Here is a 72,089-nt window from a genome sequence, read left to right as displayed (position 1 = left end):
GTCCAGGGCCTGGTGCAGAGCAGGAGACTCATAAATGTTCGTTCCCATCTTCAAGGAGCTTACAGTCTAGTAGGACAGATGAGATGTCTGTAAATAGCTGTAGTACAAGGCAGAAGTGATAAGTGGCTTGAGAGAAGTCCAATAAGAAGTTGTGTGAGTTCAGAGATGAACTGAGCTATGGGGATCAGAGAGGGCTTCTTGGAGCATTTTTATGGCATTTTAGTTGGCCCTTAAAAGAGGAGGAGGTTGCAGATGTGCAGATCCAGGCCCTGTGATTTATCTCCTGTCTCCTGGTTGATGTCCCCACTGGCTTGCTTTCTGTGCCATATCTTAGGCATCATCCAGGGCTTGGAATTTCTGGTTTTGTCTTTTTTTCTGACTTCTGGCTATGCTCACGTATCATGAAGGATTAATATCCTTTCCTGCAAGGGCACCCTGGGTTGATGCTTTTACACTTCTCTAAGTTATATGTAATTTAAATAGAATCATTTTATTTATTTTTTAAGAGGCAAGTTGTTTTCTCCCCTTGAGATAACTTCTGGTGGTGAGCTGGGTCCAATTAGAGTAATCTCATGTGGTTGGTTTGCAGAGATCTGGGCTAGTTTGGGGGGAACAAGTCCCTTGGTGGGACTTATTCGTGGCCCATGGAATCAAGATTTTCTTTCAGAGAAAAAAGCAATTGTCAGCTTTATTTTTCTTTTGGATGTGTGATGTTGACAATCCTGTCTCCCACAGTTGCCCACACAGCTGGTTCCCTCCGTGGGACTCTGCATCATAGCCCGTTTTAATAGCAGCATGACCTCCCTCGGCCTCTGCGGCTCACTGAAGACCTGATTTAGAAAATTGGCTCATTTTGCACAGGCTACTGAGCAGCTGTTTGGAGGCACTGCCTTCTGGTGACTTACAGCTTGAACTAGATCGAGAGTCCCAAATGTGGCATTTCCTCCAAATTCATGCAACTTTTACCAAATTCGATTCACGATACTTCCCATAGTCCTACTCTTGTGGTTAGGTGACCACATTTTCTGAATCAAAGGTTGGAATATATTGTATGACATACGATCTAGTTTTGGGGCCTAATATACCTAATGTGTGTGTGTATATATATGTGTGTTGTGTGTATGTGTGTATAACTCAGACCTGGTTGGTTGCTATACCTTTATTACTATTAAGTGAAACTTTTTCTCCTCTTTGGGTCTCAGTTAAAAAAAAAGAAGTTTAGTATCCTTTAAATTGTGGCACTGAACTTTTGGCCCCAAGGTGGGTAAATCTGATTAGATTATAAAGTATTGAGTTCCTAATTGTTAATAGCTGCTAATGATACAGGAGGGTGTGTTTAGGTTTTGGGGAATGTTCAGATAAGTGGTTGTATGGTTGTTTATTCCTAGTTCATAGTAAAACATACCTGAAGGCTCTGTTAATTTTGGTTTGGGATCAAACAATTGTTTGCCGATGTGGCTTGGTCCTCCATCCTTGACTGGGATCCTCCACCCTTAGACAGAATCACAATCTCTGAGATCCTGGTGGTAAGGATTCAGAGGGACAATGTCTGCCTCCCCAGGCAGGAGCCTGTGGCATTATTTGTTTTCTGTCTCTGCATTTGGGATCCAAGGGGTAGGGGTTTTGGGGAGAAGGGCCTCTGCCCTTGATCCTGTGATGAGGTGTTGCTCATCTGAGTCAGGAGGTTAGTGATGAGGGGTTACAGCGTGTGGAGTTTCCCTGGGTCCCTGGCTGCTGTCAACAACAGGTTGAAGTTTTGCCTTAGGCTAACTGCCCAGAAGATGAAAGTAAAACTCATCAAAAGATTGGGCTTTGTGAATTTTAGACCCTTCAGATATGTCTCTTGGAAGAGATGGAAACCGAGAACTTAACAAGAATATAAATGAGTCTGTATAAGTAGGTTTTGCCATGTGTGGGGGTGGAGCGGTTGGGAGTGTAAGGACCTGGAATGGTTTTCTTCATCTGTTGCCACCCCGCTTTCTCATTCAGCTGTTGTTTCACCCCGTCTTCAGCTCTATCTGCTTTCTTTAAATATATGGATTTGGGTGGTACTGAATGGTGAGTCCCATTGAGTGTTGGGTGGTCCCTTCCTTTGACTAATTTAGCAATGACAGTTTTCAGGGAGCAATGATGTTCTTATTGTGAATCTATAAAGATATACCTATATTCCTTTGTCTTTTGTGTATTTACGATAGGTCTTTGCTTTGTGGTTACCATGAGGCTTACGTATAACCACTTATATCTACAACAGTCTATTTTACGTTGATAACAACTTAAGTTGATCCCATTCTAAAGCTCAACATTTTTCCTCCCTTTAAGATATTCGTAAATGAGGACCGAACTCTTCTTAGTGTTTGTGAGTCATCTTGAGCAATAAGATCATTCTAAGAGCTTCTCACTCTACAGCATGGGGCTTTTATTGTCAAGCTTTTAGGACGTGCTGCTTTATTGACATGGGTCAGTTTCCAACTCTAGATTTTTATCTGTACTTTGACTACAGGCAAGTGTACAGGAGCCTTGTGAATACCACCTAATGTGGCAAAAATTCAATTTGATGCAAGTTATTCTGGGGCCCTAGCCAAGATTTTCATTTTTCTTTTACTTTTTCCATTTTAACCAGATAGACAAAAAGTACTTCACTGTACCTCAGTCTCTGCATAATATGGATCCCAAAGGTGAGGCAGGAGGAGGCCTCCATGTGCTGTGTATTTTTGTGGCGTGGAGGAAATTACAGTCTACAGCAGTTTTCCCAAAGGACCTTATAAGATGTTAATCATTGTTAGTTGAAAAAAGGGGTCATTTTTGAAAGAGCGAGTTAAACAAAGTAAAACTGTTTCTTTGTGATGATACTTCTCAGAGCCTGCAATATGCTCCTGTGTACAGTGAATTTCTGAGAGGATGTGTGGACTTTCTCACATTTTTAAATATAACCCTCCCTCCTCTACCCCTTTTATTTTTTGCAGAGCATCTCCTTGGAATTTTGTTCCACAGAACAGAATTTGGTCTATACTGTTTATTGAATCTAGGAAAGAGAATTTTTGAAATTTTTTATTAAAATTCTGTAGCATCTCTCTTGGGTCTGGGCTTCTGAGCGTCTCAGTAAGTGCTGCTTACACTTGAATGTGTGTGCGGATCGGCTGGCTCTCCTGTGACTGTGCAGAATTTGATTCAGTTGGTCTCAACCGGGGCAGTGATTCTGCATTTCTAACAGGCTCCTGGGTGACACTGATGCTACTGGCCTCTGGAACACACTTTGAGTGCATCAGGGCATTCTCAGGTGAAAAGTGTTAAAACAGTCTCTGTGCCTGGGGCCTGGAGGTGAGCTGGTTAGAGAGGCATTTCCTTATAGGACTGGAGGTTGGAGCTGAGTAAGTAGTTGTTATGCAAGCCAGATGATCCACTTATAGGTTACTTATACTGTTTATTTTTCGTTATAATTTTTCCTCCTTACAAGGGACACACACATTCTCACAGATTTAGAATAAAATAGCAAATAGCTCTGTGCTTTGACACTTGCTGTGTGTGTCTGAAGTATTCTGTGACCTCAAGAAGTCTCTGGGTGGACGGGAGGATTTGGGTCTCTCTTCTGTAAATGATAACTTGAACGTTAAATACACATCTAGAATGCTTAGTTAGACCTACTCATTTAACCCCTGACCCATCTCAATACGTATGCACCCAGCCCCGGGCAGACTTAACGACTGTGTGAAAGTGATTTATCAGTGATTCCGAAGGGGTTTTAACTGTTTAGTCTAAGGCTGAGGCAACAAATAAGGTTCATCTCTTGGGCTAACTCCGCTCATTTGTTCTTTGACATCTAAAGGGATATCTGTAGAAAGATTCCAAGGCTATGTCTGAGCTTGACGTGAAAGAGCAACACAAGCCGTGAGCCGTGTCTGTGCTGGCGTGGGACGAGAGAGGCCTCGCAGGAGCTCGGCTGCTCATTTGACGTCCCTGATACGGCAGCAGGGTATGCTGACACTACGTGGCAACAGATGATGGTCTTTTCGCTTTTTGATTTGGTTAGCATCTATTGTCAAATACTTCAATATTGGCTAAAGCTATGACAAAAATGATTTGCTTCAAGTGCCCTTTTATTTTCTTTAGTACTAAATTTGCTTTTTAGGCTGTGTACTCAGAGTAACTGGGCCAAGATTCTAGGGAAATATCTGGATTGTACTAAAGATATATGCAGTATTATTTCTTTAAGCTCCTTCTCCGTGCGTAGATTGATTACTCCTCAAATTTCTTGCTGACAAATTCTTCCTAGCAGAGGGCCTGTTATAGTGAATTAGTTAAGATTTACTTGTAATTAGAAACTCCTGTTTGCAAATAATTGATGGACATTAAAAGTTTTTTCTGTAGGTTAAACATTGTCTGCAGTTTTGAGTACAAACACCTTCTTTGTCATTGTTACAAAATTAAGCTTTAGTTTAATCCAGGGTCATATCAAACATTTCAAATTAATTGAGTCTTAATCATGATTTTATTATGTTCCTAGAATTGTGTAATAAAGCATTAACAGTAACAATTAAGATGCTTCCTTTATGTGTTACACTCAGTTTGTTGGAGCAGAAGAGATTCAGATGCCATATATTCAAATATAGATACCCAGTGTAAAAAAATAAACAGATTCATAATTATCTAGTGATTTATTCAACTATAAACTACAATTTTTAAAGAGTGACATAAAATAGCCTGAGCACCTCTGCATTTTCTTGCGTATATATTCTTGTTGTTGCTGTTGGTATATATTGTTTTGCTTTGTTTTGTTTTCTTGTTACCCATATAAATCCAAATAAGGGTCTTTCTGGTTGAGTAGTAGAAAGTCAGGATAGAGAGCTGGATGAGCTATCCTGTTTATGAGTTGTATATAATCTGTTGGGCTACCCTTGTGTCCACCTCTGCATAAATTTAGATGGCCGCCTCTGACTGCTATAACGAGGTATGTGTTGTGGCTCTATAATATAAGAACGCAAACTCTATCACAGTTGTACTACTGTAAATTCAGTGTGTTGCTGTGTAATTACGATACCACTTTTGAAGAAAATAAAAAAGCGAATTCAAATATGTGTACAGAATATTGCTTTCTCCTTCATGTATTAGGAAAGATGAGAATGTAGATTATCAGGCAGAAACAAATGGAGAAATCTGTGTGAGAGCTACTTGTAAGCTTATGCTTACATTCTTACATTGTGTAGTTGCTTTCATGTAGCTTTCTGTAAATCACATCATTTGATGCATGAGGGAGAAAGGATCACAGCATGATGGATAATCCTCTTTGAGAGCAGGGACCATGTCTCTTAGATTCCTCTCCCTGAACACCCTGCACTGGGCTCTCTGCAAAGCGAGTATCTTGATTGTGGAATCCCCAAATCATGTCTATTTGTCTTTGGGCTGTAAGCAGGCATATAATCAGACAGACAATAAGCAGAGTCTGTAATATGAAACAATTCGAGGGAAAATGTCAATCAAAAGTTATTTATGATGGAAGAGAGAGCAAAGAAAGAGTCAAAGCATCAATTCAGTCAAAACAAGTGCTAAATCAATTACTGTAATAAAATGTTGGTTATTTGAGTTTGTTCAGATTTTTAAATCTTACTTTTAAAAAGTAAATACATGTCATTCTTTAGTTTTTCAGATATGGATACATAATTTCCTTGAGTATGTTTTTCCTATTTTGTGAGTCACTTCTCCAGGCTCAGCCTTGCTGTTGCTTTCTTTCTTTCTTTCTTTCTTTTTTGCGAGGAAGATCAGCCCTGAGCTAACATCCATACCAATCCTCCTCTTTTTGCTGAGAAAGATCGGCTCTGAGCTAACATCTATTGCCAATCATCCTCCTTTTTGTCCCCCAAAGCCCTGGTATTTAGTTGTACGTCGTAGTTGCACATCCTTCTAGTTGCTGTATGTGGGATGCTGCCTCAGCTTGGTGCGTGCCTGGGATCCAAACCCGGGCCGCCAGTAGCGGAGAGTGTGCACTTACCCACTAAGCCATGGGGCCGGCCCCTAGCCTTGCTGTTTCTTAGGCAGCACTGGGAATCAGGGATAAGACAAATGGTTTATCCACTTGTAGAATCAGCTCTCAGTTATCCAGCAATCATTACCACTTGTGAACAAAATGGGAGTTTGAGGCCTTAAAGAGAAATAAAAGAAGGTTTTTGAGTTTTAAGTATTACTGTATAATATTTTATATAAACAGGAAGGTATTTTCACAATGCAACTCAATGCCAGGCAATTTATCATGCATATATAATTGGTGCCTGTGGTCAACTCGTAATGTGGTTGTCTTCTGTTTGCTCCAAGAGAATGATGGGGAAACAACATTAGAATGTGGAACTTTAGCCCTGAATCTTAATTGAGTTTGCTAAAGAGCTACTTAAAAAATTTTGGCAGTAGATTTGAAAGAGTGCCACTGCATTAATTGAAACACAAAACTCAGACCATCTTTTTCCAAGGTCAGAGAAAGGCTTTAATGAGTTAAAATATGCTATTATTCACCAGTGAGGATTATGTATTTTACTCTATGCACAAAATAAAGGCAATGGATATTGAGATTATGTGCTGTAAGATAAAGTCCTGCACAGTTACAGTGGGCCTAAATTCATCTAGTATAGGCTTTTCTTTTTGTCTAGCCACCAAACCCCACTTTGTAGGCTGAACATCACTGAGCCGGGAGACTTTATTAATTTGCTGCAAGTCAGTGAGTGGATCCATGTTAGTAGGAATTAGGTTCTGAATCTTATGCTTGGATCAAGTGGCTCCTCAAGGCAACAGTGTGTGGTTATCAACTTACCAAAAATAGTTAACATATATTATTGCTTGTTATATGCCAGACACTGTAAAGCACTTCATATGCATCATGTCATTTTATTCTCGGACTAATATAGAGGAATATATTACTATTCTGTGCATTTTTTAAACATTAAGAACTGAAGTTCAGAACTTGTCCAAGGTCATGTGGGTGGGAAAGGATGGAAACGGGCTATGGCCCAGTTAGTCTGCCTCCAAGGTCCTTGCTCCTAATCAATATGTTATGTTTTCTCTCATATGTTAGAACCAACCAAAAATTTAGATGTTCTTAACAGAATCAAAAGTCTTCATTTCAACTGTGGTGGGATTCAGTTCTTTAATAAGATGATATGTTGGGTGTAAAATACAAAATATTGCATCTATTAATGTATTAGATTAGACAGTTTTTAAATTGCTTTTTAGTCGTGAAAGTCAATGAATTAGTAAAAACAGTTTAGTTGAGACTATTCCCTCTTAGGACAGATTTCCAAACACTTTTCAAATAGAAAAGCAAATTCAGCTCCAAATTTAATTCATGTCCAAATTTATCTTTGAAAAGCAATACCTAATTTTCTCTCCAAATGAGCTTATGGAATGTATATTCAAAAGGAGCAAACACTGTCCTTTGAAAAATTTTCATATATTCTCCTAACAGAATCCAGAAAACCAATGACAGTCTCAATAAAATCTGTGGTTTTCCCTCCTTTTTCTTCTTCTTGTATAAGCAGAGTGCCTTGGTGGGAAAAGGGGGCTTAATTAATTTGAGAAAACATGCTACAGCACATTTACTGAAATGCTAAGTAATTAAAACAAAATTGCTCTTGTCAAAATAAATGAATAAATTTGATGAAGCATTCTCCTATATTTTGTAGATTTGTTCCATTTTATCACTAATTCATAAAATCCACAAAAGTTCTCTAGTTTGTGTGATTAGTTCTGCTGTTGTTGCATGCTGTGAAAGGGCGATAAAGGTCAGAGCATCTGCCAGGCTGGAGGAACAGGGAGAGGACATTTCCGCAGGCACTCAGAATGAGGAGGGAGGAGACCACGACCCACCTGAGGCCAAGGCGAGAGTCATCATTAACGTTTAGTATTTGTATGTAAATACTGCATGTAGTAGTGATTTTCAGCATAGGGGACATTCAGAAAGTATGGAAAGCATTACTTTCATAGTTGGAAAACAGCACTAGGCTATTGTCTCATAACACAAGCTGTAGAAAGTCAAGCTTGACCACATGTTCTGTTCTTGGGTCTTGGTAGGTGTTCGAGTGCTCTGGTGAGTGCTGAGTTAAGCAATGTCATACTGCATATAACATATCAGATTTGCACATAAGAGGGGGCTCAGGTTAAGAATGGTTGAGAAACATAGAAGTGACACATCCAAAATGATGTCAATGTCCCTGAACCTGTAAAGAAGAGAAGGTAACATTGGGAGATGTCATACTGTGGCTAGTATTCCTAATTTAAACCATTCAAAACACTGAAGTCGTCTGTCTGTTGAGTACTTCTATTTTCAAGGCACTGTTTTAGATAGTATGGGGATACAAAAATGAAACATCTACGGATCTGCCTTCAAGGACCTTGTATTCTAGTATATGAGAAAAGATATTTAAATAATTGCAATAGGATGTAAAGCAATACTGTTGAAAAAAATGCAGACAAGTTTTTTGGGAGGTTAGAGTACAAAGTCTTTACTTCTGGCTATGGAGAGAAGGGAGCATCTGGCGAGACCATGAGTGAGAGGCAGGTTTTGAATATATAGACAAGGAAAAACAATTCCAGGCTGAGGGAATTATAACAAAGACCCAGAGGTGCAGAACGGTGCCTGTTTGTGGGAAATCATATTCTTTCCTGCGGGTAGAGAATAGTCATAGGGAAGCGTATAGACTGGAATATTAGTTTAGAACCTGAACTAGGAGGATCTTAGATGCCAGGTTAGGCATTTTAACTTTTTTTTCAGGACAGTTGGGAGGAGTGACGGGAGGCTGTTATTGAACAAGAGAGGGACATTATAACTTTTGTGCTTCAAAAAAAAGGAATTGGACAGTGAACTAAAAATGCAGTGGGGAAGGAAGTTAGAGTTGGGCAGATTGGGAAAAAGCCATTGCAATAGTCCGGGCAAAAAGCATTGAAGTTCTGAAATAAAGTAGTGATGTAGGAATGAGGGGTGGTGGGGTAGAAGAGAGGGTTATTGGGTAATAGGACTGACAAGATTTTGCATATGTTTTATTGGGACAGATGGGCGAGGAGCCAGTTATAATTCCAGATTGAAGTCTGGATTATTAGGAGCCTGTTTATGCCATTGGCTGGAAGAGAAAGCAAGGGGCAGGATAATATTTGAGAAGGAAATTGGTGAATCTCTTTTGAACATACTGAGTTTGAGGTGCCGGGGGGTTTGTGGGTGGGCATCTCCAGTTAGCAGTTCCAAAGGCAGTGTTTGGAGTCCAATAATGTGTATGCAAAAGATCTTATAAATATTAAACATCACTTTAGGATCTTGAAATAGAAGAATAGATTGTTTGGTTTCTCTAACCGGAATCATCCTACTAAAAGTAAGGACCTGATTCTTAATATGGAGGAGATATCTGTTGAATTAAAGAGGCCTGTATTACAGTGAAGTCAGGGAAAGAAAATTTTAATAGGGGGGCAGAGTATCTCCAAATATTAAAAGATTTCAGAGCATTCATGCCCATTAGAAGACAACAATGACAATGATGGCTACTCTATATTAATATTACCAGTACTGATACTTCCATTAATAATGTTGAGAGCTATTAGTAACACCTGCTGTGTTGGTATGTGCTGTGTCAATGGGCTATCTGAGTGTCACAGCCTCTCATCCACTCCTCACAACACCTCGGGAGGGGGGCCGTTGTTCTTCTCACTTAGGTGAGGAAACTGAGGAGTGATAAAGGATGAGACTCTCGCCCAAGCCAGTGAGTGATGATGTTTCCAGGCACAGACTCACTCTCTCGGCTGCACAGGCAGACAGAGGCAGCAAAAGCGGATCTGTATGCTCTGTAAAAACCAGCTCTGCCTGGAACAAGGGTGCCATATTAAGGCCTCCAATTAAAAAAGAAAAAGAAAACAAGAAGGATCTCTTAGTTGTCCACAGAACATCAGCTTTACTGAATTATTTCGTTGAGAAATCTTATGACATTTTAAAATGAATTAGTTATCAGTGCTTCCGAGTGGCCTGTGATGTAGGTGACCGGCTGGGTGGTTTCAGCATGTGGTTAAAAAAGGAGATGGGAACTGGGGCAGAAGACCTCAAAGTCTTAAAACACTTGTATTTGATGTGAATCGTTTTGGGGGGAGTTATTTTGTCTGAAAATAGGGCTCTGCAGTGGGTGGATGGAAGGTCTGTTCCACTGTCCTTAGAGCTGGAAGTTGGCATCACTGAGAGCTCTTGCTCGAGGTGGGGCAGGTGACGAGACAGGCCTACCTTTCGCTCCGCTGGCCTCTGTGGACAGCCTTTTGCAGGGTCTCTGGCTAGTGCGAGCCTGTAGGAGCTGTTGCTGATTAGGAACCTGCCCTTTTGGCTACCTGGCCACTTTGAGGGTTGGATCGCCTTGTAGGTTTGTAGCAATTGGTTCAGAGTCACAGCTTCAAGCAGGGGATTGGATGTCTCCTCCAGACACTGACCTGGGCAGTCTCTCCTCTCCCTGGATCTATGCTTACCATAAAGGGGGATAGGACCCCTGACCTGCCTTCCTGCAGGGTGGCTGGGTGGTTGAAGTCAGAGGACAGATGGGAACGTGCTGTATAAATTGTAAAGCAAAAGTAAGGAGGGACTGCCTTTGTGCTTCTAAAACTTTTAATTACAAATGTAGTTTTTGCACGTCATACATGTTAAGGGTTAAAAATCCAAAAACACAAAAATGCATATTAAACGGTGTGTTTTTCCAAATCTATTCCAGTTTAGTTTCAATTCAGTTTCCCAGGGATATCTACTATTAACATTTTGGTGTGTGTTCTTTTAGATTGTGCGTGCATGCGAGTGTGCGTGTGTGTGTCATATTAAGGATATGTCCTACAACTTTTTTTACTCACTAATATTATTGTCTTCTTTCCGTCTAAGTGACACATATCTACCTCATATTTAACAGTTCTATAATATCCCGTAATGTGATTATCCCATAATGTATCTCATCAGTCTCCTCCTGATGGGAGTTTTGGTTGTTTCCTTTTTCTCATTATTATAAATAGTGCTCCAGAAAACATCCTTGCAAGGAAGCCTTTGGGAATGTGTGCAGATATTTCTGTAGGAAAGATTCTGAAAACTGGAGTGGGTTAGTCAAAACGTATACCCATTTAAAGTTTGATGAGTACTGTCAAATCGTCCTCCCAAAATGTTGGAACAATTTGTTCATACCAAAAAATGTCTAAGAACATTTTCATTTATAACTTCACTATCACTCGATAGCGCTCTTTTAAATTTTTGCTTATGTGAAAACCAAAAATCTTACTTTCGCATTGTTTTAATTAGCTTGAGTCCCTTTTCACATTCATTAGTCCTTTATAGTTTTCTCATTGGGAATTAGGAAAGAGCCTTTGCTCTCATTTTTCCTAGGATCATTATAATTATCATTATTTGTTGATTGGGTACTTGGGAGTCCAATCAGCAGACGCATATCTTTGAAACTGGTGGTAGTAACAGTGATGCTGTCTAGTAATAATTCCCTAGGAATTAGTAATGAACTCTGGCTGGTACTTTCTTACAATGTTGGGTTCAAGCCTAGGTTCCACCTTTTCCTGGTTGAAAACCTTGGGCTAAGGGCTTAGCATATTGATAGCAATTTCCTCATCTTGAAAATAGAAACGATGCTATAACCCTCTCACAGAGTTGTGAATAATAAAATTCAACAGTATGTTGGATCATGGTAGGTTCTCATTAAATGTGTCAAAGTCATCAAGAAGGACTGTCAAGCCAAAGGATGCTTATGTGAAGTTATTTGAAGTCGAACTTGAGGCTTTCTACAAAGCGTTCATGTGGTCTTGCAGTGTTCACTCATATGATTACTAGTCTTCATGAGTACAGGCCCAGTGCAGTGATGTCTCATGAGCTCAGAGGCGATATTCTGGAACAGGATATCTGGTCACCCCAATGTTAAACATGACACTGGGATGATATGGCCAAAAAGATACAGAAAGTGCAAATAATCCTTAACTAATTGACGTCTAAAAGAATAGGTTCTTTTAAGAGATGTGTGGGTTTGAGACTTATGTTTCAAGGGGAACACTAGTATTCTAAGCTAAACATATTTTTTTTTGAGTACAGAAACTTATACATCACTTTTCAGGATGACTTGTTTTGTGTATTAGTCACAGGCAATCTGTCATTTTGACCTGGGTTCCTCATAGCCACTACAGCATTTCAGAAACCCAAGTGATGTCTCTAAACTCTTTATGTTCAAGCTCCTAATAGAGCATTAGAAAACATGATAAAACAGACTTGCTGAAAACCACATATTGTATTCTCTGACGTTCAACTTAAACATTTTTTTATTCAATCAAATTATTCTGTTGAATACCATCTTGGGTGGTGGGCACAGTGTTGAACGTCGGTGTATGAAGATGAAGATCATCACTTTAGACCTGAGGAATGGGAAGACAAATGGTAAGAGCTGAAATAGAGGCGTCAAGTATCATGGAAGCAGCAGGGAGGGACTGTTGAATGAAGCTTCCTGGAGGATGCGCCATGGGATTTAGGTTTAATGGGCAGGCAGTTCACCAAGGAGTGAAGAAGGCAAAGAGGGGTTCAGATGAAGGGAGTAACCCATACAAAGGCATGAGAAAGCATGGCGTGTTCAGGAAAAATTTGGAGATGCCTGGATAATAGGGCACATGAAAGTGAAAAATAGAAGTGCAGTGAGTACTTTGGACATAGCTCTGTATTCAGTCTTATCTCTGTGTCCCATTCCAGACCCACTCCCCTCATCTTAGTTCAGATACTATTTATTCCAAAAGCCAACATCATATAAAAGAGTATAGGATTATTTACTCCAAAAGCAGTGAATATAAACTATTTTTCCTTCTAACGCTTCCAAACATGGTATTAAATTCGTGTCTGTTTTCTTCTTCACTAGTGCCTAGCACAGAGTCCGGGTTGATAACTTGTTGTGGTCAAATGGTTGACTATGAGATGTGGAAGAGTAAGTAAAAATAAAAACAACAAAATGCTGGAAGAAGATTGAAACTTCACATTTGACTCAGCGAGATGGGCAATGGCTTCTGGGAATGCTGCATTGAGATGGCATTTTGGAGTCCTGTGCAGAATCAATGGGAAAGAGAGCAGTGGGTGATGATGGAATTCTGCCATGGACAAGGAAGGAGGGAATGCTGTTCTTTTCAACACGTCCCATCCTGTTCCCTGCTCCTCACCAACCTCCAACAGATTTATGATTCCATGTTATTATACCGTGTATATGCTGGAAAACATAGCAGTGGCTGGCTCACCATTGCCCATAAATTTAAGCATAAAATATTTACTGTGGCAATCAAGGCTTTCCAACTCCTGCCCCTTGTATATCTTTTCTGTCTCTTGTGTCAGTTTCTTATGTTAACATCTTTATTATTTCTATTCTTCCCAAGACCTTTGCAACAAAGTCATCTATCCTTCAATGTTTACTTCATTTGCTACTAACTTTGGTAGCCATCTCCAGTCACCTGAACTGCCCACTAACTTAGATCTTCTATAACCTTTGCTGCCTGTATTTTTATTGTGGGATACAGCTCGAATGTCTTTTTAATTTTAATTTGTACTTGTATTTGCTCTGTCCCCAGGCCTCATTGTGAGCAACTTGGGATCTTGAGATCCCTGACGTATACATTTTGAATCTTATGTCATCATTGGACACAATACCTGACACATAGAAATGTCGAGAAGTATTCGTTGAATGAGTGAATACATGAATAATTCTTCATGCTTTTGTTTCTTTCCATTATACGTACGGTTTTGTTACCTCTACTTTGTTGAAGTCTTAGATTTTTTCCATGTCGGTAAAATGTCTTTTATAAAAATTAAAATACCTAGGAAATTTTTCTCAACAGAAGCAATATTACTTTTTATTCGCAATATAAGAATTCCTGTCATATGATGATAATGGATTAGGTTTTTCCTCCCTCATTTTAAAAGTTAGATCCTAATTAACCTAATTCATCTATTTGATCTTTTAAGAGCCTGATTTAATTTTAAAATATGCATTATATTTACATTAAGATACTGGGAATATTTTAAATTTTAATATTTATCTTTGTCTTCATTCATGTAGCTATTTTTCAAAATCTTGATTTTTCTGGCAGACTGTTAACAAAAAGGGATATATTTCTGCAGGGAAAATTCCACTAGGGTTTTCATATTTTATGAACACAAGTTCATGAAAAGGGAATTTTATGAGAATAATCTACCTCCCAGCAATTACTGTTCCTGCTATCCATCTTATTATGTACATTTTATATTTGGGGGAAATTTATGTTTCAGTTTCCCTCCTATTTGATACTTATCCCTGGTCAGCATCACTGTAGTGATGAATTTGGCAATGTTTGAAGTTTCAGTCCTACTAACTAACACTTGACTGCCTTCTTCCCTTTTCTAAACCAGTCAATTATTCTCTTTTTTTCCCATTGTTGTCATTACTCCATCTCAAGAGAACTCTATTTCCTGCAAATATCACTTTCTATTACATTCTAAACCCATCCCTATCAAAATACACTAAGTTTATATTATCTGGTCAACATAATAAAAATGATTACTCAGTGACATTTATTTTGTTACACCAATATGTTGCTATATATAATGCCTTAAAAATTCTAAAACTTTCCATTACCTCAAAAAATCAGGCTTTTAGTAAGTATGTTTTGATTTATATAGTAAAACAAGGATAAATTGAAATTGGATTTACATATTTTGTTTTCATCACTTGATCTATAGTGATCTTATAATTAGGTTAGAATCCCTTTGAGGGCAGTGCTGATGTGTTCTTATCCTGTTGACTTGCTCTGCCTATAATGGGATGAAGTCTCTGTGAAATGCTCCATAAGCACTTCTGAAATACAGAAGCAGAGAATTATAGAGGTCCCGAGGAGGTCTATGAGATTATCTGCTTCAACTCCTTCATTTTATAGGTGAGAAATCTCTCAATCCCTTCTTCTTCCCCAAATATCCATAGCTTGCTGTTGAATATGAGAACATGCCAGAAATCATTTTCTCAGTATGTTACCTTTATTTTTGATGATACCATATTACATTTTTTTCTAATTAAGGTGGTTTGAGATACAAAACAAACACATCTCTCTTGTGTATTTAAATTGAATTTCAATTCTTTTCAATCAGTTCTCCGTTGACTCAAATCCCTGAGTCTTTCCATTCTCAACTCAACTACTCTCACTTTAATCCCAGCTGGCAACTCCTCGTGCCTGCAGCATTAATTTTAAATTCTCCCCACTCAAAACACAATCTTGTGATCTCTTCTTACCCATCAAGGAACAGTTGCGACAAAGCACAGCTACTGGCAATCAACGTCATGCCAGAACATATTTCTTCTATGAGACCATTCCTTAGACCTGAGACAGGTCTCTAAGTTACATAAATCACCAAGTTGTGAGTCTAGTCCCCAGTCCTCCTTGGACAACGAAGAATCTGAGGTCGTGTAAGAGAGAGAAGGGATTTGATTACAGTTGTACAAGCAGTAAATGGAAGAGAAGAGGTCTGACTCCAGTGTCCCTGACTCTGTTCATCTCCTTTCTATGCCATCATGCCTGGCTCTCAAGAACAATCCCCAGAGAGCACCTCAGGGTCACATTGGTTGCTTGGATATGTTGAAAAAGATATTTGACGGGGCCGGCCTGGTGGCGCAAGCGGTTGGGTGCGCGCACTCCGCTGTGGCGGCCCGGGGTTTGCTGGTTCGGATCCCGGGCGCACACCGACGCACTGCTTGGCAAGCCATGCTGTGGCGGCGTCCCATATAAAGTGGAGGAAGATGGGCACAGATGTTAGCCCAGGGCCGTCTTCCTCAGCAAAAAAAGAGGAGGATTGGCGGATGTTAGCACAGGGCTGATCTCCTCACAAAAAAAAAAAAAAAAAAAAAGATATTTGAAAATCATCTCTCATGACATTTCCAAAACTTGCCATTTTAATACACTTTTCTCCATTTCAATAGCTAAATCTATGTAGCTTGTGCATGTATATATTTGTTTAGAATTGTGTCTAGACATAGCAAGTAGGTACTCAATGAGCTTCAGTGATTATTACCTACAAATTAAATCTCCACAAAATTTCTTATGCTTTTGACTTGCAGGTCCTGGAGGTAAGATTGGAAAGATTTATAGGCTAGAAACAAAATAAAAACTTTCTCAAGAGTTGCCATTCATTTATTCCACAAATATTTACAGAATGTACACTGTGTGGTTGCCACTGTCATGGGCTCTGGGAATAGAACAGTGAGCGAGACTGAGATGGGTTTTGCTCTTACAGGACTCACATCCCAGTGCAGTAGCCAAGCAAAGAACAGCCAAAGAGGAGAATAAGTAAAATAGGTGCAACTAGAAAGTTGGAAAAAAAAAAAAGCCTACAAGGAGCAGGTTAGAAACAGAAGGGACCTACTTTAAATAAGGTTTTCAGAGAAGGTCTTTATTTCAGCTGATTTCTAAAGAACAGGTAGGAGCAAGTCATGAATTAGGATGGGTAGGAGCATTCAGGCAGCGAGGAATGTGCAGTGGTCCTGAGACAGGAACCAGCTTGGAACAGTCAAGAACTGCAGGTGGACCAAGGGAATGAGACTGTGGTGAACGTGGGGGAGAGCGGCGGGGATTAAATGGGAGAAATAGGCAGTGGTTGACCAAGTGGGGTCTTGTTGATCACGGTAAGGAGTTTTTTTTTATTCTGCAAGTTTCATGGGAAGGCACTGGATGGTTTTGAAACACCCCTGATCTAATATAGTGAGGTATAAGAAAGAGAAAATTTCTGTTCTGTATTTCATAAAACCTAAACATTGTTTTTTTTGTTTTCTGAGCCAAGTCCATACTCCTTTTCCCTCTACCCTCCTCTTCCTTTCATCTCTGTTTACGTCTTTTTTTCTTCTTTGCCGGAAGGGAGAATAGCTTCTTGGATCAAAATCCTTCCCACGGGTTTCCTGCAGAATAAATCCCTGTATGACCCTAAGAGAAGGTTAAACTGTCCATCCAACAGATTTTTAGAAATATTTTCCCTTATAAAATTATATTCATTTTGTAACAACCTAAAACTATCTGCCCCATGTTGCTGTATATTCTTAGATTTAACTAAGGGTAAATTTGTTTCCTGGAGCAAAGAGGTGTTTTGTTTCAACGTGTCTGTATTTTCTGTTGCCTGTTCTAAAAGTGACTCACTTGGGATGAGAGTTCTTTAAAAAAGGCGCTCAATGTGTCGGGGCCTTCAGGCTTGTGTTCTTAGATTCTCACAGACTTGTTCCATACTCCTATATTTTTCTTCTTGACTATAGGGATAAATATGGGCTTCTTGTCTTGTGCTAACTGATCATTTGGAAGTTGTTAACTATGCTGAGAAGGATCCAAAGTTGGTATCTGTTCTCTGCAAGAAAGAGAACCATTATTAAATAGTAATGTCTGCGATGGGCATAGACTGAACAAGTGGGGTCCCATTGTTAGGATGTTAAACATTTCATATGGTGAAGATGAACTGACACACAGCAGGTATGTGAATTAAAATGTGGTAGTTAAGTATTAAGACATGGACTCCCATTTTAATGTTATAAAGTACATTAGGACAATGACAGTAGCCTATATTTGTATTAAGATAACACGATTCAAGTTGTCTGAGAAGTTGGAAATATTGCTAAATCTTTGGAGGCACCTCAATAAATTTATAGAATAATAGGAGACAAGACATATATTTGTGAAATAATAGAGAGGAAATCATATTCAATATTAGCTTCGTCCCCAGAGAGTTGTATGGATAAAAAGATTCCTGGAGTGTAAACACCATTGTGGTCAAGAACATAGATCTTGCCATTAGATGTTCAGATAATCCCGTGTCTGGCACTGGCTGACTGTGGCAGACAACTTCAGTTTGCCCCTTCAGATCCACTCTCTGCTCTTCTCTGTCCTACTGTTTGCTCCAGGAGGCTGATCTGTGTGGAATACATTGATGGACGCTCTGTTGTCTGATTTCTATTTAGTTCATCCAATGGGAGCCTGGCAGGAGTTCAGGGAGGAAGAGGAGAATGGGGGGGTCTGCATTCCTCTGTTTTCTCCTCGTACTGTTGCCTAAGGCTGGCTGTGTCTTTCAGCTATAGACTGCCTCTCCTCTTCAGGTGGCCCTTTCTGCAAGATGATCTCCTTACAAGTCATGTAACTGTTCCCTCTCCTCCCCTTTTCAGGCCTAAATGACCAACTCTGGGGTTCTGCACTATCCCTTGTTTGTTTCTGAAACCCTGCCCACACCTTTGTAACTAGCCCCTTTATTGACTCCTCCTTAAATTATCCCAACTGGGGTGCGCCATCTGTTTTCTAAAGGGACTCTGGCTGAGGCACTATCTGTATAATCTTGACAAAACAATTTTAAACTGAGCTTCAGCCTCTAAAGTGGAGGTACGTCATTTCTCTTCTCCTAGACCCTTTGCATGTGTAAAATCCGGGTGGTGAGAATGATCATGTTCAAATGCTGTTTTCTGAAGCTCTGGAGATTCTGCCTCCACTGCCTTCTATCCCCTTTCCCTAGGAGTGACTTGTACTTAGTTATCCTAGAGGTCTGGATAATTTTTATCTGAGGCAAGGACCCCATGTCGAAAACCGCTGGCCTTAGATGATTGTAGGGCTCTTTCCGGTCCTAAGAACTCTGTTACTCTGTCTGGCTGTTATTTTATGCACAGAAACTATGTTCTTGCATCACAGCCTCTGACCAGGGCTGGAAACTTGGTCTGCTTAGCTGTAGGCCATCCAGTCTCACAATTTACTGTCTGGGCACAGGAAGGAGTCCAGTTAATTCTCCAGGATCATGTTCTCTTTTACAAAATGTTCATGGCTAAGGATAGAAAGCCGTGGGGGCCAGTAAATGTAGAGTGAGTGGGAGATCACACAGCCGCCTGCAGTGGTTTCACTGTGGTCTTGTTGGCACTCAGAGCCCTTGGACAGCAGTTGCTCATCAGTGTTCTGCGTGCTGAACCCAGGCTAGAGTGGCTATTAAACCTGCAACTTGTTCCAAGTCCAGGAACACTTCTGGAACATTCCATCTCAACTTGTTGCTTCACCCCTCACAGTTAACATCCTTTACTTCCTTCTCTATATGAAGGAGCAGAGGAAGGTATGAGCAAACTTCTTGGGTGTGCTTAGGCTAGAGGCGTCCAGAGGTTTACTGCAGCATTGCCTGGGGTGATGAAGTGCTCAGGAGCAAGACCTACACAGCACGTCAAAGAAAACATCTGGACAACTCTCGACCATGGTGGTTCACATTTGCTCTTTACAACCACGTCATGTAAGTACCTGTTTGTTCTTCTATTTAACAGGCATTCAGCAAATATTTCTGAGTACCTGCTACGTGCCCGAGAGTGTTGAGACATGTGGAACGTGAAATGGCTTTGATAAGGCCCCTGTGCTCGGGAAGCCTGTCTAGGAGGTATTCCCACAACTGCATTATGATTGGCTGGCTAGAGGGGGCCCCCAATGCTTGTCACCTCCAGGCGGTCCTGAAAGACGGAGGAGGCTAGCACGCCTAATGGCTGGTCTTGGGAACGACCTTGTATTGTATTTCCTAGTACATCCCTGGCTACGTCTCAGGGCAGGAGTCTGCTTTCATTTCCCTGTACCTTTCATTGCTGCAATCCAGTTCATTTCACTTCAGGCAGCTTTGCTGTCACGATACACACATATCCTTTTTAGTACTTTTCTCTCTTTGAGCTATTCACACCAGGAAATCTTCTACCATCTTCCTCCCTTCTCCTTCCATTTGTGAGCCAATAATAGGCCTGAATTATGGCTAAGTGTATACAAGGAAAGGAAAGTCCAAAGTTTTGAAGTAAAATTAGGCAGAAAAAAATCATAGATTGCAATCAGTAGGGCCCTTGGAATCACCTTCAGAATTCTGGCAAATTTATGGTCTGTTTCTCTTGCTTTTCTAAGCATGAACATTCAAAATTTTAAAATAAAAAGTAAAACTTTTTTTGTTTATTTATTAGGAACTTTCACTACATTTCTGGGAGGGGGTGCTCACAAAGAAATGGGAAGAAACATATCCACAAGGTTAAGAGACAAGACTTCATGAAGGAAATGGCACCTGACCTTGATTCTACGGGGTAGAGTTATGTGAAGATGGACGTGTGGGCTGTGGAAGGCGTATCAGGCCAAAAACAAAACGAACCCCCTTATGCACTGAGCGCTTGGCGTTCACCTTGGCTCCCATGCCCCTTGACCAGCTTCAGTCGTGACAATTGCTTTCCTGGACCATAATCACTTGTTTGCGTGTCTGTCTGTCTATAACACTCTAAATTTCTTTAAGAAGGGGAGGTATCTTTCATGTTTGTATTTTCAATGTTTAACACAATGTCAAGCGCATAGCAGGTATTCAGTAAGTGTTGAAGAATGAAGGATAGATTGCAAGGTGCGTATTAGGATAGGAAGTTATTTAGTTTGACGAGAGTGAGGATTTGATAGAGAAGAAGTGGGATCTGATATTAGAAAGGTAGATTGGGACAGTATATGAAGGTCTAATATACCAAGAGGTTAAACAGACTGTGGGGAGGCACTGAAGGTTGTGGAGTGAGGGTGTGGCACAAAGGAATCAGTCTTCAGGAAGGGGAATGTGGTAACAGTGAGCAGTGTAGGTTGGTGGAAGGAAGGAGTAGACAGGAGATATGGAGACCAGTGATGGGGCCAATAAGGCAGAACAGGTGTCAGAGTGGTCTAAAGGATGTAAAAAAAAGGTATTTTAATAGTTAATACTCTAAACCACTGGCTTCATTCTGCTTCTTCCTCCAGAGTACTGTCTGAATTCTAGTCTGCCACTTAGTATTCACATGACCATGGACAAGTTAACTAAGTTCTTTAAATTCATTTCCAACGTGTGTTTGCTGTGAGGTTGATGAGAAAAAAAAAAACCTACAAAGTATTTGGTGTGGTGTCTGATGAACGGTAAAAATTCAATACATGATAATAATTATTAGTATTATTGCTGTTATTACTTGTGAAGGCTGCAAGTAACAGTTTAATGCTGCAGATGGAATTAGTCTTCTGTACGACTTTCTTCCCTCTGTAATCTAAGTCAAGGAATTGGATCCTGATTCATAAGATTTGATGATCTGATGAATACAGTTCCCTCCCCTTTGTCTGTTAGCAAGAGAACAAGAAGCTTTCAAGCAAATATTACATATGAAGGAATCATAGATGGTAGGGTGTCAGGGAAAGACTCTAGTCCAAGATTTGTCTCAGAGAAGTGTGACCTTGGGCAAGTCACTTCATCAGTCTGGATCTCCATTTTCTCAGCTATAAAGTGAAGGAGTTGCATGAAATGATCTTTAAGTTCCTTCACAACCAGATATTAAAAGATTTTTCAAGTTACTCGTTAAATTTCCAAGCTCCATCACACAGCTCATTATGTAGCCTGCTTGCTCATTTGATGTCTGTGTATTTTTCAGTCTAGATTTCCATTTGGACATTTTCATTAGCACTACAGTTTTTTTGAACATTGCTTTCTGTAGATGATAGCTGTGTGAGTGTGTGTGTGTGTGTGTGTGTGTGTGTGTGTGTGATAGGGCATTTTGGCTGGGTCTAGGACTCAAACTTGGTTGGTGGCGAGGATTGCTTTAACAGCTTTTTCAGATATCTATTAACTCGTGTAGCTTGGATGCTGCAGGGTGAGGTTGGACAACATCACTCTTGTTTGAATTTATTTGCATCGACTAATTTACATGAGAAAGAAGAGCTTCTAGAGAGAAAAGAGATTGGGTCTGACTCCTCTTTCTTTAAGGTTCAAAGATATTGAAATATGTCTGGTGGATTAGGATGACCTTGATAAAGGCCAAATTGTAGGAAAGAGCAATGAGGTGCTTGAAAAGCAACTCATCTTGGAGGGATTAAAAAACCCTTACCAGACAGCCTTTCTCTTATCAGTGGCTAAGCCTTGGAGGAGAGGAAGTCCTGATTCCATGCTCAGGACGATTGACATTGGAACCATTTTGACACAACCACCCTGACTGACACCTTGGATATGCCTTGGAAAAAACATTTGTATATGTTTGAATCGAAAGAACTTCTCCACTAAAACATGGAAGCTCTTAGGCATCAGGCAGTTTTCCTATGGGACTCCTGACTGAGTGTAGCTGAAAACTGACAGCATTGTTCCTCTACCACACATCATGGAACCTTCTTTGCTTGTGAATCCTTGGAGCTCTCTACCAGAAGCAGTGTGAGAATGTATGCAACAACACCAGGGTGGGAGGTGGAAGCCCACCTTCACCCCCGGACATTCAGTGACAATGATGTTAACTAAAACTAACAAGCGGAACAGTTAGGGGCCAGCAAATATAAATGCTAATTTCAGTGGGTGTCAAGTTCAACCTTAATGGCTCTCTTCAGGCAGGAAGCAGCAGACAAGCAATGGCTCTTGGACACATGAGCCCTCTTGGAGATCCTTAGGGATCTTTGGGGAAGGACACTTGAGAACATATTGGAATTGTTGCTCAGAGTAGGTAAGAATGCAGAGCCATTGTAAATTATCTATTAATATAAGTGTGACTTCATTGAAGACAGGCCCATGTTAAATTAATATAGACGAAGCATAGAGAAAGGTTAAAATATTTTGAGGGTCGATTATGTTTGTTAACGTAAAATAGTAACAGGGCATTCTGGTTTTGCATAGTAGTTAACGTGAGGCCACTCCCAAGAGACAGATCTTCTCTTGTATACTAACAGTATACCAAGTAGTCTACTCCTTAAGACTGAGAAAAGTGCCTTAGAGATCTGCCTGAGTGGCTAGCCAGGCTCTATCAGAGGATGTCCGAATTCCCTGTATACCTTTATCTTTGATCTGCATCAGTAGTCATCTGAAAATCATCATGAGTTGGAAAAGTAGGTAATATTATTTTTATTTATTTTAAATGGAATTGAACAAGGGCTCAGAAGGGACTCAGTTTGCCCCAAGTCATATTGGAGTTAATGGTGGAATGTGGACTCAACCTTCTGTCTTCTGACCCAGTACCGTGTTACTGGATCTCTTCTCCTCTTCTGTGGTCAGTGCGACAACCTGAAGCCTGGAGGTATAGGTGAAATGGTGGGAGGGAAGTTCCTGTTTTCATTTGAAAAGGGGTAGTAATTCTAGACAGGTTATTGAAACCCGAGTTAAGTTTTTTAAAAAAAAATCTTCTTTCTTCACAAACTATCCATCATCCTGGACTAGACCTCCCCGGAATTCTGGTAGAATGTGTATGTGTGTGTGCGTGCGTGTGTGTGTGTGTGTGTGTGTGTGTATTTGTTGAGCTGGGCAAGGAAGGGATCCTGAAATTATTTCTGTGATTCAATTCACTGTATTTTACAAGTAGCTCTGATAAGCATGGTAAGACAATAATAATTCATCCCTTGTTGATTCCAGACGTAAAGGAAAATTTTATGGTTTGGGTCATTTAGTTCCCTCCTGAAGCTTGGAAATTTAATTATCTTATTTTTTTCCCTTTCTTTTATAATCCAAGTGGCTTATTGTTAATTTATAATGTATTTAAAATTTTTTCTCTTTGTAACAGTTTGCCTCACGTATGAGTTTAACCATCAGACTGAAATCAGTTAGTGGCTGAATTTGGATGCTCTCTATAGAATACCTGACAAACAATATTTGGATCGTTATCTTTGAGAATATGAAATGTAGAATGATTATCTATACATATATATAAATTTGTCTTCTTAAACCTCATCTGTTTTAATGAGTCCTTTTGTGGTTAAGGGATTGTGTGCTCATTTGACTTCCTGTTGAAAATAAATGCCCCTGAGAAGGAAAACACAAAAACCCTCTGTCAGGCTTTTATTCCATGGCACTTGGCTTTTTGAATTAACTGGTGGTAATTCTGGGAGGCTCTGAGGGACTTAGACGGAACAAAGCACATTTCCCCTGGGGGGCTGGATTCCGAATGTGGGTGCTGCCTAAGGAGGAGTAAGCACCGCAGAGGAGAGTGTGCACCGGGGTCCGGAGACTGGGTCTGAATCGTGACGGGCATCAGGTGCCGAGTATGACACTTTGGAAAATAAAATGAAAGAAGCCAAGCCTGCATTTACTTCCCTATAAGATGGAATTGATAGTATTTCCCTACCCGACTTCAAAGGGTTTTTCTGGGGGCCAAGTTAAATGAGGAATCTGAAACTGCTCTATAAAATCTTGTTTCACTTAGGATTCTTTGGATATAAGGAGCAGATTCTGTCTAATTTAAGCTAAAAAGGAATTTATTGGAAGGCCCTTGGGTACCTCGCTAAATGAAAGGACACAACTGGGGCAGTGGGTGCAGACAGCACAGTACGCAGAGCTGGACCAGGGATGTAAATGATAGGAACGGGTGGGCTGTCTCGTCAGGATGCCACCGCCAGGAGGAGTGAGCCCCGCCTTTCTCTCTTTGAGATCTGCCCAGGATTCAGAAGCCCTGGAGAGAGAGACCAAGACCGAAAGTCCCCATCTTGGGGCAGAAGCCCTCCGCCTGGATCAGCTAGGACAAGGCGCCTTGATTAGCAGACCATGAAGACTGCCCACATTGAGGGAAGGAAATGCTGTGGGGAAGCTGGCAGTGGAGACTGAGGGGCAGTAATGTCCATTTTCACCATGAGGGCGGGGCAGTTGTTAGTCCAGGGACGGGCAGGCTGCTGGGAGGCCGCAGTGATGGCAGTGGGGGCAAGGCGGGGAGGTCTGGTTAGCTGAGGCCTCTCAGGCAGGGGTGCGTCTCTGGGGAGGGGTGAGGGAGTGTGAAGGAGGAGGAAGGGAGGGTGGTGCAGGAGGACCCTCAAGATAAGACAGAAACACCAGGAGTTTTGCTTACGGAATCTGTGCCCTAATCGATTTCGTATAACATTTCAAGATAAACTTAGACATTATCAATTTTTTTGAGTTGGTTCTCCTAGTTCTTCAAAAGTAGGAGAGTCTGTGTTGCATGCCTCCTAAAGGTGCAGAAATGTCCCTGAGGACGCGGAAGCGTTGTTTGGAATGGCCTGGCTCCTGCCACATGTCAGCCAGAAACGCTCAGCCAAGTTATATGTTTTATGAATTGGGGTTTCATGTGTGAATCTCTTTAGAGTAGGGCAAAAAAAAAAAAAAAAAGATTTGGCTGCTAAACATTGCACCAGAAAACCAGCATCCGCTAAAGGAAAACATGAAGAATTTTTTTGAATAGCATGTTTAGGCTCTTCAAACTGTCTCACTCTCCATTGACAGCAGGCAGCTGGGTACACAAGCACAATAGTGCTTTATTGTTTGATTCATATCAATATTACCTCAGCATTGTTAGCACGATTCATTTTGCAATAGCCAGAAAGAGCCGCGGTCTGCAGAAAATGTTTACCTGCCGAGATGGTTTGTTGAAATAATCCAGAATCATGCTTGATCTATTTGGTCAATGGGGGAATTAATAGGCTCAGGCAGATTGGGTTTCTTTGCTGAAAAATGTCTCCTTCTTCCTTAGCGTGTGCCCTGAAAGGTCGGAGTCCAGCTGCCCTGGCATTCCCAATCCTCCTTGAAATCTGGGAGTTCTTTTAGCTCATTCATTTCTCTCAGCACACGTTGTCGTTTTTCCCTGTGCTTTGCGGAGTGAACGGATCTGTCTGGTGAACTGAGGGGAGGTTAGAGAAGTGTGCGCTAGAGGGATGATGACAGACTCTGGGAAGTGCATATTCTTAGCTTCGCCCCCAGCAAAACAAATTGCTTGAATGTTCTTAGATTGCTCAAAATAGGCTGAGCAAAGAATTTCATGTAAGGTCAAGCCAATGTCTGAAACAAAGACACCTTAGACCTACAACAACCTACCATTTGGCTTTCAAGATACTGTATAACATACTTGATCAATTGTAGTATATTTACTCTAATTATGTAGCTACACCCTAAGGGTCAGAGTGGAAGAAATGTTACATCTATGTCTGTCTGTCTGTCTATCATATCTATCTAATCTGTCATATCTATCTGTCTTCCAAATATACCACTGTCATTGTTTTAGTCTATATGTTCTGTTAGCCTTGTAAAACCCCTTGCATGAATTATAAATGTGTATATCCAGACACGTGTATATTCAGATGTCGTTGGTATGGGGATCAAAAAGGTCTGTGTGTTATGGTTTCTACTTGCTTGATAGAGCTTGTCTGGTAGAGAAGAGGAGAGACCAAATAAATTATGTAGCAGAGGATAATAACAGGAGAGGGAAGACTGGGAAAATTTTAGAATGAAGAATGTAGGACATACTGTTTATATTATAATTATTTTTCTTCTTTTTTTTTTTTTTTTTTTTTTTTTTTGTGAGGAGATCAGCCCTGAGCTAACATCCGCCAATCCTCCTCTTTTTTTGCTGAGGAAGACGGCCCTGGGCTAACATCGGTGCCCATCTTCCTCCACTTTATGTGGGACGCCGCCACAGCATGGCTTACCAAGCAGTACTTCGGTGCGCGCCCGGGATCCGAACCAGCGAACCCCGGGCCGCCGCAGCGGAGCGCGCGCACCCAACCGCTTGCGCCACCGGGCCGGCCCCATTTTTCTTCTTTTTTATATGCTAAATCTGAAATACATACTCATTTTTGAAAATGTTGAAAGTATTAAAATAGTATAAAGGAGCAGAAAAATGCCAATACGAATGCTACCACTCCAAGGTAACTCATGGTATTTCTGTACATTCCCCTCCAGGCTTTTACATTCTTTTTTCTTTCATTTTCACACAGTCGTGTTCATTCAACGTGCCCATGTTTGTGCTTTGCTAAGTTCAGTTATAGCAAACTGAATATTTACTATTTAGTATTTAGTATTCTATGATATATTAGTATTTAGTATTCTAATAGTATTCTATGATATACTATTTAGTATTCAGTAAATAGTCTATCATAGAAACAGTGTCTTTGTGAATATTTTAGATTATCTCAAAATCTAGAATTCCAGAAATGGAGTTAATGGGTTAAACATGTATACGTTTTAGAGGCTCTTAACTTCCAGAAGGTTCTGCTAATTTACATTTCCAATTTATATTCCACTTTACACTCTCACACTTTCTAAAGCCCTCAATGGGAATGCATATCTCGTTGGGTAGCATAATTGCTACCATCAACACTGAATTGATAATTTTATTGAATTTATGAATTTGATGGTCAGAAAGTTATCTTCTACTTTTTCCTTTTGTGTTTCTTTGATTATTAGCAGTAATGCTTTTCATGTGTTTATTGGCCATTAGTATTTCACTTTCTGTGCATTATTTATTCATGTATTTGTAAATTGTTATTCCCATGTTTGTATTTTTATTGAATTCACATATTTTTATATTTTTTTACTCTTATGGATTATCAAGGATAACATTTTATTAAGAGAATTGCGTACATTTTTCAGAGCTTGTCATATGCTTTTTAACTTTATTGTTCAAGTTGATTTATTATTATTTATTGTGTTTTTTAATGCATGGGAATTTTAAGGTGCCATGTGTTCACATATATCTACCTATTCCTTTATGATGTCTACCTTTAATTTTATGCTTAAAAAGGTTTTCGCCATTTTAGAATCAGATAAATTAGCCACTACATTTTCTTCCAGTGTTTTTCATATTTTCTGTTTAACTCTTGCCCTCTCTGGAACTTACCTTGGTGTATGGCCACGAGGTCGGGGTTACTTTGACTTGTTCCCCTAAACTCCTCGTCCTGGCCTGTAGGACCCACAGGACCTGGTCCCTGCCTCTCTCCCTAACTCGATCATCTCCCTCACTCTCCCCTGAATGACTCCTCTCCTTCTGCACAGTCCTCCTTACTCCTCCTTCCCACCCCGAGTTGCGGCCTCCCTCATGGTTTCCACATGGTTTCCTTGGGGTTTCCACACCCGATTCCTCAGCTTAGAAAGCCCTTCCCCAGATCTCCTCGTGCCGTCTCTTTCCAAGAGGCCTTCCTGGCCTCTCTGTCTTAAGGTCTGCTCCCCAGTCACTGCTGGTCCCTGACCTCATCATAGTTTCTCTCCGGGACTTAGTATATCCGGAATCACTGGTCCCTTTGTTTGTGTACTTATAACTGTCTCCAGCCCCGCAACGTAAGTTCATGGGCATGTGGGCCTTGCCTGGCTGCTCCACCAAGGTTTTCCCAACAGTGAGGATTAGATTGGCCTGGCGTGTAGTGCATATTCAATTCATGTGTTCCTCAATCAAATGAATGAACAGAGTCGGTGCGTGTTATTGGTCAGGTGTCGTCTGTAAATATAATGACAACAGCAACAGCCAGCCTTTCCTAAGTGCTTATTCTGTGGTCATCAGTTGGCTAAGTGTTTTACAAGCATTATCTCACATAATCCACCAGAGAGGACCTGCATATTGAGGACACATTAAGCTTTGTTACTGCAAATAGCACTTAATCATAGTGGGTGCTATTATGTCCCCCACTGACAGGTAAGAAGGCAGAGGCCCTGGATCATACGTAAATGGTTAAGGTCAAACAGCCAGCAAGGGAGTATATTGTAGCTTTATAATATGTTTTGCATATTTCTCTGCCCAGTTCTTCTGGGGGGAATATTTTTTAATTAGTTTTAGTTTATTCTACCAGGTGAACTCCTGGATCTTTCTTTCAGCCTCTCCTTCTGCTTTCCAAATAATCCTCTTGATTTTGGTTAGAATTGCGTTAAACCTCTTCATTAATTTGGAAAGAGCTTCATCTTTTCGAAATGAAGTCATGCTCTTCTAGGAACATGGTTTCTCTTTATCTCTGTTACTTTATGACCCTTGGAGAAGTTTTGTAGTTTTTTTTTTTTTTTTTGAAGAAGATTGGCTCTGAGCTAACATCTATTGCCAATCTTCCTTTTTTCCTTTTTCTCCCCAAAGCCCCAGTAGATAGTTGTATGTCATAGTCATATGACAGAGTATGTCATAGTCATCCTTCTAGTTGCTCTATGTGGGATGCGGCCTCAGCATGGCTTGATGAGCAGTGCGTAGATCCACGCCCATGATCTGAACCGGCGAACCCTGGGCCGCCGCCGAAGCGGAGCTCACGAACCCAACTGCTATGCCACGAGGCCGGCCCCTGTAGTTTTTCTTTCTTATGGGTCCTGCTTATTTTTTAAAAAGTTAAGTTTATAATGAGATATTTTATGTGTTTGGTTGCTGTTATACACGGGATATTTTACGTTACATTTTTGAATTATTCATTGTAAATTCTTGTCTTTAAATGATTGCGCAATGCCATTATTTAAAAGGAATGCGTATTTTTTCAGAGTCATTATGTGCTCTATTGGCATCTTCAGCGAAAGATGCCCACTGTCCTGACAGATGGGTAAAAACAAAAGTTAAAGTCCGACAAGTACCCCTAGAATGATTGTGAAGAGTGTGGGTTCAGAGCAGGGCAGCCCCGGGCTCAAGTGCTCTCTCTTGACCCTGAATAAGTTACTTCGGCTCTCTGAGCCTAATTTCATCTGTCAAGCGGCTGTAGTGATCATTTCTGCCCATAAGGTTGTTATGAGAGTGAGTTAGGTAAGGCTATCAAACATTTAGCATACCAAAGACACAAAGTCAATGCTTAGTAAATGTTAGCTATTGTTCATGGGACTCCCAGACTGCAAGTGATTTGCAAACCTTGTTCTCCAGACATTAAACTCTGAGGGAGCATCATACTGTGAAATCTCATGCTTCTTAGTGGGCGACGGTGCAGAGAAGCCTAAAGGAGAAGCTGGTGACGGGGCAGGCGTTTTTACTGCCTCGTCTTGGGCTGTCAAGTCAACTGGAGGTCTAGGGCTTCATTTGTGTTTCCATCTCCTTCTGTGTTTATAACCATAAATGTATAGCTACTTAAACACACACACACATACCATCATCATCCTTTAACTTTTTAGAGAAAGTATTACATGGCAAGATTTTTTCCTCCCATAACATTTCTGTTGCTCCCTCGTGGACCCTCCCCTCCCGTGTCCTCCTGATATCCTGTGTTCTTACACTACTCGGAGAAATGAACCCAGCGTTATTCCACAGAGGTCCTCGAAAAGACGAGACAATAAAGAGTGGGGTATAAAAACAAGAGGTTTTCCCATTTGATTTGAAACTGACCCTGTCGTCTTTCTCTGTCTTGCCTCTTTTTAAACCTTAAATACTATGAGCATAAACACATGCCTCTTGATGGGGAGGGGTAGCATAGTGGTTAGATTATGGTTAACTCAGTCCACACCAAAACTCCTCCTTCTGGTGTTGATCTTTTTTGTGAGAAATTTTTTCTTCTACGTTACATGAGTCAGTCTGTCTTTTTCTCTTAAGAAACACTATGCGGTGACCATAATTTACCCTTTGAAAATTGAAGCCACTACTTTGCCTGAGAAAATCCTCTCCAATACGTATTCTTTTTGTCTTGCAACCACGACTTAGAGTAAGTGAAGGTGAGAAGGTAGGGCTGGAATATTTGGAGTGACGAGGCCTTGGAGAACCTTGCCATGAGTTGAGTGGATTCCAGTGAATGGAGGATCAGCCTAGTCCTGTGGAACAAGCTCAGAATTTGGAATCGGACAGCCCTCGGCATGAATTCTGCCTCTAGGCCTTATAAACTCTGTTATCTTAAGCAATTTAACCTTCCTAAGCCTTAATTTCTGCAGCTACTATTTGGGAGATAACAGTATCCCCAGTGTGTTTGTCATGGGGATGAAGCAAGACCATGTGTGTCAAGTGCTTCACATGGCCCCTGACACAGGCAGTGTTAAAGACATCGTGACACTCGTGGTTATTACGCTCATTCAGGTCAGGTGCAGGGAAGAAAACAATTGGCTTCTGATGAAGAGATATAGTTTGGCTCTTTTAAAATTTGCTCTGTAGTAGAGACGTTTTCCTTAAAAGGAGCTGAATCTCTCCAAATGTGGATACACAGTGCATGGAGAAGAAGGCAAGGTGACTTTCAGCCTTTCTACATTTTGGTAGCTTTGCTTGCAAATGGTGATGGGTCAATGTTTTCCAGAATCTGCTGTCACATTGACATTTGATGGTTTCTTATTAATTTTCCATTTCCTCCACGTGTTAAATCATAAACTATAGCTATTTTGTTGGTCCATGGCAGGCCTATCTGTGATGTTGAGTAATTGCTTGGCACCCGGGAAAGATTGCCTTCTATATTTAAACATGTTTATCAATCATGCCTTCCAGACACCATCTGCCCAAGAAGGGCCACAGCGAGTGGAGGTCCAGAGAAGGATGGCTTTGGGAAGGAGCCTGTCCCAGGAGCATAGAGCAGACTCTGTCTGACTCTAAATACTGCTCAAGGTGGAGGAGGAGAGGGAAAGGGAGATGTGCGCTCAGACAAAACCTCACCTGCTTATTAATCAAACAGGGCAGGTGCCAGGCCAGGCTGCTCTGAATTCTGCTGGCAGGCTGCAGAATGTGCCGTTTTCCCTTCTAGTAAGTCCTTCAACACAGGAGGCGGCTCCAGCCATCCTTATAGCCGGCAATAAAGGAAAAATCAATTAATGTGAACCCTGAGGTTAGCTTTAAAAATCTCTTAGCCTCTTCCCTGCAAGTGGAGGGCTGAAAGGAAAGATAAGAAAAGGACGGAAGAAAGGGGAGCCCACTGTCATTAAGGTTAAATCAAGAGCACATTTGCCGGGGTTAGTCCAGACTCCTTAGCCTGGCATTCAAGGTCACTTGTATGTCCACAATGCCCTACCTGGGACACTGCCTCTGAGCCTTGGTACCAGTGACATATAGGCCCCGGGAGTAAGGCTGGAGGGGGAAGGAGGCTTACTTTCCGCTTCTCGTATGACACTTCCACATTCATCCTCACAGGGATTCTCATTTCTCTTTATTCGCTGAGACTCAAAGTTTGGGGACCTTGCCCAAGGAACACAGGTGCTGAGCGACTGAAGTGGGACTGAATTCCATGAGCGTCACAGCTATTTGCTTTCATGTCGTCTCCCTACTGATTAGCTGAACACTCCTTGAGGGCAAGGTCTGTTATTTATATAGCATTTTCTGTTTATTCCTTATTATTAAAAATAATACATGCTCTATTCAGAAAACTTCATATAAAAGAAAAGCCAGGGGCCTGCCCGGTGGCGTAGTAGTTAAGTTCGCATGCTCCCCTGCGGCGGCCCGGGCCTCGTGGGTTCGGATCCCAGGCACGGACCTACGCCCCACTTATCAAGCCATGCAGTGGTAGTGTCGCATATAAAGTAGAGGAAGATGGGCACAGATGTTAGCCCAAGGCCAATCTTCCTCAGCAAAAATGAGGAGGGTTGGCAACAGGGTTAGCTCAGGGCTAATCTTCCTCACCAAAAAAAAGAAAAGAAGAAGAAGAAAAGCCATAGAAGTTTAAGCACTTAAACTTCCATGGATTTTCATTCCTAATTTGATTTGCATGCTTCCATTCATGCCTGTGTGTGTGTGTGTAAGTGCTTGTGTATAGTTGGACTGTTTGGAAACCTGCATGATGGCTAAAAGTAGACTCGATTCAGACAAACCTGGATCTGGATCTTTTCTGGATGTATTACATCGGATACATTTCATAACCTTTTTGATCTTCAGTTTTCTCATCTGGGGAAAATAATAGCCTTTCTAAATTTCCTCATTTATGAAGTGGGAATAACAACATCTATTTCATACGTTTAGAATTAAACCACATTGTTTATGAAAAGCGCGTAACATTGGGCCCATTTGATTAGCCATTGTTATAATAACAGCAACAAAGTTACTGTGGTTATTATAATTATTTTTCAGGAATATTTTCTTCATCAATATTCTTCTACAGTCATATTTCTCAACTTTTTGTGCATCACTGTCCCGCAAAAGAGCTTTTCAAGACATTTGTTCCCTAATTGGCCCCCCCCAGGAAATTTTCATACAGCAGCTGTCCTGCATCATGTCTGATTACATCCTGCACGTTGAGCTGTGCAGTGTATGTGCAGAGAGCGAGGTTTCCTCCACCTTGTAAAGCAGCAAAGCCCCCTTTGTGGATGCACATTCTGCAGCATCATTTATAACAGCACATCATGTTCTATTATGTAGATAAATTGTAATTTAGGTCATCAAGAATCTGTTATTGAATATTTGAGTTATTTTAGTTGTTTTCCTATTTTTTAGCTACATTATAATTAACATATTGAACATATATATCCATGTACACACTTATCTTTGTGTATGTCTGTGCTTTTTCTTAGGATAAGTTCCTCAAAATGAAATATCTTGACCAAAGATTATAGATTTTTAAAGTAGCTTTTGATATGTTTTGTTAAGTAACTCTTTAGAAATTTTGATACCATACTACACTTTTATTGGCAGTGTCTGAATGTGCCTATCTCACTAAATCTTATCTAAATTGGGCAATAAAATTTATAATTATTTATAATTCTACAAATCTTAAGGAAGGTTTAGTTTTGAGTCAGTTTTGCCTCCCCACTGCCCCAGGGCCGAGCCTGACTCTGGGGCCTGGCTCACAGGGCCTGTCAGGATGCAACTCTTTCTCTTCAGACTTTCTTTGCTTCTTCCCTCCATGGCCCTCCACACCCCAGCATAATGGACATCAGGCAGCTCCCAACCCATCCATGTATTTTTTTCCTTTCATGTTCTTGTGCATTCCACTCAGTGTTGGGTTGTCACCAAGGGTGACCCTAAGTTAGACATTGAGAATCCTAAGCTATTAAATATGAGTATCCATACTTCTGCCCAATGGTGCTACCATTTTAAATTTGGATTCCAATTCAGAAGTATTTCTTCCAGCCACTCGGAAACTAGACTAAAGAGAGACACAAAGCAGGAAGAGTACGCAGAGATAGAAAACAATTTTGGGGAAAGGATCGGGGAATCCTTTTTTGGAGAAAGGATATTTGTTTATTTATACATCAAATGTTTGTTGGGTAACTCCTGTGTGCTTGGCACGTAGTAGTTCTGGCTCCTGCGAATATGACAGTGAACAAGACCAATGCCGCCACGTTCACAGCGACGGAGAGCACTTGTATATGGTAGTGACAACCCCAGGACAAGGAGGTCACCTCGCCTTAGACTGGAGATCAGAAGGACAGAGTGGAACAGAAGACCGTGGATAACGCAGGAAGAGAAGTTGAAAAGGTGCTAGAATATCGGCCTGCTGAGGATTTTCACCTGTTCCCGAGAGAGGAGAGAAGTGGGGTTATTATTAGAATCGCATTGTGAATCTTCTGTAGTTTGTTTTATTAGTTTGCCTAGTTCAGCTCTTGAGTAAAATGTAGGTCATTCCCATCTCATAGTGAGAATTCAGTCATTCTTAACAAAGCCTTCTGTGGATTTTGTAAAGCTCTGAATTAAGGAACTTTTTTGAGTGGAGAGGACCTGGGGATCTGGTGCCTAGTGAGCCAGCTCAGGAGAGCAGCTCCTCAGGTGCACGCGGCCTTGGGAAGGCGTGTTTCGGGGGAGGGGGTTCTGTGTTGTTTGCACAGTCCTGGGAGGTCCGAGGGTTTGCCTGGGCCTGCCTCACCCATCACCCTCACCGACTCCGACCCCTCCCTCTGCCGCGGCCTTTGATGCTCCAGCAGCGCCTCAGAGCACACCTGTGCCAGCGCTGGGTCCCACCCCGCGACTGCTGTTTCCCCTCTCCCTCCCTGAAGCACCGACTGTTCTTATTTCCCTGTCGCAAGCACATGGCTTAGTCTAGCCACAGAGTGGTTGCTCAGTGTAGACTTTTTATGGAAGAAGGAAGGAGGGAGGGAGAGAAGGAAAGGTGGGTTCTGACGAGAGATCCAGTCTGCTGTCCACTCCTTTCCCACCTGCACGTCTGACCACGATCAATGACTCCGGGAACTTGCTGGATCACAAATATCTTCTACTTGCTGAGGCAGAAAAGGGAATCAACAGATGTTAGAAATCTTTCCCATATTGTATTTGCTTGTTTGTTTCTTCTTTTAAAAAATCCCCGTTTATTGAGCGCTTCCAGCATGCCGGGGTACCGGCCTCCACGTGCTGTGACACCACCGTCGCAGCCTACCACACAGTCATTCTACAAGGTGGGTACTATTCTCTTCCTTTTACCCAAGAGAAGCCTGAGGTCTCTAGAAGAGACATCACTGGCCCAAGGGCACATGGCTCTTGCATATTAGGGTGGAAACATAAGCCCCGACCCACCCTGATCTGAGAGTCCACTCAGACACTAAATATGTGCTTCCATTTCTTATCACATACCCGTTTCATCAATCAATGCTTCAGTGAGCTTCTAAAAAAGAAGGGCTTGGGGAGCTTCAAACCAGTACATGACTTATAGAAAGACGTCGTCGTCATCACCGTTAGGACCCTTTTGTGTAGCTGTAGGTGGCTCTTAAATTCTTTGGCTTCAGGGATAAAAATAAGTATATGAAATAAGTGTGCCGTCTGTGTGTCTGAGACAAGGAAGTGAGAGAGGGAAGGAGGAGTGGAGGGACGGAAAGAAAGAGGTGGGGGATAGAATAGACTTCACATTTCACTTTTCTCTTTGGAAATATTTACTTAAAATGAGCTTTAAAAACTCCTTTCCTACCTTTTCCTGCTGCTGCATTTGTAGTAAATTGAATCGATTTTGGCTTTGAATAAACGAGTCAGCAGGTGCTAGGTCAGTGCCGTGGATGGCCCCCAGCCCCTGAAAGGAGGGCACCCAACGGTGGGAGCCGTGTGCTCTGTCTCTCGTCTGGTCTCAGCAGGAATTCTCCCGTCCGCAACACTTTCCTGCTTTATAAGATCACAACTGTGGGGCTCAGAGATTTCCAGACCCTGCCTTCTACACAAAGGGGCTGTATTTTTCCTTTACTACCAGGTTCCTTTGTGGATAGATACATTTTCTCTCGTACCTTTAATGGAAATTCTGCAGGAAAATGTAATGGAATATATTTAGTCCGCTCTTGGTTGGTACCCAGTGTATTATTTTATCATTTACAAATAGGGCTGGAAAATTGACTTAACCTCTGTTTTTCCCAGAAGTTACTTTGGTATATATTGTGTTCCTCCATTTGGAGGATTCAATCAACAAAGAAACAGAATTCTAAGCTATGTCTTATGGATTCTCTTCTTCCTCTCTCTCTCTGTATACAGCTCTTTACAGGCAGAGGCCATGTTCAGGTCTGAATTTTTCACCACAACTTACAGGGACCTTTCTCATAGCAGGTGCTTACGATTTTTAAAAAAAATTTGGAATTATGGTTTATTCAATATTTTAAAATGATGTGGCAATTAGAGTAAAGTCATATATTTATGAGGGGGAAGAATGTTGTAAAAGGGATTGTTTCATTTTATAGTACGTGATTTTGAGTTTCTCCAGATCAAAATGGTTGGGGCTTCAGTAACCAGCTTTAAGTTTTCTAGAATTTTTTGTTATGTGTGCTATTTTTGTATAATATATGTTATATATAATATAGAATATTCTTCAAATGGAGGAGGAAAAACATCAAAAAAGGCTTTGATGTTATGGAAAGGTTTCGCATTATGTTGAGCCCTGAGTTTTTCTTCAGTAGAGTTGAGGGTGGAGAGTTTTGTGCAATCCAGTGTTTTAGTCTGTTGGCAAAGGTTGGTAATAAACTTTCCTGTTGTTGCCTGTGAAAGGACGGAAGCCGTGGTGGCTAATAGTGCTGGGTAACAAGAAATAGGGACACTAGATAAAATCCTGGTTAAAAAAAAAAAAGCTTTAGTACTGGGACAACTGAACAATTAATTCAATGCAGAAAAGTACATTAAAAAAACATTAGAAATACGACTCAATCAAGGAAGGTCTAGGAAGGTCAGAGTATGCCTCGCTATTTTCTGCTAATCTGTGAATGCGTAATTCCCCAGGCATTCCTGCCAGTGAAAGACTTTGTGGGCTTGGGTGTGACACAGTCAAGTGCTTGGGTTTAAATGACCCCTCTGACAGTATGTTGGTGGTTGATTTAAGACTGATTCTCTCTGCGTCTCTTTTCTCTTCAGTAAAAATTGTATGGATGTGAGGTGTACAACGTGATGATTTGACAGGTACACAGAGTGAAATGATTACTGCAGGCAAGCTAATTACATCTCCATCTCCTCACAGCGTTACCATTTGTTTTTTGGTGATGAGAACACCTGAAATCTACTCTCTTACCAAATGTCCAGCATTCCATACAGTGTTATTAACTGTAGTCCTCAGGCTGTACATTAGACCTCCGGACTTATTCGTCCTACATGATGGCAACTCTGGACCCTTTGACCAAGAAACATCTCCCCCCTTCCCCCACTGCTTGCCCCAGGTAACCACAGCTCTACTCTCTGCATCTATGTCATCGACCTTTTTAGAGTTCACATATAGGTGAGGTCACCTACATCTGTTTTCATTCATAGTACTGTGCATGTGTGTGTGTCTGTGTATGTGTGCGTGTGTCTGTGTGTGTGCACGTGTGTGTGCATGTGTGCGTGTGTCTGTGTGTGCATGTGTGTGTCTGTGTGCGTGTCTGTGTGTGTGCATGTGTGTGTGTGTGTGTGTGTCTGTGTGCGTGAGTCTGTGTCTCTGTGTGTGTGTATGTGTGCGTGAGTGTCTGTGTGTGTGTGCATGTGTCTGTGCGTGTGTGTTTGTGTGTGCATGCCCTACGGACGTTCAGGCTCGGAGATATTGTCCGTGTTTCACTTTCAGCTGTGACAGCTGAGTGGATGTGAACATGGAGCCTGCTTTAGTGGAATTCTGTGTCTGAGGATAACGTATAAAACTCAACTCACAGCAGAGGAGGCTTGAAATGATCTAGGAAAACATGTATAATTAAGAACAATTTTTGGATAAATACCCAGCAGTGGAATCGCTGGATCATATGGTAGGTCTATCCTTAATTTTTTGAGGAATCTCCGTACCGCCTTCCATAGTGGCTGCACCAATTTGCACTCCCACCAGCGGTGTATGAGAGTTCCCTTCTCTTTATCCAAAGAACTTGAAAACACCAATGTGTAAAGATACTTGCACCCCTGTGTTCATTGCAGCATTATTCACAATAGCCAAGACTTGGAAGCAACCTAAGTGTCCATCAAGGGACGAATGGATAAAGAAGATGTGGTATATATACACTATGGAATACTACTCAGCCATAAGAAACGATGAAATCCAGCCATTTGTGACAACATGGATGGACATTGAGGGTATTATGCAAAGTGAAATAAGTCAGAGGGAGAAGGTCAAATACCATATGATCTCACTCATTAAGTAGTAGATAATAACAACAATAAACAGACACACAGAGACAGAGATTGGATTGGTGGTTACCAGAAGGGAAGGGGGGAGGGAGGAGGGCGAAAGGGATAATTCGGCACATGTGTGTGGTGATGGGTTGTAATCAGTATTTGGGTGGTGAACATGATGTAATCTATGCAGAAATAGAAGTATAATGATGCACACCTGATATTTATACGTTATAAACCAGTGTTACTACAATAAACAAACAAAAACAAAAAGAACAATTTTTAAAAGAAGAAAACCTCAAATTCTAACCCGGAGGGTTTCTACTTTGAAGTGCAGAATTTTATGTTCATATGTCTCCTAAGAAGACTATGCTGGCTTCACCGTTTGACTGGAAATGAAGATGAGGTTTTACCTTTTCTTAGGAGAGGAAGTGCGGCCCCGTGTACCACCTAGTGAAGCTTGAAAGCAAAACACGACAGAGAACTTATTCCCTTAGAGAACCATTTGTCATTAGAGATGGGTTTTCTACAGTGTTAATTTATAGAAAATCTGGCTGTTTGTAATATGATATCTATTTTCATATGAGGAAATCAATATCTTACGTATTCTCCAGCAAATCTCTCATTAGGATAAGAAACTGCAGGTTGCAAATTATATGGTTTTTATCAAAGAAAATTCTGAGAAGTTAGATGAAGTAACCCAAACAAATAAGAAAAAATGTTATTTTAGGGCTAGGAACAAAATTGAACTTCTTGGATTAACCCTGCTGGGAGTGAATTGGAATATAGTTCCTATTTGCTGTGCTAGCCTTTAGGGTGTGTATAAGATAGTTCTACAATGTGGGATTGTGGTAGAGGCAGGAGGGACTTATTCAATCCCACCTAATCTGACTTGCATAGAGTTTGGTTGAAATTAACAGCCTTTTATCCAACATCTGCCATTAGCTTTGCACCGTGGTAGACGTAGGGAAGGTCATAGAAGAGGGATGAGACTTGATATTTGCTTTCATGCAATTTATAATCTAGAGGGTGAGAGAAAGGGAGCCAACATTTACTGTGCAGCCTATATTCAGTAGGCTGAAGATGTTTATGTACTGATCTCCAGAACCCATGAATATATTGCCTTACATGGAAAAGAGACTTTGACATGTGATTAAGCTAAGGATCTTGAGTTGGGAACATTATCCTGGAGTATCCGAGAGGGTTCAATGTGATCACAAGGGTCCCTATCAGTGAGAGAGGGTTGCAGGGAGTCAGAGAAGGAGATGTGGCCGTGGAAGCAGAGACCGTGCAGCTGTGGCGCCATGAGCTAGGGAATGTGGGCGGCCTCTGGAAGCTGGGAAAGGCAAAGAAACAGATTCTACCTGAGAGCCTCCAGAGCCAGCACAGGCCTGCGACCCTTTTTAGACTTCTGATCTCCGAACATAAGATGATAAATTTGTATTGTTTTAAGCCACTAAATTAGAGGTAATTTGTTATAGCAGCAACAGTAAACTAATATACTATGATACTATCTCATCTGCCATTCCCATTAACACCAGGAAAATGTTATTGTTATCCCTCTGAAGAAATTCAAACTATGTACCTACAGGCATACACATTTTTTCAAGCCATGCATCTAGTAGAGAGCAAAGCAAAAACTTACACTCTAGTCAATTTCCAACCAGATCGAAATGGAGACTAGTGAATTAAGGGCAAATAATTCCAGAGAATATCATTAAGTGCTAATTACATCACAAAGAAGTTAGATAAAGGAATGTGGCTTCAGGTTGGAGTATTGGTTTGGACATTCCACAGAAGAGATTGCTTTTGCAGGGTCTAGAGGGATGGTAAAATTTCACTAGGCAGAGAGAGAGAGGGGGATTAATAGCCAAAAGTGGGTATGGCCAACAGGAGAGTGGGCAGTAAGGTGATTGACCGGATAATGGAATGGAAAGTATATCCTGGGAATAGTCGACTGACTAGGAGGTGTGGTTTCAGATTACAAAGAACCTCAAATCCAGACACAGAAGTTTAGATTTGATTTAGAAGGCAGTACGGCATAATGGACGGATCTGAGCTGTTCGTAAAAGGTTTCTGTTGTACATTTCCAATAATAATTTTATTTTAAAAATAGTGCTTATAGCTTTCAAGGCACTATACTGTTAAAGGTTGGTCTTCTAGCAGTTCGTAAGAAAGACTGAAATCAGAAAACTTAAGGCCTATGAAGTAATGCAGCCATGACATGATGAGGACCTGGGGAGGGTGGAGTTAGTGGAAATTTAGTGGAGGTTTATGGATATTGTGTTGAAAGAACAAACAATGGATAAATCAGAGATGAATTAATGGTTTTGAGCCTAATTTCCTGGGCAATAGTTGGGTCAATGAAAAGTTACAGAGATGAATTTTGGAGAAAGAAGCAGGGAAAACTAATGAATTGGATTTTGAAAATGTTGAGTTTTTAGTGAAAAGAAGCCATGTAAATGAAAATATGCACTAGGTTTCTGAAAAAAACGTTTTAAGGCTCAGGCCAAAGCTTACAAGTAGAGTATAATCTGGAAGGTCATAGGTAAACCGGCTTTTTGAGGGCAAGACTGTAAAGGGACCAGAGGATGGGGTAATGCGTTGAGTCTTGGGGAAGGAACCCCAGTTTAGATGTAGAAGAAGAGAGTGGGCTGCTGCACAGAGGAGCTGATTGAGACACAGAGTAGGAATCAGACTGTGTGTGGCATCCACACCAAGGGCTGAGGGGATTTCAGAAATGATGGGCCAAGTAGCACTGGCAAATATGGCAGAAACTTCTCGGAAATGAAGTCGGAGAAAGGCCACTGGACTCTGGGATTCCGCAATAAGGAAGTTTTTAGTGAATCTTGAAAGAGAAATATGGTGAAGGTGGAAACAGTATAATGCAGTGAAGAACATATGAAAGATTTGAGGGGCCGGCCCCGTGGCTTAGCGGTTAAGTGCGTGCGCTCCGCTATTGGTGGCCCGGGGTTCGGATCCCGGGCGCGCATTGACCTACTGCTTGTCAGGCCATGCTGAGGCGGCATCCCACGTACAGCAACTAGAAGGATGTGCAACTATTACATACAACTATCTAGTGGGGCTTTGGGGAAAAAGGGAGGAAAAAGGGAGGAGGATTGGCAATAGATGTTAGCTCAGGGCTGATCTTCCTAAGGAAAAAAAAAATTTGAGAAACTTAGTATGTTATTCACTTTGTTGCAAGTGAAAGGAAGACAGCAGAAGAGTGGTAATTAGAGAGGGTAATTCCTGAGCAATCAATCTCACCTCACTCTCTCTCCCGCTTCCCTCTCTCTCTGGGTGTGTGTGTGTGTATGCGTGCACACATGTGTGTGTACGTAGATAAACAAATACATATGTGTATGTTGATATGTTAGTCTGTGGGTGTATATGTCTGTGTACACACATTCACACATAAACATACATACATATGTACGTACACACACAGACACACATATATCAAGGAGCAGTTAGGGCTGTAGAGGAAGCTGGAGAAAAGGGGTAGCTGGAAATGAGGTTCAAGGACAACAGAGAGAACACAGATGCCTGTTGCAGTGTAGGGATGCCTGGGAGAACACTTTCCTGGGGAACTTTCCAGCTCCAGAAGAGAAGCTGCTGTCTCCATCTCTTTTCTTCACTGGACTTCCTGGAGTGAGGAACCTCATATTGTAAGTCTTGGAATCTCCTATAGTGCCTTTTACATTTAATGCTCATTAAGAATGTGTGGTCTAGAAGCATAAGGGAATCTTGTTTATTTCAAGTATTGCTCCAAAGGGATGAGAAAATACAGTCTCTGAAAAGGGAGAAATCCTTACCTGGTGCTCACAGTGTTTTATAATAGAGCTTTGAAACTCAGGGGTTTCTGTAAGCGGAATGTACACAGCTCATTGACAAACTGGAGAGCTCTTTAATCTAATGAAAAGGCTCAGGACCAGCTCAGGAGTTCTCCGTCAAAACATTTGGATTTGTGTTTCTCATCAAGACAATGTACTTTGACACCCTCAGTTCCTCACATTCTTTTTGCCAAAGCGAAATTAACACAGCACTAGCTTAAAAATATGTGTGCTGACGAGGAGGGGAAAAGGAGTTGGGGTGAGTTCAGAGTTGCATTTGTCAGATGCCTGCTGGTGCTGGATATTTTATCTAATCTAACCTTCACAATTCTAGGAGGTAAGTGCTTTTATATATATATGCATATATATGTATATGACATATGTAGGTATATTATGTATATATATATACATATATGACATAAACTTTATCCTTTTAACCATTTTTAAGTGTACAATTCAATGATAAGTACATTCGCAATGTTGTGCAATCATCACCATTATCCATTTCCAGAACTTTTTCATCTTCCCAAACAGAAACTCCGTACCCATTAAACAGTAATTCCTCGTTCAGGCCTCCTTCCCTCTCTCAGCCCTGGTAACTTCTATTCTACCTTCTGTCTCTGCATTTGCCTACTCTGGGTACCTCATAAAAGTGGAATCATAAAATATTTGTCCTCTTGCGTTTGGCTTATTTTACTTAGCATAATGTTTTCAAGTTTCACTCAAGTTGTAGCATGTATCAGAATTTCATTCTTTTTTATGGCTGAATAATATTCTACTGTCTTTATAGATCATATTTTGTTTATCTCTTCATCTGTTGGTGGATATTTAGGTTGTTTCCACCTTTTGGTTATTGTGAATAGTGTTGCTGTGAATATTATTGTACAAGTATTTGTTTGAGTCCTTGCTTTCAGTCCTCTTGGGTACATACCTAGAAATGGAATAGCTTGAGGTGAGTGCTTTTATATTCGTTTTTTTTCTGATAAAAAATCGAGACTCAAAAATATTAACTTTCCCAGAGCCACGTTATAAGTGGCAGAGCTGGGATTCCAACCTGCCCAGATATGTCTGATTCTAAAATCCATATACTCTTTGTCTAATATCATGTTGACATATGACTTTTAATATATTTTCACTCTGACTTTATGAAAAGCTTTTATTTTCCTATAGGGCACTTCTGCCTTTCAAATGGCCCAGAATGCATTGACGTGAATAAAAAAGATCTTTTAATGTAAAGTGGTAGATATTGATGTCGTCGTCATTGGTTTTATTGTGTTTAGAAAATATCATGTATTACAAAAGTTGAAAGGAAATATAAAGAAATGGAGAGCAACATTTCAGGCATCTCTTAAGATTTATGTAAATGAAAATTTAGACTAGATTGATTCCCAACTCATTCAGATTGCTCATTGTACTTCCTGAGGGAGATTGCTTGACAATACCATTTTTTGTACATATATAAATAATTAAATAGGGTTACCTTTTAATCTTATAATTTACATTTGCCCAGTATTAACCACTGAGTTATTTATGTGCAAGAAGTCCAGAAAAACCAAAACAAATGCTAGTGAATAAATCGGAGAAGTATATTGTTACGTACAACGGCACCTGCTCTCATAAGATGCATTTGTTTCAAATGCTCCTACAACCTTCCGACAGTGAGAGTGAGATGATGGCTGTCACACTTGTACAGTACGAGTACGAACGCTTAGCGCAGAAAATGACATTCACTCCTACTGCTCTGAATTACGAGGAGCCAACCTTGGAAAATGCCCGTAAAAGTAAACTTTCTATCTGCTAATCATGAAATGCAACTCTGTTTCAAGGTTTCTTTCCTTCCATAAACAACTAGAAAAGTATATACTTGTTTTCTGAACAACAGCCTCTGTGAATTATGTATTTTCAAAATACATATTAGAGGAACCTAATTCAGACAAATCCACATAATGTGAATATGATGAAAAATTGGGTTTAGATTGTGGAATTTGTATCCCATTATACGTGACTCTTTTTAACAGTATAATAGTTCTGAGCGACTTTTAAAATGGTTATAACTTTTTATATTATTGTTATAGGAAATGTAAGTGTCCTTGGCAGTATACCACGTCGCGTTTGTGGCTCAGGAGTTGCTAAGGCATAAGGGAGAGTTGTCTCTAGCAGCAGGAACGCCGCTGTACCCACCGGTTGCTGCTGCTCAGGTTGAGGTGCTTCAGGGGTAGTTTCACGGTTTCTGTCTGGCTGGATTTCAAGGCTTCTTGTTCCTTAGGGATAGACTGGTAATAAGATATTTTATTTGAGTGTATGTGCCTAAAATTCTGAGCAATCTCGTTTTTCAATCCATCTATAGAAACACCAAAGATAAAGATTTGTCCTCAGTTTAGCTGTTATTTGTCCCTTTTTCCTGTGGTGCTCAGAGAGAATACCAGTTGATTCTGTTTTACTTAGACATATTTCTAACCTCCTGGTGATGAAGTTGTCTGGAATACTTAAGCACACCTATATGAAAAAACATTTTCTCTCTTTCCCTATGGGGTGCATTAAGCATCTTCACATTAAAAATGAAATATACTCCTATGTTTTCTTACTTAATTTAACTTTCTTACAATAGTGGTTTGCGTCTTACATATTTTCTAGATCACAGTATTTGTAATGCTTTTTATGGATTTCCACTCATAAAATTCTTTATGTGTGTATATATATAAAGTGGGCTTTGTTTGTGATTACTATCTTTAAATGTTTATCACAGGCTAGGAATTACATATACCATTATATTAGGCACCGACCCTACTCTCCTCCTGATTAAATATACTTGCTGAGCATCACGATGACCAAAGTGTGCCCGTTCTGACTTCTTTATGGGAACATGTACATGACCAGATGAGGACCCTGCTGTGCTATATGTAGACCATTATCGTCATCCACACATTAACTGACCAGATGAGGACCCTGCTGTGCTATAGACCATTGTAGACCATTAGACCATGTAGATCATTATTGTCATCCTCACATTAACTGACAGGTGCTGAGTTCTTACTACGTCTAGGGTACTACTCTAAGCTATAGGCATCATTTCATTATTCCTCTCAACAACCTTTTGAGAAATTGATTTATTACCCTGATTTTAGAAATAAGGAAATTGAGGGGGCCAGCCCCATGGCTTAGCAGTTAAGTGCACGAGCTCCGCTGCTGGCGGCCCGGGGTTCAGATCCTGGGCATGCACTGATGCACCACTTGTCAGGCCATGCTGAGGCAGCGTCCCACATACAGCAACTAGAAGGAAGTGCAACTATGACATACAGCTATCTGCTGGGGCTTTGGGAGAAAAAGGAGGAGGACTGGCAATAGATGTTAGCTCAGGGCTGATCTTCCTCAGCAAAAAGAGGAGGATTGGCATGGATGTTAGCTCAGGGCTGATCTTCCTCACACACACAAAAAATAAATAAATAAATAAGGAAAATGCGGCTTAGAAAGATTCAGTAACTTTCTTGAAGGTCACACAACGAGTAACAGAAACATAATTTGAAACTATATCTTTTTTACTTCAAAGGATGTTGTTAACCATTAATTTCTTCTGCCCACTAAAGTCCTGATGGACATTGAAGAATGTAGAATGATCAGTCAGGAGAGAGCCCAATGATCAGTCTCAGGACTGAGACATCAGTATTTCAGGTTAAAAACTGCCGTGTTTCCATAATATCCCAGGTAGGAGGGAGACATGCTTGGCTAGAACAGAGTCCACCGTCGGTGGAATGCTTCAGGGACAGTGGTTAAATATTGAGGTTGGAGGAAGATGCTTTTGAGTGTCACTCTCTTAGTCCCACTTGTTTGTCTTTGATTGAGTTCCTCAGGAAACACTGCTGTCTCCATGAGAGCAATAGGCACTGTGAGAAATGAAAAGAAAGAGGCAGTTAGCTAATTTGCAACACCCTGAGCATGATGAGAATCTAAGAGAACGAAGCATTCCTGTTTGGGGTCTGATATGGCTCTTGATGTTGGAGAACTCCCTTCCTTTCTCATTGAGGAAAGAATTGGTTGCCATAGGGATGATGACTTTGGTATCAGAACTGCAAGAGCCCTGGGGTTAGTGCTGGGGACAAAGAGGAAGATACCTTGAGGGGACACCCAGATCCGAAGTCCTGACAAAGGTCAACAATGCCATGAACGGAGAACACAGGCCGCGACGCCTCCCGAGGGGGGTCTTAGTCTGCTCAGGCTGCTGTGACACAGCACCACGGATGAGATGGCCAACAAGCAACAAGAATTCATTTCTCATGGTTTTGGAGGCTGGGAGCCCGAGATCGGGGTGCCCGTGAGGTCAGGTGAAGGCCTTCCTCTGGGTTGTAGACCTGTTGCTGTAGCTTCACGTGGTAGAAGGTGCTAGAGATCTCTCTGGAGCCTCCTTAATAAGGGCGCTAAGCCCGTTCATGAGGGCTCCACCCTCAGGACCTAATCACTTCCCAAAGGGCCCACTTCCTCATACCATCACAGTGGGTGTTAGGAGTTAACATATGAATTTGGGGGGCACACAGACATTCAGACCAAAGCAAAGGAGGAATGGAAAGAGGGATAACTTCGTCTCCAAATGCCCACTTTAGTAAGCCATCTTGGGCTCCACCGGGCAAAGCCTGGACTTGGAAGAATTTGGGTTCAAAAATTATGCTACTGGAGGGGCCGGCCCTGTGGCTTAGCGGTTAAGTGCGCGCGCTCCGCTACTGGCGGCCCGGGTTCGGATCCTGGGCGCTCACCGACGCACTGCTTCTCCAGCCATGCTGAGGCCGCGTCCCACATACAGCAACTAGAAGGATGTGCAACTACGACGTACAACTATCTACTGGGGCCTTGGGGAAAATAAAAAAGGAGGAGGATTGGCAATAGATGTTAGCTCAGAGCCGGTCTTCCTCAGCAAATAAAAGAAGAGGATTAGCATGGATGTTAGCTCAGGGCTGATCTTCCTCAAAAAAAAAAGAAAATGCTACTGGAGGGGCCGGCCAGGTGGTGTAGCAGTTAAGTTAGCGTGCTCTGCTTAGGCGACCCGGGGTTTGCGGGCCCGGATCCGGGCACGAACTGAGGCACCGCTTATCAAGCCATGCTGTGGTGGTGTCCCATATAAAGTAGAGGAAGATGTGCACGGATATTAGCCCAGGGACAATCTTCCTCAGCAAAAAGAGGAGGATTGACAACAGGTGTTAGCTCAGGGCCGATCTTCCTCACCAAAAAAAAAAAAAATATTATGCTGCTGGAGACAGTAAAACAGAGACTGCTTTTATATCCTTTCCTGTTATATCCAGGTTATAATTATACAATACTAACATTAATATTGCTAGCCCAGTATATATCTCTAATATCTCCTTTTCTGTTTGATATGCATTATTCATTTTAATTTAATATTTAAAACTTTCTCTCAATTTTGATAGTTGATGGGTTGCCATTTAGTGGGAGGAATGCATTAATTTCTTTAGTATCTCTCCAAGTTTTGCTTTTAAATTAACCAAGGTTGTTCTGGAACAAGTCAAGTCAGAAATATTTGTTCTACATCTCTTGTTGATGCCCATTGGACTACCTAATGGCTATTACTTGCTTATTTTATGACTTGAGTTGAAGGCTCCTATCTGAATACTAACTAGATGTAGACACTTTCTGCATTCCTCGTCTCTGTTTGATTACCTCTTCCAAAGCTGAATGATTTCAAAACATGGTCTTATTTTGCCAAAATTTCTATTCCTTTCTTTCACAGCATCAAGTAACAAGTATGTTCTGGGTCTCCAGTAGATACTTATTACTATTATCATTATGTTTCTTGATCCCTGTATCCACTCCTGCAGCCTGCACATGACCACAGAATGGTACAGTTGATAATTGTCAGTGCTCAGACAACTGCCCGGTCCCTTGATTAACCATCTAGTAAACTTTATACATGGAGCTGTAACTTCTATTCTTAGGTTGCAAAATCTTATGTTTGACATCTGAGACTCCTGGGACTTAGGTTTCAGTGATGTTTTGATAAAAATTTCTTCAGATCACCTGGGAAAGAAATGACTGTGATTTGTTCCTTCAGTCCTGATACAAATGGCTGAAAAAAGACATTGTAAAGCATGAGCATGCATGAATGCACAAGGGGAAAATGGCAGGCAGGGGGATTGTCCGAGTGACTTTAGTTTTCAGCCTTCCAAATGTTATTTCTCTTGTCTTAGTCAACTCGGGACACCGTAACAAAGTGCCCTAGACTGGGTGGCTCAAAGGGAGGAAACTTATTTTCTCACAGTCTGGAGGCTAGAAGTCCAAGATCAAGGTCAGGATCAAGACCCAGACCACGGTCGGTGTCTGGTGAAAGCTCTCTTCCTGGCGCGTGCATGGCTGCCTTCTTGCTGTGTCCTTACATGGCAGAGTGTGAGAGGGCGAGCTCCCTGGTGTCTCTTCTCATAAGGGCCTTAATCTTGTTATGAGGGCCCCACCCTCATGATCTCATCTAAACCTAATTATCTTCCTGGGTTGTTCTGAGCCCAGGACTTTTCTGGATTCTATGGGAGCTATAAAGAAGGAGGGAGACATGGTTATGAACTTGGTTTGGATTTTAGTAAGTTTAGATAGATCTCTCAGTCAGAAAACATAGATACAGACACATAATTCCTTATCTAGGATTTTTTAAATGGCAAAATGCTTCTGGAGTTGGTGATTGAGAAGAAAATTTTGAGTTTCAGGTGCACAAGAAGACATGGTGGGGAAAATAGAACAGTTCTCCCATTAAGACACTTCATCTACGATTGTTTAGGATCATCAGAACATGGACCAGAGCAGCCTGTAGAGGTTTATCAATCTTCCTTTTCCTCTGTGCTCGTTAAAGTATTTACACAGCTGAGTTAGAATGCCTGTACCTTAAATTCATGTGTTCTTGTCCAGTTCATATGGACAATTATATTTATCCGTAATAATTTAAAATTGCTTAAGTGAAGAATTAAAGTAACTTAACCAGAAAGGAAAGATATTAGCTATTTCATACCTACAATGTGGCAGGCATTTTATATACTCTACCTGATTGAATTCTCATAACCACTCCTACAAAGTAGCTATTTTTATCTCTGTTTTACATACAAAGACATTGAGGCCCAGGGAGATTAAATAACTTGCTTTAAACCAGTTTAAAAAAGCACTTGTTCTGCTAATAAGTGGTAGAAATAGAATTTTAGTCAGACCACGTTGACTCTGAAGCCCTTAATCTTTTCATCATTTCACACTATTTCCCTGAAATAACTACACTGAACTTGTGTTTGATAACCGACTATCTGTCCAATTCTGTTTGCTTCCTTCTCAAACTCTCCTGCATATTCACAGCATTTGATTTGCCTCTATCTTTCCTCATCCTCTCCAATGATCCACATCAGGTTTTAAAGCAAGTTGAAAAGAATAAAAACTCATCCTTCTGTTGTTCTGCCAATTGATCTAAGACAATTCCATGCAAAGGAATGAGAATGGTGTTTGCTCTAATGTATTGCTTGAGGAATCATGTTCCATAGGAAATACGATAGATATTGAATGAAGATAAGGTAAAATATGGTAAAATAAATTTGGGAAATCCTGGTTTAACCGGTTAAACAGATATGTACCTTGCTAGATTTCCTGCATCTTTAAGTGCTAACGTGCAGTGCAAATTTCTAAGACAGTCAAAGAGCTGCTGTGTTTTCCTAAGTTATTTGACCACAAAAACCTATTCTGATTGAGTAACTGTTAGTCTTCTGGAACCTAGATTTCTCTAGAGGATAGTTTGAAGCACTGGTTTCTGGTAAGGAATGATACCTGCTTCATCTAAGTGGCTTTCCCGGGGGTCACTACGGGAGTGCCTTTACCTCGTGAGTTACAGCTCAGAAGCCCCAAATGAGCCTGTGGGTGAGCCACTTCTTTCATTTCAATTGGTAAAGTGGTTTGGGAAAGATGATAAACAAACCACACAAATATGTGCACAGAATTCCGTTTATCTATGTCATTCAGAGCAAGGTGAATTTCATATTTAATTGCTCTGATAGAGTGTGAGTGTGGATAGGGCGGGGGTGTGGGTGGGTGGCATTCATTTTAGGCCACCATTATGAAAGTAAAACTTGCTTGCTTTTACTACCAGCACAATATGTGCCTTTGTAAACAGGACACAATCTGGAACCCAATTCCTGTATTAAACACACTTTTCTATAGTTCATTTTTAGAATTTTGAGCTTAGCTTCCTTGTGCTGTTATAGAGCAGCCTTAATTTGTGCCTACAGAAGGCAGTTCTCTTGGAGTTGGGGTATTATGGGAAAGTAATACATGAATTGGCATTGGTAGGGAGAGAGAAAAACTGATTGCCACAGATCGCTCTCTTGAACTTCCAACCATCTGGAGGATGCCATCTGGAGGAGAGAAGAGTTCAGAGGGGACCAGCACTTAAATCGTCAGAACTCATTTTAGTCTCCATTGGACTAGATTTGGTCATAAAGAACTGACAAAAGTTATCTCCCTTCTGGCTGTTGGATACACACAGGACTAGGTTAAAATAATGGGTCTACCATTTACTAGCTGTATGTCTATTTTCAAATTATTTAATTTTTCTAAATCTTATATTAATCGTCAGTAACTTGAGGATAATACTCACATAGTGGACTTATTGTTATTTTTAATGGAAATAAATGTACCTGCATTGTGCCTTGCTCATGGCTGATAAATAGAGTGCTGCTTTCCTCTTTATCCCAGACTTCTGGACAGAGTTGGAGAAGGAGGATGTGATGAAGGAACAAGAAAGATCCAGGTAGAGGGAACAGATGGTGGTGCTTTCTTCTATTTGATACTTTTTTTGTGTTAAGAAGGTTCATCAGTTTTACCTCCTAGACAAGAGATGACAAATGCGTTTAATTTCCAGTGACCTTTCTTCAGTTCTCTGCTTTTCCTGTCTGAGCCTTTGATAATGATGAGTACTTTCTCTTTTTTGAATTTCTTCCTTTGGCTTCCTCAAGGCTCTACCATCTTAGTTCTCCCTAATTATGTGACTGCACCACTTCCTCCAGCTTTAGAAAAATTTGTATTCTGGTTATCCCTTGCTGCATAACAAACCACATCCAAACTTCTTGGCTTAAAATAAGAAATACCATTTTATTTTTTATCCCTTGTGGTTCTGGAGGTTGAGTGGCTCAACGTGGTGGTTCCTAGGTTCTCTCATGAGCTGTGATCAGGAATGCAGGGCTGGAGTCATCTGAAGCCTTGTTCACTCCTGTCTGGCTCCTGAGAAGAAGGGGGAGGTGGGAATAGATGGGGCTTCGGCAGCTGGGGATCCTTTGGCCTCTCTCTGTTTGAACGTAGTCTCTTTCCAAGGTCCTTCTCGTTCAGCAGTGTCAGGGTAACAGTGCTTCTTACATGGTGGCTCAGGGCTTCAGACACATTTCTGAGAAAGAGAGAGAAAGAGAGTAGCAACATTTTGTAACCTAGCCTCAGAAGTCATGCATTATTGCTGCTGAAACATTTTCCTCATCAAGATGGTCCCAAGGGCCCGCTCGTGTTCAAGGGGAGGAGAAATGTGCTCCATTCTCGGTGATGGTGAGACGAGATTCCAAAAGAACGTGTGGAGCCGGAAGTGTTGCTATGGCCGCGTTGGGAAAATGAAACTTACCACAGTCTGCTCTGCAGTCCCAACAACACATGTCCTGTCTACATGCAAATAGCCTCTCTCTGTCCCCTGAGACCCCTTCCCCCACAGCTTCATTCCGTTGTGGCACCAGGCTCTCACTCAAGGGCCGGGATCTCAGCGTGTAAGTCAGGTTTAGGTGTCAAGAGGCTTCTCAGTGTGGTTCCTTGTGTGTAGCTTCTTGAGCGTCCTTCCTCTTGATCTATGACCTGCCAACTAAAGTGGCCAGCTGTCTGCCTCTCTCCCATGCCCAACACATAGTCACGGGACAGCCCCAGAGTAACCACAGTGGTCACCCCGTTCAGGAAGCGGGAGCAGACAGCACGGCAGTCATTGGTCCACAGCAATTCTGAAAAAACAGCCAGTTCCTGACTAAGGTTTACTCATACCCTCTGGGAATGACTTTTCACAGCTCTTGGCTTTGCCAGTCCCATAAAATGTAGTCTGTGTTTGCCGCTCAGCAGTTTGTTCGGTTTGTTTCCTGCTAGTAGAAGCTCAAGAGTCCACGGCCTCTGTCGTCTGGTACTGTTTCTATCCTTTTCAGTCCAAGCTGATACAATTCCTTTAAAAACTTAGTGTGCGTGTTTTTTTAATGTATCAATCTCCAATCCATTATGTTAGATAGAAGCCACACCCGCAGATGTGTTCAGGGCAGTCCTGTGCTACCTGGAGCTTCCTTTGAGACTGTTGTGGATAGTGCACCTCAGACTCTTAGAAGCCCTGTTGTGTAATGTGTGAGGCATGCCTAATGTTCTTAGGAGGTCTTTTGTCTGTTTGAGGTACCACCTCAGATTTTTCTTAACATAGGTTTTTGCAGTCCTACCCCTGGCTTTATCTTTAGGCCATGTTTCCCAATTGTATGCTAGACCTTTTCTCTTTCCTGAAGCCATTTCTTAATTTCAGGATTGTTTTTCCTCCAGAGAGGCTTAGGGTAAGAACGTTTATTTACTCGGCAAGTCCTGGCCCGTCTCTTTAGGTTCTCGCTCTACTCCTGCGCTTTGCTACAGGCAGCTGGAAGGTAGGCAGTGACTTCGATGTTCTGTCTGGAAATCTCCTTACATATATCATCTAGTTCATTAGTTACTTTTTTCCTGTTTTCCACATTACAGCAGACAATGGTGTTCCTAAACTTTCTAACACTGTCTTCAGGCTAGCCAGACTTTTGATCTGGCAGCTCATGGAGCCGGAGACACAAGTCTCAAGGTACAGGACTAGCGTTTTATGACCTTTCTTGGAAGTCCTGCATCCTTATGCATGTTACTTGTTTAGGGGATTGTGAAAGTCCACTCAGGTTAAAGAAGAAGGGAAATATACTGCGCTTCTCGATGGGAGAAGTGGCAAGGATCTAGAAAGGCGTATAGGAATAAAAATATTGTTGTGGCAATTTATTTATGCAAAATATAATCTAACACATCAAGAATATAAGTGCTCCCAAAGGGTCTATTCTTTTCCCACTCCACTTCTCTCTCAATAATTGTTCCTTGGTGATTTCACCTACACTCACGGCTTCAAGTAACATACTGTGTATATGACTCTCCAAATCGTCATCATCCCAGTCGTCACTATTATCAAATAGCTAGCACATTCGAGCACCTATAGTGACCCAGGCACTGTGCTAAGCGTTTTATATGAACTATCTCATTTGGTCCCTACCACAACCCAGTGACATTGTTTCTGTTTTACAGAGGAGATTTAGATGGTTGGGTGACTTAACCACAGCCACACAGCTATTATGTCGTGCTGACTTTTTATCTGAGATCTCTTACCTCCCAAGTCCACAGCCTTACCCACTAGACGAGGTTGCCTACTAGGTTTAGATCTCTGGTTCTGACTTCTTTTCTAAGGCTGCCCAACTGCTTACTGGATAATGCCACCTTTGTGAATCTTCTCTCTGGACAGGGAGGTGGGAAAGGAAGGGGGCTACACACTAGCTGGTGTGTGTCCTGTGAGCCAAGGCCGGAGAAAGGAACACCCTCACCAGAGCGGTGGACTTCAAAGATGAGGCAGAGTGAGAGTCTGATCGGTGAGCAGAGGAGACTGTTGTGTGAACCAGAGAAGTGGGCTCCAACGTCTTAGAAGACAAAGACCTTCTGGGATAGGTTGGGGAATGGTAGTCAGGCATTCCACTAGGGGACTGTTGAGCAGGCACGTGGGAGAGAATCAGTCTGGAGTCAGTGGCCCAAGCAGCGCAGGTTAATGTCCAGGCACGGAGTTGAAGCCTTTGTGTTTCTCATCACTCCATTGACGTCGCAGACATCTTGTCTCCTCCATAGAGAGAGTCAAACAATTTTACCATCAAAATAGAGATATGGAAAAGCACAAAATGGAAAAGCAATTTGTGTGAAAAAATGTAGAGGTTTTAGTTGACTAATACTTCAGTGTGAATCTACAGTATCCTGTATTTTTTTTTTCCACTGAGGTGAAAATATGTTGCCTTAGAAGAATCTGCAGTGAGGGAAGTGAGAATTCCATGCTGTTTTGAGTAAGTACAATTCAGAATATGTACTGCGTTTTGATGGGGACATTCTGCTGGAGGTCATCATTAGGGTCAAATCTCTTCTCTATGACTCTTCAATAGCTCGGCTGGTGAAGCCACTCAAATCTGGGCCAAGTTAACTACATATAAAGAAAATAAAAACAATTTATCCTGCAGAAGCCAGGATGTCTATTAGTTTTTCATTGCTAGTGTAACAAATCACCACAAACTTCATGGTTTAAAACAATATAAATATATTATGTTTTGTAGGTCAAAAGTCCAACATAAGTTTCACTGGGCTAAAATCAGTTGTCAGCAGGGCTGCACTGCTTTCTAGATGCTCTAGGGGAGGAGCCATTCTCCTGTATTTTCCTGCTCCTGGAGGCTGCCCACATCCCTTGGCTCTTGGCTGCCTGCCTCCCACCAGCCCCATCTTCAAAGTGAACAAAGGAAGGTCAAATTCTTTGATGCAGCATCTCCCTGAAAAGCAATTCTTCTGCCATCATCTAATTTTAGGGATTTATGTGATTAGGTTGGGCCTGCTCAAATAATCCAGGATAACCTGCCTATATTTTAAAGTCAGCTGATTAGCAATCTGTATTCCATCTGCAATCTTAGTTGCCTTTTGTTATATAATCTAACATATTTACAGTTTCCAGGATTAGGGCATAGAAATATTTGGGGGACCATTATTTTTCCTATCACAATATGTAATCTAAATAAGTACCTATATATATAATTTTATATATTTTGTAAATACAATGTCATATATAACTAAATAAAATTTGTATATAAAATTATATACAGAAACACACATACATCAATACAGAAGGGTGGCATGATCTTTACACATTTGAATGGCTGTCCACACCTGGGTGTCCTCAGTGAGCAAAAATAGGACCAATGATTAGAAGCACCAGGGAGAAATGATTATATACTGAAGTTTTTTCATTTCCTGCAACACGTCAGACACTTCCCTTAGAGTTTTGTTAATCGTATTATAGGAAAGTATGATCCCCTTTACAGATGGGAAAATGGAGACTCAGAGAGTTGGATGAGCTTGCCTTTAGGAAGTGATGGAGTTGGGATATAAACCTAGAGACGACTGGTTCCCCATCTCTGAAAGCAGACAATTTATTTTGGGACAGCTCTACCTGATAAATTTTGTCTCAACATAAGGATGGTAAGGATAGAGAAGGCATGAACTTTGAAGTCCCTGTCACTGGAGATGGTTCATTCAGAGATCAGATGCTGTTGTTGAAGGGACTTAAGCACTGGATGGAGTGGAGGTCGAGGTGGGGTTGAGTAAAAGTCAAATCTCTATCCTAGTGTGAAATTCTATTAGTTCTTGCTAGATTTTATCATCATTTCCCAAGCAATTTCCAGCCTTCCAGACTCTTCTGACACTATTCCTGTAGACCTGTGATCATGGTACAGAATGACTTTCGTCTCCATCCCAGCTTCTCTTCTTACCAGCCCTGAAACCATGGGGAGATTGTGTCCCCTCTCTTAGCTTTGGACTTCTTATCCGTAAAACAGGGATGATAATAATACACTTTTTAAGGATGAAATGAAGATTAAATGAACTAATGCAAGTAAACCCTTATCACAGTATCTGGCATACAGTAATCACATGGTAGATTTCATCAATTTCTGTTGTTGTTGGGTTGTTATTTTACACACAATATGCCTCTCTAAGGCTCAACTCCATCCATATGATTTTCCTAAACATTAACCTTTAGTGCCCCTACTGCTTACAAAATAAAAAGAAAAAGCCTTGGCTTGACCTGCAGGATCCTCTGGATGTGTCTCCAATTAGCAAAATCTCACCTTTGCTTTCAGAACCATACAGTCCAGACATACTCATCTCCCTTGGATATGAACATGTATGTGTCACTAATTTTCCTGTTTAGTGTCCTTGTGTCACCATTCACTTATTCCAGAATGTCCTGATTCAGATTTCTAAAATCCAAACCATTCTTTAAGAATAAGCACAATGTTTGCCTTCTCTATTCCCTTTCTATGTTTCCTAACAGGAAATGAATTCCTCCTCCTGTTATAAAGTTATTATATACATGTATATGTAAGGCAAGATTTTACATATGTAGATATAGAAGATGTATGTGTTTGCCTTATGTTCCCTCTTATATATAATTTAGAGCAGATAATAATGAGATCTTAATTATTGTTTTATTCTTGATATGCTTTATATGTATAGCTCAATGCTTAAAAAATAAAGTGTGTACCAGAAATGTTTGAATAAATGAGTGAATGAAAATCACTCACCTTTTAATCTATTTCCCAATTAGAGCATTTGTATATGACTTCCTACACTGAAATCAATAATAATCATGACTTTTCACACTTGTTTTGTTTCTTTCTTTCAGGCAAAAATCCAATCTGTGTAGTTTAGTAACGCAATGGACAATAATTAAGTTCCTAATATGCGGTCAATTTTCTCCTATAGCCTCTGTGTTGATCATCAGTGGGCCTGATACTTCCAGGACTTTGGAGGTTGACTCTGTAAACAAATTGTGTTGTGAAATATTCACATGTAATACAAGATACAATAGTAAATACCCTAGACCCAGGAAGACTGGGCATGAGTCCTGGCTTTGCCACTAACTTGCTGTGGGCTTTGGGCAGGACTCTTTCCCTCTCTGAGTCTCATTTTCTCATCTGTAAAACAATAATGATGATAAAAATAATAAAATAGCAATATCTAAGGCCCGGATCCACTTCACTTCCTTCCCTTCCTAACTCCCAACATCTGTCCTCTGGTCGTGCCCTAATGATAGCAACAACAATGTTAATAATACCTATCTCATATAGTTGTGAAGATTTGATTAAAGAAATGGTGGTGCAAAAATGTTAGCCCTGGGAATTTTTAATCACCCCATAATCTCTCTCTCCCCATCCCCAAAGTCACTGCAAATAGGTTGTGAAGTCTAAATAAAATTGCTTATTAGTTTGTTATTCAAACACAGTTTCAAGAACCCTAGCATCTCAAGCCATACTCTGACTTAACATCCAATCACTGTTCCCCCATATGGAAATGCTGGAGCCATCACTGGAGAGGTTAAATATACAAAATCGGTCAAGATGTCTGGTGCATAATGAGTATTCAGTGAGTGCTCACTGCCTTCCTTTCCCTGGCAGAGAACTAGGCTGAGTACTAAGCATCATAGAACATTAGAGGGGGAGGGAAGGCAGTGATGCTAGGGGCTTCTTATGTACTGTCCAGTGATGTGAGTTTTACTTGTTGTTTCTGGAAACTACAGGTGTCCAGGAAGATGTCTCTCAGCTGGACTCCCTGCCAATACTTCAACTTGAACAATTCTGCTTTTGCTTTTTTAACAAATTAGGATTCTATTCCAGATTTTCTTTAGGGATCAATGGTTCTTCTATTTAAAAAAATTGAAAAATCTGTAATATCCACCTCCCTTTTTTAAAGATGAAGCAACTGAGACTCAGAAAATTGACCTCCTCAAAGGCACATAAATAACAAGAGACAGAGGCAGCACCATCATGAGAGCTCATAGCTGATTTGTGTAGACGGCTCTTTTGGTGCCGGATCATATCTGCCTGCCTCACCAAATCAGGGCTTCAAGAGAAGACTTCTAGTTACCTGCATTGGCATTTCAAGGGCTGAAGAATTAACACCCCTGAAGCCTCAACCAATGAGTGACAGAAGTTGGTATATAAATACCCCAACTCCCTTGCCCTTACATGAGATAACTGTGAGGTGTGTGTTCTATACTATTTTTCTAGGATTTACACTCTGGGATTAAGCTGGGGTTACCCATGGGGGTAATTTACTTGAGAATATACCCCCTATGTAATATACCCATTTCTTTATATGGGTGTATTATACTCCCTCCTGGAATTTCCTTGAGATCATAGCACTAGTAAATTACTTTCATTGGAATCCTTGTCTCAGGATCTGTGTCTGGGGAAGCCCAAGTTAAGATATCTCCTGACTCACCACATAGTGTTGGGACTTGACTTAGCCATTGATGGATGAGTAGATTGAAGAAAGGCAAAGGATGATGAAGGACTGGGTGAAAAGGGGAAAGTGAACAGCTCTGTGCTTCTTGTAGATCGTGGAGAACTCTGCCACCTTGGCATAATGTCCCTCCAGCCTGGGCAACCCAGTTTGCTAGCCTCCTATTTTATATTCCCCTTGCACTCCATGCCCACATAAGCATCACACTTCTACATCGACAGTCTAATTGTGCTCTGTCTTCCTTGGTTTATCATGACATCCTCAAAGTCAGTGGCCTGTCATTCATGCAGCGTGTCGCACAGTGCCTAGCACAGAGAGTTCACTTTGTCTGTGGGAGCTAGGTGAATCACCTTCCTCCTGCATTGGTGAAATGGGTCAGAAGCTCATCTAACTGGAGAAGCAAGTGGAAAATAAGGAGCCTACGCAGGATCAGGGAGAAGAGTGTAGCTGTGAAGTTGTAAGAACCTACAAACCATAAAAGGTTTTTAAGTGCAAGCAACATTATGAAAGTGCTATTTAAGGAAGAAAATGCTTTGAAGCTACACTTAAAATAGATCGGATCAAGCGAGCGTAAAGTCAAGGAAGCTGACAAGAGGCATCTGCTGTAATCCAGGTGTGAGGGGATGGTTTGGGGGGAGGGGAAAGTCTGTCTCCGGGAGAATGTACAGAAAGAGATGGACGAGAAAAGAAACACTTTGCACAAAATTTCGACAGGAATTGCTAAGCATTTGTAGGTAAAAATATACTAGATTATGTCTGTGTGGTACTTTTTCTTTTTCATAGTACTTGACTCAAAAGCCTGGAGCCACTGGACAGATATGATATTGTTACTGACAAAGGCAGGGGCACTGAGAGCAGGACCTGGTGTTGAAAGAGGTTAAGGAGCTTAGTTTAGTTTCCGTAAATTTGTGGTGACAGCAAACTCAAGTAGTGATATGCTATTCAAATTCAGAAGAAGCCAGCACTCCTTGACTGTCTGTTTAGTCTACTAATTGCTGTTTTAGAGACATATAGATGTATCAGCTAACTTTTAATGGAGAAAATAAATAAAAATGGCTGTATTAGAATATTTATCACTTTTCTTTTTATAGTATTCAATAAAATTTCAATGAAATTATCAGTTTAACTAGAAGTTAAGCTTTCACATACAATACTGAATTTTAAAATACTTGAGAAGTGATGAAAAGTCATTGTCAACATTCTCAATTTTTAGGTGTCATATGAGGTAGCGTATTGCTGTGAGGCCTAGATTGAAGAGCTGGACATATTTTATGCTTTCATTTCACTTTATTGTGTATTAAGCATTTACTGTGTACAGTACACTTTGGGGGAATATAGAATGAATAAGATAACATTCTTGCTCTCAACTAATTTAGGATCTAAAACAGTTTTGTTGAGACCATGTCAAAACGGCAACATTAAAATGTCAGGTGTGCATGAACAGAACTGACGGGCTTGCAATGTCTTGTGGGGTGGGGGTTAGTGAAGAGAGTCATCTGTGCTGACGAGGGTGGTCTGGAAAGGCTTTGCTGAAGAGGTGCATTGGAGCTGGTCCTGGGGTGGGGTGACTAGACCCTCGGTAGGCAGGACAGTGTGTAGCGGGTGGTGGGTGAGTTGTGTTGTCTCAACGAGGTAAGAAGCATGGCAGTGCCCTTGGGCCGAGCAGTGACCATGCGGGTGTGGAGCTGTCTGGGCAATGCGCACACCGGAGCTGGAGGGCTGCGGCTGTGCAGTGACTCAGCCCTGAGAGCTTGACAGCTTCCCCTCGACTGGCCCATTCTGCTTCAGAGCAACGCCTGAGTCATCGTGGGGAACAGTTGGCCATGTTGTTACCAGCACACGCCAAAGCAATTACAGAATATTTATGCCTGTTGGCACAGGGAAATCAGATGTGGGGGCTCAGGATTCACGCCTGTGTAGAGCAGTGTGCCTGAAGTCATTTCCCCTTGAGCATCCCTCACAGGCAGATAGAAAACTAGAGAGAGAAGAATTGATGTAGGAATATTAGCAGGTCATCAGCGCTTCCGTTTATAGGATGGCCTGTGCCCTGTTCAAAGCATGAAAGCATGTTGGATGTGTAACTGTGTTGAAGTAAGTCTTCCCGGCAGCCCCGGTTATGGGTGTGGGACGAGGGCTTAGCGAGCTGAAGTAACTGTCATAGTCGTATCACCCAGTAATCGGTTAGGATTTGATTTCAACTGATTCTGACTCAAAATCTCATTCTGTTTAAATGTTATTGCCTCTCGTGAGTAGTCAAGAATCATGAGTACTCTTGCTGAGGGGCCATGGGAATCACTCATATTGGCGCAGATCTTTATAGTGTTTTTAATGTGCCAAATTTTATTATAGTTAATAGTAAGTTAGAAGTGCTTCCTCTAAAAGTCACATTTGTTCCTCATAATAACCTGTAAGGCCAGGTTGAAGTTAATGTTCAGAGAAAGGGCTGGGCATCACCAAGTTCACAAGGTAATCCCGTGAGGTCACTGGTGCCCTGGACCCTAACCAAATACTCCTCTACAAGTGGTTTTCAAATTTTTTAAAAGAGGAAAACCACTTCTTCAGATGGAATATTATGGAGAGGCCCAGTACGTGAGAAAACCAAAGAGAATGGGGCTGTGGAGGCTGAACTGGGGTTTCAGAAGCTTGGAGAGCCTGCCTGTTCAGATTCCTCCTCCTCCTCTGGTGGGCCGGCTCCCAGGCTCCTCGGGAGAAACCTGGGGCTTGAAGGGCTCAGGGGCTCCTCCTGCTGCCTCTGGTGGAGAAGACACACCACCTTGGCCTAAACCTTTCTTTCCTGCCCCCTCTCTATGCCAGGCTTAGTCATCGGGAAACATGTCTCCTGGTCTCTGACTCTGCTGTGTGAACCTTGGGGCTCTGTTTCACGATGTGCGGGATTACGGATTGGCCTATACAGATATCATATCAGGAGCAAGAACTTCTTTCTCTTTCCTAAGGAAATATGAGGCATCTTTATGTGACATTTTAATTATCTTATTATCACTGAGAAGACACAGAGATTCTGGTGTCAGATTGCATGGGCCCCAGATTCTAGCTCTTAAACTTAGTAAGTTGAAAAATAGCCTCTCTGTGTGTTAGTATTCTCATCTCTAAAATGGGGGTAACCATGGTGCTGCCGGTTTGGACTGCTCTGAGAATTGAATTAATACGTCATGTAGAGGGCTGAGAACAGTGTCTTGTGCATAAATAGTGCTTGACACAGAGTAGCTATTATCATGCATTAAAAAGTCTTAGAGGTTTTAGTCTCAATGAGTCAGTGTGGCTTGGTGGACACACATACACATACACACACACGTATACACACGCTGATCTGAGAGGCTGCACTGAGCAAAAGCAATGTATTAAAAAAGACTCTTAGTCTTTCCTTCTTAGGAGCAACCATACTTGAGTACTGAGGGTAGCCTGTGCTGCCACCTTTTAGAAAGGTCATTGAAAAATTATAGTGTATCTACAGGGTCCATGGCACAGTGTAGCATGGAATGATGAGCTGGCTTCAGAACATGAGCAGTGAAAATGTTTGAAATAGGATGATTGAACTGCAGAAGAGGATAGATACTCAGTGGGGGCCATAATGGTGGAATTAGAACCAATAGGTGGAAGGAAGGAAGGAAATATTTATTTGTACTTATGATGTGTTAGGCATATGCATTTACATATGTCATAGTTTTTATGATCTCCTAAAATAAGAATTATTATTCTCATTTTTACACATAAGGAAGCTGAAGTTCAGGAATGTCACCTGCTTAAGTCAACTGGAAAAGCTAGGATTTCAACCTAGGTCCCTCGGATTGCAAATTCCCAGTTCTTTCTGCTGCATGCCTTAGATGAGCTGGAGCTGTCCAACAAGAGCCTGTCGCAGGAGCAGGGCTGCCTGGAAGCCCTAAGTGTCCACAGAGCCGTGAGTGGGTCTCTCCTCTTCTTGACTTTAGTCCTCAGTATATGACCAAAGACATTTCAGTCTCAGTTTTCTTTTAAGCTGCATTTCATCTTCCATATTGATTTTTTTCCCCCCACATTTGAGGTCATTTTCAGGAAATCTGTCAAGTTGCCCCTGAGTTTCACTCAGACATCTGTATTAGTTTCATTGGAGAGCAAAGTTCAAGATAGAGCAGTTCACTGGGGCCTTTGCCTTTTTAGACACCGACATCATAGATGAAAATGAAACGTTGAGAGATGGCTTTGACCATTAGGACACCATATCATATTGGTGGAAATCCTCCAGGCCTCCTAGCAGTGGAAATAAAGACTACAAACTAAGCCCAGAGTTCAACAAGCTTTTTGAAGTGGCCTTTTTATTTGCTTCTTTGTTACCTGAATCCACACCTTGCCAGCACACCAGGGGCTTCTCCCCTTGCTTGGACTTAAGTTTTCTCATCTGTATGATGAGGAAGTTGAATTCGATATCCTTGAAAAGTCATCCCCATACTGATACTTTGTGATCTGAGGATTAAACTACAATGAATTTCCTGTACTTTTCCTTCCTCCTTCCCTCCCTCCTTCCCTCTCTCCTTTCCTTCCTTCTTTCTTACCCTTTTTTCTTTCATTTATTTATGTTGTAACTTGTTTGCTAAATGAGGCTTTAGTTTAAATTCAAAAGCCTTGATTTTTTTTTTTTTAAAGATAACCTTGATGTGTGTAGTTACTGAAACAAGCTGGCATTCTACAAAGAGAAGAAATGATTCTCACTTAAGCAAAACAGCGACGTTACAGATTGCAGCCATCATCACTAATTAGCTTGCCCAGATGGAGGGCTGCCCCACCCCAAAGCGAGAGCTGGACAACTTTCTACAGAAAACTGGGACATCAATAACTCTCTCCACTCTTGACGATAACCATACCATATTGCCCCTCTGGTAAGAGATGTACCAGTGGTCTATTGCAGACCTGGAGCAAAAGAGACTTGTTCTATAATTAGTTTTAGTAGAATTTTCTAGGTATAAAAATAATAAATACTATGATAGAATATTTATGTAGTATGAAAGACACAAATAAGAAATTATCCACGTTCTCCTATCCGGCTGTGACGACTGCTGACATGTTGCTGTATATCTTTCCACTGTTACTTTGATGTGTGTATATAAAATACAAGTTTACTCTGCACACAACATTTCGCAAGCCTTTTTACTTAACACTTACCATAAACTTTTTCTGTGTCATTAGTATTCTTCCACCATATAATTTATAAATGATGGATAGTATTCCCTTATTTGGATTTCTTACTTTAACCTCTAATTTTTGATGCTTAAGTTGGTTTTCATGTTTTACCCTTATAAGCAACGTTGTAATGATCATCCCTATAGATAAATCTCAGTACACATCCACAATTATTTCCTTGGGATAAAATCTTAGTTGTAACATTGCTGGGGCAAAAGAAAGACAATTTCTAAGGCCAAATCTCTTCCAAAAATGAGGAACACTTTGCATTTCCATGCTTATGCATGTGGAAATTTTCCTTACACCCTGGCCAACACTGTGTATTACTACTGTTAAAAATTTTGCCAATATACTCAGTAAAGCTTTATATATGTATATATATGTATTTCACATATATGAAATGTATATATTATTAAATATATATGAATAAATGAAATATATATTTAAAGTCTCTTTACTCATTTAGGTAGAAATTTTTATATGCTTATTCGCTTTTATAAATCTATCATAAATTGCCTCTTCCCGTCCTTTCTATCTCTTTATATACTAAGGCTGATACTTCTATGTTATATGTATTGAAAATATTGTCTCCCCATTTGTTATTTGCCTTTTAATATTATCTATTAAGTATTTAGCATAACATTTCAGAGCACAGACTCGATATTCGGACTGCCTGGGTGCAAGCCTGGGAGGTAGCCCTTTTGGCTAGATGGCCTGGCCTTCTCCATGCCTCAGTTCACTCACCTGTAAGATGGAGAGAATAATGGTACGTACTCCTATGGTTGTGAGAATTAAATGGGACGACCCTTAAAAGTGCTTAGCACAATCTCTGGAAAGTCATGAGTACTCAATAATTATGAGAAAAATATTGTCATTAGCTATATTTATGTTGCTGGTTAGTCAGGAGAGTGCAAAATGGGACAGAAACGTCCCCTTCTGACCTGCGTGGGCTTATGCTGAGGTTGGAGGCGGTGGGTGGGTGGGTGGGAGGATGGGCTGTATTCCCAGACAGCTCTGAGAGGTGTGCTCCTATCCTTCTTGGCCTGGAGGCAGTGTCAAAGACAAGCTGAGCACGTGTTATCTACAAAGGCCCCCCAGGTGAAGAGCTCAGGTGGGCTGTGAGGCCAGGTCTTGGCCCCAGCAGATGAATCTGTATGTCCTTTGACTTCTCTGTGCTGCCAATTGTTGAGGCTTAATCAGTTTGCATTTTTTATGATGAGAGATGTTGGTCTTGAGTGGAGAGGCAGTCGGCCAAGATTTGGAAATTATTGTGACAGTTAAAAGAAGAAAGTGGATTAGCAATAATGCAATAAGTGGTCTAAACAGTAGGCCTGGCCAATCAGAGTCAATGATGCAGAGATATCAAGTCAAAGGCGGGCCAATTCTGTAAATGAGGGAATTAGCACAACTCAGACTGTGTTGAATAGAGTGACATTTGTGTTTCAGAAGCATTTTAAAGTTCCCAAAGATGATAATGATACATCAGCAGAAATGCTTTTAAAGAGCCATAAAATCTGAATTGCCTTATTCAGAGTTAGGCATGAGATCACAGAAATGGTCAGAATGGCTAAATTGTTAGGAAGAGTAAAGGCTAATTTATTCCTAAGAGCGCATATTGGTATTTGAAACTTGATTTAATTTCAATGGTCCCTTATTTTTGGATAATATCAGTATCTGAAAAGCTCAGGGTCATGGTAATGCCAGTTATACTTCCATTCCGTGTAAGAAGACAGATAAATTCTTGTGTCTTAGGTGCAGCAGTAGGAATGCAGAGAGATTATGTAATTTAGAGTTAGATAATGAATGCATCCATGGTGTCATTTGCAAGAGACCCCACAGTCTTGTTTTGAACATAGAGAATTCAGTATTTAGCAGATATGTTGGCTAACACTCTAACAATAGAACCAAACTAGTGTAACCATTTTTTGTTAAGAAATCCCTTCATTAATAGAGATTTGACAATAAAGACATGCATGTTTCCTACAGTGTGCAAGACCAGCCCACAGGAAGAATGAGTTTTTTAGCTGGTTGTGAGGTGGATGCTGTGTGAGTGCAAAAAATTCAAACTACCTAATTTTAAATTGTGAGTAAAAGGGAGTTAATATCCTTAACATCAAAAGAGCCCTTGTAAATCAGTTAAGAACATCAGTTTTCCAATTAAAATACGGACTGAGATTATGAACAGGCAAGTCATAAATGAAGCAATATAAATGAACATAGTCATATGAAAAGATAAAGTCTCATTAATAATAAAATAAATTTAATATAAAATAAATTCCTTTTTTTTTTTGTCAGGAAGACCAGCCCTGAGCTAACATCTATTGCCAATCCTCCTCCTTTTTTTTTCCCCCTTTTTCTCTCCAAAGCCCTAGTAGATAGCTGTATGTCATAGTTGCACATCCTTCTAGTTGCTGTATGTGGGACGTGGCCTCAGCATGGCCAGAGAAGCCGTGCGTTGGTGTGCACCCGGGATCCCAACCTGGGCCGCCCGTAGCGGAGCATGCACTTAACGGCTAAGCCACGGGGCTGGCCCCTAAATTCCTTTTTTATCTATCAAAATTGACATTTTTAAAATGATACATCTACCTTTGGCAAAATTGTGATAAGAATAATGTAAATGGTGGAAATGTAAAGCATTTAAAGAGGGCAACTTAGTAACGTATATCAAAAAATCTTAAAATATTTCCCTTTTAATTCAGCAATTTCCTTTCTTGGAATCTTAGTTTAAGGTTCACACAGAAGCAATCTCAGAGATAAAAATTCAAATGCTAGTCATTTATAAGACAGCCTATGAAGGCTGCATTAGCCACAGTGGGTTGGAGCTTAATCCAGTGACATAACTCTTAGAAACGGTATCAAGTTATGCCTCAGAATTACGTCACCTAAAGGGAGAGGGAGTGGAGTATCTGTACCCACTCTCTAGAGTCATTGGTTGAGAGCGGCTTCTGGAAGTGTGAATTCCCTGGACTTCCAGCCTGCTATGGGCTTGGGCTGAAGGGCTTCCACAGCCAGAAGGATGCAGATACTGACAGCTGGAAGCACATTATGCTGTTCAAGATACAGACAAGCCAATGACCATGTCTGCTACGTTAAGAAAACAATCAGATGCATTGCAAATACACGTGTACAAATCTATTTACTCTAACATATGTTATATTTTAGAAACAATATAAGTGCCAAACAGTTGGGGATTGGTTACAGAAATCACGATGCAGTATACAATAATATGTAATTTCTAAATAATATTTAATCACCAAAAAGTATGTTGTAGGATACTTGCTGACGTGACAGTGTCTTACTTGGGGAAGTAAGCAGGTTACAAAGCAGCATGTGTAGTATGACTACATTTGAGTTTGAAAAAAATCAACAAAAGAGATTTGGAAGGACACAAAACAAGCCAGTAACAGTGCCTCCCTCTGGGTGGGGTGACGGTGGCTGCTCTTTGCTTCTTCTTCTTCTCTGTGTTTTTTTTTTTCTAATTTTCTACTATAAGCACATATTGCTTCTGCAATAACAAAAGAGTCATTTGTTAATTTAAAAGTGAGTCACCAATGAGTTAAAAATAAAATGATTAAAAACCCTCCACTAAATCTAGAAAATTAATTTTTAAAGGAATTAATTACTGTTTACTTTTCTGAACTCAGTCAAGATTATTTCTACAAACAAGCAGTTTTTCCCTTGCAGTTTGGCTGGTCATGCCTGTCAGTCGTCAGATGTGGTATATGAAACTGGCTGGATTCCATCTTGTGCACTTCAAAATCAGCCTTATTTATTCAATTTATTATGTTGGCAATATAGAACTTGACTTCTGATGACAAATCTTAAAATTCAGGCATAGAGAATTCCATTTAAAAAAAAAACACCCTACTTTAACAAGAAATAACTAAGAATAAAAAATAACATTGAGATATGAAAATCCCTTAAGGTACCCCAAAAGACAGAGGTGCCAGACTGTAAAATTCTTTTCTGAAAGGAATTTAGACCTGTCCAGCTTGAGGTACTAATAAGTAAGAGATATCTTTAGAACTGAGATTAGCTAAGGGCAAATTTTTCCTTTTTCACAGCCTGAGAATGCTAGTCTTGGAATGCAAACACGAATCTAATCACATGTCAAGTAAATCAAGTGTCTAGCATAGCGCTGTATACACAGTAGGTCCTCAAAGACACTTATCCAATAAACTAATATTAAGTTTGGCAAAAAATCTTCCATAAATATGATTTACTGATTTATTAGATGGTTCATGTTAGTCAAAATTGCCAGTTCTTTTTTGCATGAAGTTTTTTTTTCCCCAGAAAAAGAGTGGGAGATCGTTGTTCTAATCTCTTTTTAAGAGCTCATCAATAATGCACCAGATCAAAATTTAGAACAGGCTGTGTAACGATTGGCATATGGGGGATGAAGAAAATTAATTTGATACAAGAGAACAACCAGACAACTTCCCTCAATAATCCTTCTACTTCTGTGAAGGGAGAATATAGGAGGGGGTGAGGAGGGGTGAGGAGCAGATTTTTAAAACCTGCCCTAATTTTTTAACTACACAAAGAGCAAATTGATATAATTAAAATGTACATTTCCCACCTTCCTCCATCTTGATAGCCAATCAGTGGTTCTGTCATGTTGATTCTAGCTCTTCAGTTTTACTAAAACTTATCCCTTCCCCTCCATTTTGGCCGACTTTCTTAGGTTCCGGTTCTCCTTATCTCTCTGTGGTTTATTCCCCTGGGCTCTATTTCTTTCTGTCCCCAGTCTTTCCCTAATTCAAATCTGTTTTTTTATATATGTATCATTGCCAAATTAATCTCCAAAAGCACAATTCTCATCTTCATTCTATTGTTGGGTAACATTTCATGTTCCATTCTATATTGAGTTTGTTTGCAATCTTTGTGTTTGCCTTACCTTTCATAGATCAAGGCTAAATTTAGGGGTGTTTGGGATCAGAAAGAGTAAGGCTGGAGGCAGGATGCTGATGGTGCAAAAATCCATGTAAAAGAAACACCTGCTGTCCCTTGGGCAGTACCTTAGAGCATCAGTCAAGTGAGGGGAGACCCTTGAGGAAAAGCACCACTGTCGTGTAGACTCTGCTTGACTCCAAGCTTCACGGTATGACTGAACATATCCCAGGAGGCCTCAAGTACTCGTGACAGACTAGGAATAAGAATCTCGGGCTTTACGACCAATCTCTTTTCACAATAACCACAAGAGATGGGGAGATGAAATGATCCGTTTGTTAATTCACTTACCCTTCAGATGTCCACTGTGTGTCTCCTTTTCCAGGAATCCTGTTAATACTTAATAGGCTCTTAATAAAGGTTAAGCTGATGGGGTGTAAAGCTTATTTATTCACATCCTTCATTTTAAAAGGAGATCAATTAAGTGAATGGACTAAATTCATATGACCAGCACTAAAATAATTTTCATTTACAGAGAACATATAACGTTCCTTTAATTCTCCAGGACAGGACTGTATGACATACGATCATCTCTCCTTCTAGAATCCCCATCCTTCACCTTTTAGCTCCTGCCCAATTTATAGATTTATTTCAAATGTTCTTTTCTTAGGGAAGCCTTTCCTTATTTTCTGAGATTAGATTTAGCCCCCACATAATAGACTTCATAACATCCTCCTTTCCCTTTATGGCACTTATCAGAATGTTTAGTTATATAATTAATTCATAGCCCCCCCAACTACACTAACTACACAAGACCTTCGGTTCTGCCCCATGCTGCACTTAATGCCTGGAATAAGGTTCTCAGTGGGCATTTGTGGGATGAATGAATCAATGAATGGATCCTTTTATTTTCCAATCTCTTATGATTCTTGTGGAAAGAGATTGGTAGTAAAACCCGATTCTTATTCCCAGTCTGTTACTGGTAACCTCTTCAGGGTCGCCAGTGTGTAGCTTGCAGTAGAGTATAGAATCTACAGTATAGTGTTCAAGGGTCTTGCCTCAGGTGGCCCTGATGTACTGAGGCACTGCACTATGGAAAATAAACAGTGGAATGTTTCTTTTATATGGATTTTTGCACTACCAGCATCTTGCCTCCAGCCTTAGTGTTCTGAACCCAGAGACCCCTAAGTTCAGCCTTGATCTATGAAAGGTAAGGTGAACACAAAGATTGCAAACAATCTCAATATAGAATAGAAGGTGAAATGTTACTCAGTAATAGAACATTACCCAGGTACCCAAAGAAACGCTCTGTAGAATATAAATGAATAAAAAATAACTAGAGGGTAAAAATGTGGGCCAAACTGGTCCAAGGGACACCCATGCAGACCTTTGCTACCTTCCTTCCCATCCCCACTCCAAGCAGGAAGGTTTGCCCCAAGTTTGTTTGATATGTACTCTTTTATGAGCCCTCAAAATGCTGTCCACATCTCTTTCCATCATCTTCATAGCTTCATCATGGCTTGCTCAGGCAATGAAAAAATAATGTAGAATCTTAAGTGGTTTCAGTTGTGATCCTCAGCAAAGATTCTTTCAAGGCACTGGATACCAGAGCAGTGAATAATGCAGATGAAGTCTTTACTCTTGTGGCGCTTGCGTTACCATTGGGTGAAGAGAAACAATCAACGAACAAGTAAATCAGTGAATAGCCAGGCTAATTGCTCCGAGTGTGATATATGCTGTAAAGAAAACAAAACAGGGGATGTGAATGGAGGGGGCCCAGGGCTGGTGGTTGCTGCTTTAGATCAGGCAATCAGGAGGGTTTTCTGTGCAGAGTGACGTTTGAGCCTGCACCTTTTCCCCTACAGTGGTGGTTCTCAACTAGGGATGATTTTGCCCCCCACCCCCAACAATTGACAAAATCTGGAGGTACTTTTTGTTATCAAAACTAAGGGGGTGTTTGCTACTGATATCTTGTGAGTAGAGGCCAGAGGTGCTACCAGACATTCTACAATGCACAAGACAGCCCCCAACAAAGATATCCATCCTGAAATATCAATAGTGCCAAAAGTGAGAAACTGATCTATTCTCATCATGACATCCAGGTTGACTCTTTAAAGTAGTGAGTCATATCACATCAATCCTCCATTCTAAACCCTTCATGAATCCCGGTGTCTCCCTGATGTCTCCATTATCCCTCATGTCCTATTGACTTCTTTTCTCATTATACTCTAGTCTCAGGCCTTTGCGCTGGCTGATACCTCTGCCTGGAAGTTTCTTCCTTCAGACATCTGAATGGCTATTTTCTCATCTCTGTCGAATCTTTGCTTATATGTCACCTTTCCAATGATCAAAATTGCAACCCTCCACTTCTGATTGTTTTATGCTGATTGTGCTTCCGTAGCACTTATCATCTTCTAACATGTTGTGTAGTTTACTTATATGATTATTGTTTATTGCCTATCTCCCTCACTGGAAAGCTCTATAAACTCAGGGATTTATGACAATGTCTGGCACATAGTGGGTGCTTTGTGAATATTTGTTGAATGAAAGAAGGAAGGAAAGAGCAGACTTGAATGATAAGAGTGTGGCTGCCAAGAAAAGCCCTGGGGGAGGAGTAAGTGGAGGGCCTAAAAGTGAATGAGCTGGTGCTTAAAGGACAACCAGGAGACTAGTCCCAGAGAGCAGTGAATGAGAGGGAGAGCAATGCGACAGAGCCAGAGACATTGTCAGGGTCCACCCGTGTGAGGTCCTAGAGAACACAACAGTGTCTGTCTGTATTTTGTAAAGGAAGAACTTTTGTGTCACGCTTATGATAGGATTTATAACTATTTTCCACCTAAGTTTGTTCATTTTCATATCCGACTTAGGTCAGAAACACGGATGATCCAAATGACTGTTTTATCTTTATGTTTTGGACTCAACAGCTTTTCTCTGTGCACTTGCAATGGAGCCGTCATCCACGTGGTAAAACCTATGAGATGCTCAAAGGTCCAAATACGCCCCAAATATTTTAACACTGATCTATTTTTCAAATGTCCATCATTGCTTTGTGTTTATTGTTTCAGAGGCTGATAATAAAAGTAAATATGTTATCAGAACATGTAACATATAATCCTACTATTAAAGACTTGAATGTAAGACCCAAAACCATAAAACTCCAGAAGGAAACGTAGGCAGTATGTTCTTTGACATTGGTCTTAGCAGTATCTTTTTGAATATGTCTCCTTAGGCAGAGAAAATGAAAGGAAAAGTAAACAAACCGAACTACATCAAACTAAAAATCTTCTGCACAGCAAAAGAAACCGTCAACAAAATGAAAAGACAACCTACCAATTGGGAGAAGATATCATGTATCTAATCATGTATCTAATAAGAGGTTAATATCCAAAATATATAAAAAACTCGTACAATTCAACAACAACAAAACAACCAAATTAAAAAATAGGTAGAGGACATTTTTCCAAAGAAGATATACAGTTGGCCAACAGGCACATGAAAAGATGTTCAACATCACTAATTATTAGGGAAATGCAAATCAAAACTGCAATGATATATCACCTCATGCCTGTCAGAATGGCTATTATTAAAAAGACAAGAAACAACAAGGTTGGAGAGGATGTGGAGAAAAGGGAGCCCTCATACACTGCTGGTGGGAATGCAAACTGGTGCAGCCACTGTGGAAAACAGTAGGGAGATTCCTCAAAAAATTAAAAATAGAACTACCGTATAATCAGCTATTTCACTTCAGGGTATCTATCCAAAGAACAGGAAAATACTAATTCGAAAAGATGTGTGTACCCTTATGTTCATTGCAGCATTAAACACAATAGCCACGACTTGGAAACAACCTAAGTGCCCACTGACAGATTAATGGATGAAAAAGATGTGGTATACACATGCGCACACACACACACACACACACACACACACACACCCTGGAATATTACTCAGCCATAAAAAAGATGAAATCTTGTCATTTGCAACAACATGGATGGACCTTGAGGGTATTATGCCAAGTGAAATAAGTCAGATG

This window comes from Diceros bicornis, chromosome 7 (assembly GCF_020826845.1).
Source record: "Diceros bicornis minor isolate mBicDic1 chromosome 7, mDicBic1.mat.cur, whole genome shotgun sequence".
NCBI lineage: Eukaryota > Metazoa > Chordata > Mammalia > Perissodactyla > Rhinocerotidae > Diceros > Diceros bicornis.
Note: the sequence above shows the minus strand (reverse complement) of the source record.